The following is a 72089-nucleotide window of genomic DNA, read 5'->3' on the forward strand; positions in this document are numbered from 1 at the left end:
GTGAAACTGTGTAATTGTGTTTCTGAAAATGATAAAATTTTAATGATTTTTTCTTTCAAAGTCAAGTGCTTTTTCAGATTTATTTAATGATTTTAAGAAAAATTACCTTTACTCTTTAATTTTCTCATAGGTTCACTTTTGATAGTCCATTATCAGTGAACCATTTTGAGCTATTTTGTTTAATACAACATTTAACTGAGTTTAAGAATAGTTCTATAGTTCTTAAAATATAAAAATTTTTGTCATTAAGTTTTTATATTTTATAAAATTCTTAACAACAGAGTTTTCTAAATATTGCAAGTGGCATTTCCTAAAAGTTGAGGTATTTCACTCAAAAAATGTACAAGGGGATGGATTTTTAGTAATTTTTTTTTTTGCTGTTTTAGTTTGCTCCTTTCATAAGGAACCTATTAATGCTTCTGACTTGAACCTGCTTTATCTCAAAAAATTCGATTACTAAAAGTCTATAAAAAACAACTTATAGCTTAGTTATGAAATAAGATAAAGTTGTGAAAAAGTTATTTACACCCCCCCCCTGTGCCCAGTTACAACATATTGCAGTAACTTAACTGTTAGTTTTAGTTGATTGATTGACTTAATGTAAGAATAGGCCCTTAAAAGCAGCTGAATTATGTCATAAATTAAATAACTGTTTTATTTTTACTATTATAAATTAGTGTTTACCCCAGCCTTTAATAAAAAGTTTCCCAAAAGCCAATTTTCCTAGAAGAAGTTGCTGGCCTGGCGCATCTTACAAAAAAAAGTTGAGGGCCAAAGTTATTTATATAATTATTTTATAAACGGTATTCTAAACTAAAAAATTGATAAAGTATTCAATAATAAAACAAAAATGTGTAGTTGTTATTAAAATTAAAATCCTAATCAAAGGTTTATAGTACAAAGACTTTTTATTTTTTTACAAAAGTATGTTTTTACTTAAAAATATGTTTTTACAATACTATATACTTGAGAGAATTTTAAAAATTATTATCTCTAGTTAAAATTAAGTTATCAAAGTAATCACGTATCTAAAGATAGCAAGTAAAAGTTTAATAAGGCCATAAGTTGGTTCAATATTCCATTTTTTTTAAACTAACATTGGCTTTTATTTGAAAGCTCAGTTTATATGCCTTGAAATATATTTTTTTTAACATAACATTTTTGGTTAATACTTGAGATATAGTAAGTTTAGTACAAGAGTTAGCAGGGCAAAAAAGAAACAACTTAAATTATGTTTAACTTAATTTTTTGAAGCAAAAGGGTGATAGATTATTTTCTAAAGATAACACCAAATTTAAAAAAAATTTTTTGTTTCAGTAATATAATCTTTTTGACAAAAAAAACTTGCCAAATTTCTTAAAATTTTGAAAAAGATGAATAATAGTACTTTTTCTTCTTATTTCTTCTGGAATTAGACTTGGTGTTGTTATAATAATATTCCTTTCATTATAAAAAAGAAATTGAGATTGTTATACTGGTAAGAGTTTAAAAAAAATTGTTTTTAATTTAATAAAAACCCTTCAAAAAGCCTGTTGAACTCTTCAAATTTGTACATTTATATCCCAAAAAATGGTTTGATTTTAAATAAAGGGTAAACACTTTGCTGCCTAAATTAGAGATGTTGGAAATAAGATAACTTGTAAAAAAGGGTCAACCCCTCCAGCCTTAATTTTATATATTAGTATTTACTAATTTTTTGTGGTAGATATCTACATTACTATTTTAAAAACCTTTGATTTCTAGCTTAAATCTTAGTTTTAATAATTGAAGGAATTTTTTCAATTTAGTTTTACACTGTTTAAATTTCACATATATTTTACAGTAACATTATAAACACTTTATAATTCATATTTATAACGAAAAATTCTTTTTTTAAGTCACTATAATTAAGTAAAAATAGAGTTTTCCATAGAAGTACATTTGACTTAACTTTTTTTATAATATAAGAATAAATAAGCAAGTTTTTAAAAACTTTACCACACTAAAAACTTGACAAATATATTATTAAGAAAAGTATTATAATATATTACATCAAACAGTTTACTAGACACTTTTTTATTCAGTTACTTAATACAAAAACAATAGTATCTATAAACAACTGATTAACTTTTGCACTGTTATAAGTGTCTATTTTAAAATAATAAAATATCTATGCTTAACTAAGATTGTTAGCTTTAATTTACATTTAAAGCTGTTATATACAAGACATTATTATTTTTTAATTAAAGTAAGACACTTTATTTTTTATGGTGTTATTGCTTTTATCAAGCAGACGTATTTTTGTTACTCTTTTAAAACTAAGAGAACTATATTAACTATGTGTTACTTTATATGGTTCTAACTCAAGGTTTGATATTATAGTTAAAAAATACTAACAAAGCTTTTTTCAATGTTAGAAATTTATATATCTTAAACATGGTTACATGGTCAAAGCAAGCAGTGAAAACGTTGTACAAGGCACTTTTGAACCATGGCTACAAGAACTTGAAGTACACCGATAAAGATTTCTACCAGAGGCTGATCAAGGAAGAATTTACAAAGTACAAGCATGTGACAGACCAAGCAGAAAAACAGTTTCATCTGGACAAAGGACACGCTTTTCTTAAACAAGAACAAGGAAAACTGTTATAAATCGACTCTGAACTAATTGTTTTTAAATAGGAAATGTGTGATTTATATGTTGAATTATTGTTTTCAGTTTGGCTAGCTGTATATGAAAAAAATTTTATTAGTAATACTATTTTTGATATTAAATAAGAGGTTTATAGTACTTACAATACAAGTATTGTTTTTAAAATCGGTTTCTAAATTGTGCTGACAATTATTTATTATAGCACTAGATGTATAATTTTTAATGAATCAGTACAATATACTTGGAAGAATTGGAGAAGGTGCTCATGGCATTGTTTTCAAAGCAAAACACATTCAGGTAGATTTTCTTAATAAGATTAAATTATTTATATCTCAAATTTTTTCAATACTGTCTGATGTAAGTCATACAATTTAGAATGTTGTAAGTAAAGTTTATAACTGCAGTAATTTTCAACATTAAAGCTAAATTTAATATAAAATCTCTGGTGAAGTGTTTGATAGCTATTTTTTTAAACTAATTTCTAATACTTACACATATTTATTTTTGTTTAATAACTTTTTTATTTTTTGTTTTTAGTTATGCCGATATATCTAATAAACTTTGTTTCAAATTTTTTTTTTGAATTTTTGAAACATTTTGTTGTTTTTTCTAGATAAGATGTTTATGAAGTTGTTAAATTAATGAACACAAATTTGAAACTCTTTTGTAATTATATCACCTGTTCATGCATATCTAACTTAAAACACTAAAAATTGTTTACTATATACACAAATATTTATGTTTTATAATTGTTTTAGAAGGATTTATTTATATTAGTAGAGTATAATTTAAATAATTCAATTTTTGAATTCCATATCCAGCATTGTTCAAATAATATTCTTTTAATTACTAAAATCACAAATAACTGATAGTAATAAAAAACGGTTGATAAGCTATTTCACATTCATATAAATAATAAGTACAGTGCTTATTAACTTATCGGGACGCCCACTTATCCGGACAGTTTCAGTCAAAAAGAAAGTTCAAAAAATTTTTTAGTTTTTTAAACATTTTTAAACAATGTTATTTAAGATTTGACTCAAGGTTTATATTTAAAGTTATTTTTGATATTTGAGTAATTTTTTTTTTCTAGAAAATGAATGTATATTTTTTATACTTGAATTTTAATTCAAACAATTTTTGTTTAAGATGAGGTGCGCAACAAATTTTGTTTATGGGCATAGGGGGTCCACCTTGATTTATACAAGTTGTTCTTATTTTATATAGTTTTATCTGAGCTATCAGACACTTTTAACCACTTGAGAAAATCCAAAGTAATTTTTTAGACATAAGCGATCAATGTTGGTGACCTCAATACATTTCTAATAGAAGGCGCAAACCAAAAACGCAAAAAAAGACCATTGCACCAAAAATCTATTTCCTCCTTCATTTTTCAACAAATCTTCTTCAAAGTTTTACAGAAAGTGGATTATAATATTTTAAAAAGATTGAATGCACTATTTTTTTAAATTTTGAAAATAAAATTTTTATTTAAAAAAAACTACCTTTTTTTTTGTTTTTTTTTATCTTAAATTTTTTGCTGAAAGTTTAAGATCTTTAGCTCAAAAAATGGAGGAAAAATTAGATTTTTAGTATTTTTTAAATTTCCGAGTCTGTTAATTGACTCTTAAAAATGTGTGATCTAGACGTTTGTATTGAAAATTTTTATAAAAAATACGATATCTCAAAAGTTAGATAAGATTTTTATTTATTCTATAAAAACTGTCTTGTAGTTTGTACTTCAAACTTTCATATGAGATCCAATGTTATTTTTAGTATAAAAAAATGTTGGACCACCCTATGCTCTTAATTATTTATAAGTAGTACAAGTTTGACACACTCAACACACCAGGTTTTAGAAATGGACAAGACATCATAAAAAAGAAAACAAGTTGCACTAACAATATGAAATAATCTAGAAGTTTTTAAAATGGCAAAAAAAAATCTGTCAAAGTTTTTTATAATGGACGAGTTTAGCATAGGCAGGTCAATTTTGTTCAACATTTTGAAAAGTGAAGAAAAGTTTCAAAAGTTTGAAGCAGAAAAAGAGGAGCTGAGCTATTTTTGTTCATTATGCATTGCATAATATACAGCAGTTGTATTATTTTATAAAAAAAAGTTTTTGTACTTATCCGGAAAAATGGTTATTCGGACATGTTTACAGAAAATTCTTGCCCAACATGTCCCGATAAATGATAAATACTGTACTATGAAAAAATAAGTATAAGATGTTTTTTGGACAACATTTTTAATTTTTAAGTACTTAAAAAAATATTTAAAGTTTATTTTAGTTTTAAAAACATGTTGAAATTTTTATAGTTTTAGTGTACAAGCTTTTACAAAATCTTTTTTTTAACAATTGGTTAACTAGACTTATTTAAGAGCGGGCAGCTGGTAGCTTTAAAAAAGATTCCCCTTCGCAAGCTTGACGACGGAATACCTAATCAAGCGTTGAGAGAAATAAAAGCGTTGCAGGAGATTGGCAGTGACACTGAAGACGCACAAAATGTAAGTTTAAATACTCGTTTATATAGTAATGGTAACACACAGAAAAATACAAATCTTGAAACTGTTTACACTACATTTTTATGCTGCTGAAAATTAAAACCTAGCTGTTAGTATATAAGTTGAAAGTTGAAGTATGTGTTTGATATTGACTATTATTAAAAAAAAGGTATTTTTTTTTGATAAAATAGTTTTGACTTAATTTTTAATTGAGTTTTTTCTGTTTGGTTTGTAACAGAACCTTAGGATAGTTTTAAAAGATTTTTGAAATATTCAGGCCAGTTTTTTAACATATTTGAGGTGTCACCCAGGAAATTTTTTTCAATTAAAATAAATTGTTAAACTTTTATTCCTGGTTAGTTTAATGTTAAATTTAAAGGGGCAGGTAGTATTACACGTCATTTAATTTACTTGCTTGACGTTCAAAAAAATTTTTATCTTTATTGATTATTAGGTAAAAATGTTCACCTTATAGCTAGCTCTAACTGAATACAATATATATTTTTTTCATAGCATTTAGTAATCAAAATGTGGAAGCACATATTTTCAATCTTTCTCTTTGTACTTCAAAAGCTTACATATACTTACACATGGTTCTCAGTATCTTTAACGTTTTGTGCACATTGAATAATTGATAATAATTCATGGCTGCAATTTAATCTAAACTATTATCTACTTTTCTAAGTTTAAGTTGTATTAGTAGTTGCATTACAAATAACTTATTATTAACTATGAAAAGCAGGTTGAAAATAAAATAATTCTTTTTATTTGTATTTTAAACAAATTTCCTTAAATAAAAAGTTTTTATGTACACACTACTACGCTCAATTTATGTTTGCTTAAAAAATTGAAGCTATGAATATTTTTTAGGATTGTTGATAAACTAAGGTGTACTCGGGCTAGTTTACGATTACTACAGCTAGTTTTAGGTAGAGAGATCTCTGACAGTAGCTATTTATCTTTACTACTGAAACGTTTTTAATCAAAATGAAATTATTTTTTACTTTTTTCAAGATTTCTACAAAAAAACATAGGCAAAAAGTTAAAAAAGTTTTAAAATTAATGAAATAAAGAAGAACTTTTTTTTAGAGGCTGACTCATATATACAAGCAAAATTTAAAACCTGTTGACAGAATTCATTAAAAAGATAGTAATGTTACCCATTTTATTAATTTGTAAATCAGAATAGTTTGTTATAATTAGTCTTTATATTGAGCTAACAATTTTTAACTTTACTGCTAACTTTTCTTAAATTTTTTTTTTAAGATTCAGAATGTTGTAATTAAGTTATTTTTCTCCTTTTACTTCATAAAATTGTTAGCAAAGTTTTGTGAATAGGTGTTTAGGCAAAAGGTGCTCAGATTGTTTATTTTACAAAAATTAACGCCAGTATTTATATGAAAGTTTATAGTATAAACTATATTTCACTTTATATAAAATAAAACATTAAAAATAGTTTTAAAATATAACTAATTTTGTTCAAAAAATTTATATACACGTGTAAAAAAAATTTTAAATTAGTTTTCTCAAAAAGAGTAAAAATTAACTTAAAACCTATCAAATTGTTTGTTTTTAAGCTAGGTATTTTTTAGAAATACTCTATTAACAGTATTAAAATTTTAATTTTTTGGGAATTAAAAGAGCTCAAAACTTTTAGTTTTTGAACTTTAACTTCAAATAAACTCCAATGTGAATTAAGAAGTCTTTTTTTTCAATATGTAAAAAGTTTTTGAATTTACATACTAAAGTTAAGTTAAAAATAAACTATGAAAACTTAGAAAATTCTGAATAAATGAAGAAGAAAATAAGGAAAGTAATTTTTTTTTTTTAGTTTTCATCTGCTATCCGTTACCTACTGAACCAACTAACTTTGATCTTTCGTTCCTTCTTTGAATTTTGTTTAAGTTTGAAAATGTATACCAGGTATCTGAGATATTTTTTTTAATTGACAAAATATTATCACTTCGATTCGTTTACACTGAGGTGGCGAAAGCAAAATACCTAAAACATGATTTTAAAAATATTTCAATTAAAATGACTAATTTGAAAATCATTTTTAACAATTTCTACTGTTAACCTCTTGTATGATAAAGGTGTTTATGTGCTTAAAAAGAGCTTGGGTGGATTAGAGTTGTGTAACTCATTGTATTTATTTATATATCTTTTCAGATAGTTCACTACTGAAAACTAAATAAACATAACAAAATAAAGAAGTTATTTTTCTAAAACAGGCGGTGAAGCTGCATGAAGTGTTCCTGTAAAATAAAATCTCATACCTTCACAATTGAATTTCATTTTCGAATTGTTCTTAAGCCTGATTTTGTACTATAAAATTTGATATTTTATATACCCCATTTGAATAAAGATTTTTCTGTGCTTAATGAAATAAGAAGGGATTCTTAACTTTAAAAATCTAGGATAAATTTGTTTACAGTAAACTTTTAAAGTAAAAAAAAACTTGATTACCTATGTAAAACTGCCTTAATCTCAGCGTTTAAAAATCGACTCCATCTTGTTTCGCAGCAGAATTTCAACTGAAATGCAAAACTCTTCAGCGGTTTTTAAACTCATGCTTTCAATTTTCACAGGTGGTGAAACTGCACGACGTGTTCCCGCACGGCATGGGGTTCGTGCTGGTGTTCGAGTACATGCTGTCGGACTTGTCGGAAGTGATCAGGAACAGCGACAGCAGGCTGACGGACGAGCAGAAGAAGTCGTACATGATGATGCTGCTCAAGGGGGTCGCCTTCTGCCACCGAAACAGCATCATGCACAGGGTTTGCAACAAGTGTCTGTTGCTTGTGTTGCTTTGTTGCCGAAGCGTTTATGGTGTTGTTTGTGTATTTCAATTGTTTATGCTTAGCAATGGTTTTTTTTTGTTGTTGCTTCATTACTAAAGTTACTAAGGTTTGTTTGTAACAAGTGTCAGTTCTTGATCTATACTAAGTTACTGAAGCTTTTATAATGCCAAAGTTATTCTACGAAGCGTACGGATTTTTAAGCTTATTTTTATTCAGTTTTGTTACAGGTTTTTAAAGGTGTTCAATTTTTATCAAGTATTAATGCATAGGTTCAGCTTCTAATTTAGATCTTAAACACCAAACTGAAATTAGCACAACGTTTAATCTGGCACTCAACATGAAACTTATTAATTTTTATTCATTCGTTGTTTGATTTATTACTCAAACAGGACTTGAAACCGGCAAACCTGCTGATAAGTTCAACAGGCCACCTCAAGATAGCCGATTTCGGCCTGGCTCGAGTTTTCGACAGGAAGCTGAAGCCGTCGGAGAGGCAGTACACTCATCAGGTTGCCACCAGGTGTGCACAAAATACTTGAGTAAAATTATAAAATAGTTGTTGTTCATTTTTAATAATTTGTAGGTTTGTTTGGTCCACATTAGTAACGTAGAGTAAATAATATAGTATAACTAATAATCATGTAGTTATGATGTCATTATAAGTACAAAATAGTTTGAGTGGTAGATTAAGCAAAATTTTATTTTTTTAATCTTAAAAGGTCTTAACTTGTACGTCGTTAAATAAACCATTAAACGTTTCCAATAAAATTGTTTGTTATTTACATGTTTTTTTTACTGAACACGTATCAAAAAAATGTGCTAATTATTTTAATAGTAGTTTTAACACTATTTTATTTTAATTTAATGCAGAGTGTATGACATTTTTTATTGCACAAAGTATAGTATAAACATTTTTGTGTTAAAAACTATTAATTGAAAGTTATTTCGTTTAAAACTGGCTGAATACTAAAAATAATTTGAATATTATACGCTTACTACATAGTTTTATAAATGCATAACTTTATAATCGTGATTACCTATTTCAAATGCCATGGTCATTGTTTTTAGTTAAGCTTTTATTTAAAAGAGACAATTCATTACGAACAGTTATTAGCATTTACCTGTTTTTGACTTGTTAGTTTCGTCAGACTGGCAATAACTAACAGGGATGTCAGTTATTCAGTTAAACTGAAGTTTTAAGTTGGAAATACCTGCTTTATAAGGATAGTTTTCATTGAAAATAATATGATAAATGTTTTCATGTCTATTCTATACATTATATTTTTTGGTTTGTGTAAAAAAAGCCACTTTAAGTGTTTTTTACATCTATGTCATGTGCCTTTACCTTATGAATTTGTCTACTTAATTCTTTACATTTTTTCTAAAAATTTTCTAAAAATTTGAACGTGTTCACGACAACATGCACTTAAACTGTGTGTTCCAACAGACCCTGTATGAAACATTTCAATTGCTTTGATGCTCAACAGCAGCTTTACATATAACTATTTGACTGGGAAATTTTTTTAATTACCACATCAATATTTTACATTTTACCCTCGACTTTTAAAAAACAGCCCCAAAAGGTGTTGGCCCCTTTGGGAAATCCTGCATAGACCCTGTATAAAATACTTTTATTGCACCCTTGCTCAACAGTATCTTATACATCACTAATTGACTGGAATTTTTCCTTTATTTTATTACACCAATATTCTCATGCACCAGGTGATAGAGAGCGAATTTAGTTAATGTTAATTTGCAATTTTGTTTAATCTTCACTGTTGTTTGTAGTTAAACACTTTAGCTGTTATATTTTCTATCCACCAGGTGGTACAGAGCGCCAGAACTTTTGTACGGCAGCCGCAAGTACGACGAAGGAGTGGATTTGTGGGCGGTGGGTTGCATATTCGGGGAACTCCTCAACTCTTCGCCCCTATTTCCCGTTCGTTGAAACTTGTACAGTTGTTTTGTTTTAAAAGCGTTTAAAGTTGTTTCAAATTAGAATAATGAAATGCAATTGTAAATTGTTTATGTTTGTTAACTAAGTTAGAACAGTTTAAAAATAAAAACAGATTTTTTTGTATAAAATTGAAAACATTCCTGTCGTTTTTAAAACACAATATACTTTTTGCTTAAAATTATTTTATTGGTAGGCAAATTTTTTTGTTGTTGTTTCAAAAACTGTCTTTTAAAAACTGTCTCAATAACCTTATCAAAACATACTGAAGCAAGTAAAAACATCTTTTTTACTTATTCCATAGGGAGAAAACGATATTGAGCAGCTGTGTTGCGTGATGCGGGTTCTGGGGACACCTAGCGAGAGAAGCTGGCCCCAGATGAGCAAGCTGCCCGACTACAACAAGATAACCTTCCCCAGCAACCCGCCCATGTTGCTAGGCAACGTGGTACCCGACGCCACTGACGACGCTGTCGAGTTGCTGAGCAAGTTCCTCATATACGACTCCACGAAGGTTCGATTTCAATCCGATTTATTGTTCATGTGATTAGGTAACTTCTTTTTTTTTTTTTTTTGCAATAAAATTTTACAATTGAATATTTTTCTGGTCTTTTCGATTACTTAGACCATCCTGAAAATGACATTCTACCTTTAAAAACTTTTCTTGCCATTGAGATATTCAAGTTGTTCAAATAACTAAAAAAAAAATATTTAATCCTATTAAACAGTTTTTAGAACTTGCAGTTTCAAAAAAACAAAGCTCCCTTCATGACCAAGCACATACTTCAGAGAACTTGACTTTGAGATTTTTATTTATTTCTTCAAAAGTAAAGTTCAAATAAACAAACAATTTCACAGAGGACAGTTGCGGAGGACGCGCTGCTGGACGGCTACTTCTTCAACTCGCCCCTCCCCGCCCACCACTCCGAGCTTCCCATCCCGACGAGGTCCGTGACGCAGCTCCACCTGGCGGCGAGGCGGAGCATGCGGGAGTACGACGTCGACCGGGAGGTGAGGACGGTCGACAGGAGCACCTTCGCCCACTACGTCGATCAGTGAGGGGGGTTTTTGTTGGTTGAATTGCCGTTTTAAAAGCCTGAAAAAGTTCAACTCTTTCCTTTTTTTAATGACTGTTTTCCAGTTTGTATATATTTTGCAGATTAAAAGGTTTGTTAGACCCTTAAAAGAAATAAGTATTTCATTTTTATTAACCTTCGCCCACTGCACGTTGGTCAGTGAGGTGGGTTTTGTTTATTGTTTGAAATATTGTTAAACCCTGACAAGTTTTATGTCTTTTATTTTCATTGCTTCTCGCACTACGTGTCGGTCAATTGGGGTTTTTTTATTGATAGTTTTTTTTACGTATTTTGCTGTTCATAAGGGTTATAGCCTGAAAAAGTAAGAGCTTTTTTATTGGTTCGTGATTTTACGTCGATCACTGAAAATCGGAGGTTTTATTTTGATTTGTTTAAGAGTCTTGCTTGAGTCGTGTTTTTCTTATATTTGAAAGCTTAGGAATTTAAAATTTCTTGTTAAAGCTTTAAATGTTTTTTTCAAGTGAAGTCAATTGTCTTAAATAATTGAGTTGTTTTTGTATTACTGAAATTTCACAAATAGTAAAAGCAAATGGTGCTTTTTTATTTGCTTATTTCTGCGCAACAACTATCACCGGCCTGGTATTAGCTCTTATTTTTAACATTTCTTTTTGTACACATTCTTTTATTGTTTTATAGTTTTGTTGTATTTTATTGCAAATATTTAACTGTGATTGATCAAGCTTTTCTGAAGACATTTTCAAACACTGTGAAGAAATTTTTATTTCATATATCAAAACACTTGAAGTATTTTTACATTTCAACTGTTGTATTAAATACATTTGGAAAATTCAATCAAAATTACAAAAAAAAAATTGTTAACACTAACTTATGATAAAAAGTGGTGTTTTTTCTTTAATTTTACTTTATCCAGTATATTTAACTTAAACTTTTAACTATCAAATCTGTTTTATTTTATTTTTTGACTGAATTTTTATAGCTAGACCTCAAAGTTTATTTGTTGATACCCAAAGTGTGAGAAACTTTCACACCACTATGTAATTTTCAGTATCTCAACTATTTTTCCCAATTCAATCCTTCTGCAATTGTTTGACTTAAAAATTTTTCACTTTTCTTTAGTGGAATCGTAGAAACCTTGTTTTAAAATTGAAAAGATATTTAAAAAAATATTGCTTTTTAAGTTTTGTAGATTTGTTAAAGTTGTACCATAATGTTCAAAAAAAACATTGTGTTACATTTAAAATACATAAACAAATTTATTATAAACAATTATTCATAATTGAAAATGTTGATAAGTTTAGCTTGTAGTATTTTATCTTATACATGTTAACTAGTTTTTTTGTATTTTGTTTTGAAAATATTTTGAAAAAGGTTTTTAATTGATACTTTTCTAACTTACGTTAATCAAGTTATCTCTTTCATTATCTGTACCTTAGTACATACTTCAAAAATAAAAATTCTTAAAAATGTTCTCGTTGTTGTGTGTTAAAGCATAAAGCCTATTTTTTACATAACAATTTGTCAAAAGTAAGTAAAATAGCTAATTTGTAGAATTTCGGCAACTAGGATAGAATTTTGATTTTTTAATGTCCGAAGTTGGTAATTAGAACCTACTGTATTTCTACCATGACTACTGGAGGTAATATTCCATCTTCAAGAATACTTATGGTAACAGTTTGAAAAGAGTAAAATCATAGTACACCAAAAACTGACTTATAGCTTACACTTTTACTTTCATTTAGAAACCTATGTTGATTTTTGTAATAAAAATTCAAGAATTGATAAACTCATTCTCAACCAACCATCTTAAAATTTTAAAGGCGAGTAACTTGATAATGAAGTGTTTTCTGAAGAAACGCACTTAGATTTTACGATGTGTAGTAAACACTAAACATTACAATTAATCATGGTTCAACGTGGTTCTTAAGAAATTTGCTTGCTGTTGATGCAAACTTAAAAAAGTATTAGTAGGAGCTTAGCAGTATATTCTAATTTTGATATTCTGATATTTTCAAAATATTTATAGCATCTCGTCAAACATTTTTAGTACTTTATAATTACTTTTAAGCTCTAAAACTTAACACATTTGTTCTCCAGGGTTTAAACAGAAGGAAAGTTATGGTTTCGTAAAAAAATTTATGGTTTGTTTTGTAAAAACACTAATAAAAAGACAATTCAATTACCAGATCCTAAGTTCAAAATAAGATTTGGGTCCTAATTTAAAAAATCAAGTTTAGATCCGGTGGATCACGTTAAATTTTTTGAATTGTACTCGCTTATTTGTCTAGTTAAATGAAATGCAAAGCAGTTAAGAAGAATATTATAGTTAAAAAGAACGTAAAACATACAGGCCATAAAAAAAGATAGCAATTAAAAATTTAAACGAATATAAGTTAATAGAATGTCAATAAAGCTATTTTTCAATTTTTGGCTAGTTGTGTGTTTAACTTCGTTTTTTCTTTTCTAATTAGCTTTGTTTCTAAATTATAAAGCTAACTTCAAACACATCACTAGGAAATTTTGAGATGTTTTCAAATGAAACCATGCATCCACAGGCTTATGATAGTCTGAAGCTGAAAAGTACTGATGAGTTGTCACATGCTTCGTTTTTGTCATTCAAAAAGAATATGTGGAAAAATTCGAAGGAAAATTTATCATATATTGCTTTGATAACGCATTGGTTGTGAATGAAAATTTCGAGTTCAAACATTATTTTTGCAGGAGGGCGACCAGACCACACTTGTTATTACATTCAGGATACGCTTTGTAATTGAAAGATTACCTTAAATCGTGTTTATGTTTTTTTTTTTGCGAGTCAATACACGCAACACTAAGCTGGCAATATCAATGTTAATATCCTCGTCAATACCCCGTTTTTTCTATATAGCTTCAGCTAGTCATTAAAGATTCATTGTTCCTGGACGACCGTATAATGTTGCTATTAGCAATAGCGCAAAAATTAATTTGCCATTTGAGCTATTTTTCTAAAGCGTGTGAGATTCCAAAAATAATCCAGATAGACTTTGACTTCGCACTAACAAAACAAAAAGCCTTGCTTCTTGTTTAATGTGTGGATACAAAGCGGAACTCAACTTACATTTGCTTAAGAGACTAGAAAATCAAGTGTCCAGCATTATGTGCTTACTTATAAGTATAATTCCGATTTGATTATTACAGCTAAAGAATGGCAACTGGTTAATCACATTGTCTATTTTCATTGTAACAGAGAAGTGTATTAAAACAATGCAGTGCTCTCAAGTGTGATCCCGCATGCATGGTCACTGGCTAAGTTTATGCAAATTCAGAAAAAGTATCAAATGATTGTAGAACGAATGGTAAAAAATAAAAGAGGCTTGCGATATAAGGTTCTTTAACAAATACTAATTTCAGTCATTTTGTTTGTTAAGAATTTTTTAGGAATGAACTTCTATGTTTTTAATAACAACTGTTGTATTTAATATAGTCAACTTTATAACTGCTGCTTATTTTTTAATACAATCAGCTCGATTTATAAAAGCTGTTTTTATCTTTTTATTCTAGTTCTTCTTTTTTATTCTATTTTAGTATTTGTATAATCAGACTAATTTATCATAACTGTTAGTGATTTGACAAAATATTTAGTTTTGTATTAGTAAAATATTAAATTAAGATGCGAATACACGAAACCTGTTTTAGAATAATCTAGAAAAAAAATAAATTATAATAATTAAAGTTTGTAGCATGTATTAACATAAGATTTGAGTTATTTAATTATAAACAACTCATTTGGAAGAAATAAACAATTTATTACAAAAAAAAGTATGTATTATTACATTTTTTTGGTACCTACAATAAATTTTCCAATAAACTTTAGCAAATTTTAAATTCAGGTTAAAGAAAAGTTTACAAAACATATGTAAAAAACATATTAGCGTGAAAACATATTTTTTTAAACTTTCATATAGAGCTAAAATTGTTTTGTTTATCAATTGCACTACGTTTAAAGTTAGTATAGTTATGTTTGTATCAAAGTTATAAAAATGTTTAAAATTAAACTTTAAACTTATTATTATAATATAAGTTGAACAAACTACAGAAAAATTAAATACCTAATAAAGATTATATAACTAAGTAGATCAAAAACAAGTTCTTACTATGAATACTTATTTAATTGAAGATAATTTGTTGAAAAACCCTTTTATAAATAAAACAACTGTAAGTTACTTGAACTTTTCATAAATAATAGTTACGAATATTTGGATTATCAATACAAAATGTTGTTTTGTTCTGCGATACCTTTTTCTACCTGAACTTAGGTTTTGAATTAAAGTATATAAACTGTTAAATAAGTTTTAGTATGATTTTAGCAAAAAGCTTTAAGACATTTTTATACAAACGATTTGCTTGAAGAGTTGCCAACTAAATCTCCGAACAGGAATTTTTTACTTTTATATCAGTGAAAAGCTGTATTTAAAGCATACCTTAAAAATTTAAGTGAAGCTTTGTTGTAAACAATAATGCTAAATGTAGATTAACAATTGCCAGTTTTGTTTCGCGTACAACTAGAAAGTTTTTTTTTTTAAATACGAGGTTCTTTGCCGATAGTAATTTTGTAGTCAAAAAAACATGGCTCAGGAGTCGGTAAACTGTACTACCCACGCTCTATACCAGATTTTTTCTAAGTGGTCGGTATTAGTAAGTTGGGGCTATCAATAAATAGTAAAGGGGGGATGGGTTTAAATTTTTGGCAGTCATAAAATTTTGAAACTTACACTAGATATTCTTTAGTTGCAGATAAAGAGCAAAAAAAAAGTCTTAGGTGTTTTTAAATGGTAGTTTTTGATTAGTCTTGTTGAAGGGGGCCATACTCTTTTTAAATTTGAAAAAAGGTTTGGGAAACCCTGCTCCATACCATGCCTCTTAAACCAATGGAAAACGGTCAAACTGTTTTTAAACTTATTTAAAGTTACTAGAATAACTTTTTTTTGAAATAAAAAATGAAATTTCTTGTTATTTTATAAAGAAGCTATTCAGCTATACTTATAAAATACTTTTTATTAAAACGTTTCATTATTATATCTTGTTAAATTTTACTTAAACAAGTCAAACCGTGGAAAAACGGTGTTTACTTTTAATTCTGACTCTTGGCCGTTATTTGCTTTAAATCAGCGGTTCTTAAACTTTTTTCATGTTTTACCCCTTCTTAGAAGGTAATTACTAAATATACCTTCAATATAGAAATTGATGTTTAATTTTGAGGAAAAGTACTAGATTATTTTAATTTTAAGTTTATTAAATATTAAAAATTGTAAATTTTAAAGGTTAATAAAGCTTAATACTAACTTTTATATTAAAAAAAACAATTGATACACACTAATTTACATAACTTGTAATAAAGAAAATTTACCCCCTAAAACATAGGAAATTACCCAAAGGGCTAAACCTCAGATTTCTAAAAGTTTTCGCTAATTTTAAATTGTAGAACTTGTTTGAATAGAAAACTATAAAATTAGTGTAAACTAAACTAATATTTTACTTACAGAAATTTTAAGCTAAATGAGTTTTTTTTCGTTTAACACTATAATTTAAAAAAAAACGAGAAATTAAAGAAAAATAAAGTCTTAGTTCTACTATAAGCAGGTCAATAGTTTTTTTTCCAGAACTTGTTTTTAAACTACCAAATGAGTATAATTGTTTTAGAAAATAGAAAGTTGTTATTTGTCACATCTAAATAACTTATGATACTAACAAAAATACTAAAAAAATTACCACATTTCTTAATTGTTTTTATTTAATCTTTATAAGTTTTAGTTTGATCTTTATAATTTTTAACTGTCATGATCTTAAAACTAAAAAGGAGCAAAAATTTTTAAGAGCTGTAATATTACTGTATGTACTTTATTTTACTAACATTATTACTCTAATTAATATTGTTTAATTTAGGTACAAATGAAAACCTATAAACAAAAAACAATGTTTATATATTTACTATCTTACAAAACAGTTTTAACAAAATTATAAAAACTACTAAAACTATAAAGTTTTTTATAACAACTTATAGAAATAGAAATTATATATTAATATAATATGTAAGTGTAATGATAAGTTTTATTAAATACTAAAAAATGCTTAGTCTAACTCTAACAGTTTCTAACAATTTAAAAATTATAAATCGATTTTTTTAACATTTGCTAATTTTAACCCTTCTACAAGTTTTTAAGTAACTAATAGTGAACTTATAAAAGTTTTGTTTTAACCAAATGTTTCATAGGAATAAAACGGTTTTATATTAGAGTTATGTAGCTTTTACTGAAAATATTAAGTGTTTTTATTTGAAGTAACTCAACTAATAGAAGTAAGATTGAAAACGATGATGCCTAAAAAATGTTGTCCAAGGATCTGAGTGTACAAAAGACCTCTCGATCATCGAGTCAAACACAGCTTTAAATGGAAAAACATAATTACTTCTAGCATTTTTAGAAATAATTCAATCTTTTGAAATACTAATGTTACCTTGGAAATTGTTTAATAAGAAGTAATAGTAACTGCTTGAAAACTATGAATTTTATAAAATAAATAGTAAAATAGATTTACAAATTGTTTACCTTGTGTACAGAACTATGTTATAAACTTGGTTTTATACAGTTCAAACAATAAGTAGTTCAATTTTTTTTTATTGACTTATAAAATTAAATTCGATAAGTAGTGCAACTTCGTAATTTAGTATTTTGAATCAGATAGGGGTGGCTTTCAGCTAGTTTTCAAGAATCGAGTACTATCTAAAGAAAATTAAATTTGTTAACTGATAAAAAAAATTTACAGTGTTATTGGAACTGCTTGTTCCTTTTACTTATTATATAATTCTAAAATAATATACTAATTTTTAGATCGATTATTAAGATAAAAAGTAGCAAAAAAAAACGAATATCTTGAAAATAGATGTTGTTTTTTGAACGACAAGAAAAAGTGCTCAAAACAATTGGTACTAGGAATAGGTGTGCAATAAACTTTTCGGTTATCTAGTCGTACACCACTTGGATACAGCTTAACGTATTGTCCAGGACAAGAGCTAGTTTTTTCAACCTAGCTTTAAACTGTAAATCATTAAGATGTTCATAACTTATATAAGGCTAAATAAATTAAGAAACTTTACTTAACTTTAATAATGCTACAAATCTAAAGATATATAAATCCTTGTTTTTTGATCTAGAAGCTGTAATTTTATATAAAAAATGTACATTAAAACTACACTCTTTTTGTTGTAGAAAACAAGTTTATATGGAATACTTTCAGTATTACATAGTTACAGTATTTAAATACTTTTATGTTAAAGCAGACTTTTATAGACTTTAACCAAGATAATTTATTTGACGTAATAATTTTTTTATGTTACAAGCTTTGATTCTTGTAATTAAAAATTAGCTGACTATGTCTTTTAAATTTTTTGATTTAGAAAAAAAATAATTAACCATTGAAAAATTAGCATCAACTAAAAACCAGTGTTCCTTAATTTTGAACAACAGTGTAATCCCGATAGGCAATCTTATCATTAAGTTTAATGTTTTCACATTTCGATTTTTATAACTAAATTCTCACTTGAACTAAAATACTTTCACTAACTTAACACATTAAAATGTAAAGAAAATTATAATTCCAAATTTTAAGTTTTTACAGTAATGTATATAAACTTGTAAAACGTTTTAATCAATTGTTATCATAAAAAATTCTCAGCTACAATTTGGTCACTAACAATAAAATACCTCAAGTATAATATTTTAATACTGTCACAAGAAAAACTAAAAGCATTTTTTACTTTCAACAACAGGACTACATTTATGAACAATATTTAAAAATACTACTTATAAAATAGTAAAAACAGATTATACAGTATATTCTTTTATTGTACCGACATATGTTTTTGTGTGTTAACGGATTAACACACTTCAACGGGGTTCTGTAAAAAATAGATACTGTAAAAGTAAAAGAATAGAAGCTAAGGTAGGTGTATACATATATTTATTAAAATAAATATAATTACTACAGAATTTAGAGGTTAATGGTTAATAATAGGTAAAATACTTAATGTTAAGTCCAACTGTTATAAAACTATATAATATTTGTAATTATAAAGTCTAAATTAAGTCCGTTAACCTCTAAAAATCTGTAAAAATTATTTTTATTTTAGTGAACACATGTATACTCCTACCTTAGCTTCTATTGTTTTACAGTATTTATTTTTTTTACATAACCCAGTAATGTGTGTTAATCCGTTAACACACTGAAGCATATGTCGGTACAATAAAAGAAGATAATGTATAATTTTTTTTTATTATGTCCTGGACAAGACATTAAAAGGTATCCCTTGTGTACGACTCGATAACCGAAAGGTTCTTCGTGCACCAGGTCCAAGGACTAAATATTTTGAGCGCTTTTTTATTGTTCAATAAACTATAGTATATATTCCAGTGAACTTGTTTCACTAGGATCTTTTGTTAAAAAACACTTAAATTTATATTTTACATAATTATACTTATAAAATAACTATATTCCACTTTGAAAGTTTATATTTTGCATAATTATACTTATAAAATAACTTTATTTCACTTTGAAAATTTGGTTTAAATTTAAACTAATAATACAAAATAGTAAATAATAATAAGTAAAAATAAATTCTGTTATACAACTAACGAAAAAAAAAACATAACTATAAGTTATAATATAAGTTAAAGAATATTACTCAACTATCAAAATACTCAGTTTATGATTATTGATCTTATTTATTCAATGATAGTTTGTGTGAAGAGAAAATTAAATACGCAGAACAGTGTTACTTAAATGCTTAAATTTCAAAGTTTGTTTGCAAAATGCACTTATTCATACAAAAAAGTATTACAAATAAAAAAAAATTAAGAATTGAACTTTATTTACAACATGACTATTATACTTTTCATTTTTTTAATAAAGTAGTCAAGTTTTTGAAATGTTTCCCTTAAAAAAGTTGATATTAAAAAACATTAGTATTCTAATACTAATCACAGCTAGATTTATAACCTTATATATAAAAGACAAAAAAAATCAATTTATACTTAGTTTTCAATTTTACCGACAAAAACTTCAATAATTTAGTACAAGTTCACTTTATTAATATATATATAAAATTACATGACATCAATTACGGTTAGAGTTTGTAAGTTTCTGAACATTTTTCTGTTACCTAGATGTATTTTTTGGTTAGAAATTTAATATTCCTTAGACTAATAATTGTATCGTTTGATTAATGTTGATGTAAGAGAATTTTACTAAATAATTGAATACTAGTAAAAACTTCTTGCAATACAAAAAGCGAATAATGAAAACTGTGAAACTTAAATTTATTTGGTGAACTTAAAATTAGTTAATATTACGTTTTTGTCATTATTACAGGAATTTTTTAATAAACTAGTTTTACTTTAGTACGGCAATTCTATCTTCTACTCAAAATAAAGTGTCTATAAAATTGCTTTAATATTTTTATAATGTAAATTTAACATTTTTAGTACATGATATTTTAATAAATAATATTTTTAATAAAATTTTGCTTATTTAATTATGTAAATAAAAAAACAAGTTTTGAACACTTAGGAAAACTAAAACTTTTCAGATACTTGATAGTTTAAATCATGCTTTATATTAAGTGTAAGATGTTCTTTTAAAAATTTTATTTTTTTGCTTCAATAACAAACCTTTTCTAACCGCAAAATTCTCATAACTGATGAAGTTTATTGACAAAGTTTTTAGATAAAATTCTATTTTTATCGAAAACTAATTGATTACATAAAATTCTCAAATATTGAAACAATTGATGTAAAATTTATACATAAGAAAAATATTAAAATTCAATGTAAAATAGTATGAATTTGTAGTCTTTTATTTTAAAATAAACAAAAGTAATATTTTTACAGTCAATGTGTCTTTAACTTTAAATTAAGGTCAAATAACAAAAATTGAAGTTTCTTAATAAAATTATTCTAATATATAAATTTAGCTTGTTCTTGTAATATAATAAAACAGGAAATCTATAGAAGTTATTATATATAACACTATTTAAAAACAAATACAAAAAAAATAAAATTTTAAAGTAAACAATTAATTATCTCACACGAAAAAAAACAGCATTGAGCTATGTTTTAACTAAACAGTATACTTCATTATAAAAACTTAAACAAAAACGTAAACCATTTATTTCTTACACATATAACTTTTGCAAATATTTAAAACTTGCAAACACTTCAAACTTTTATATTCAACTGCATCGATAAAAAAATACTTTTTGTCAAATAACTGTGTCAAAAAAAAAAAGTGTAACTTTGGGACAACAAGTAGTAAAATAATCTACTTTCATAGCAAAGTCCTTACAAACTTAATTTAAAACTTGAAACTTAACAATAAATTTATGCATTTTCTAATTTTATCACGTCACATTAAAACCCTGGCTTTTCCTTATTACGTCACCCCACATCATTGTAGTTTCGCAAACTGGACATTCCCCCTGAACGGGAATCAGGTACTTTCCCTTCTCTGATCCCAAGAAACTGTCGGCCAAACAGATTATGTGGCTGACCGCCTCGCACCGGTCCACCGGACACTCGACCAGATGCCCCTTCGCCTTCTGCTGCTTAACCCCGCAAACGCTGCACTTTTTATTTGGGGCTTTTTGTTGAGGTTTTGGCTCAGGGGATTTTTTGTCGAGGGACTTTCTGAGGCGCTTCATGAGCGGGACGTACTCTTCGTTGTCGGAATTTTCTTCGGTGTTTTCCTTGAAAAAAAAAATGAGGTGAAGAGTTGAGAGTGTAAAATGTAAACTGTGCCATCAGTACTTCTATTGATAAAAAACAAGCATAACTTATTCTAAACGGTTTAATTTTCTATAGATTTATAAAACTTCTTAGAAACAACTAGACAAAGTTATTTAGTATTTTAAATAAATACAAGCATACATTTTCTTATCTAACACCAAGCATACTAAATGTTCAAAATTGACCTATTTAAATAATTCAAATTCAGATTTAAAAACCTCAGATACACTTTAAATAGCGTTATCATTAAATAACTCAAAAAATAATCTATTAACTTCTAAAAACAACATCCTTAAACGTTTTTATTTAAAACCGTTTAAATGAGTACAGTTTGATGAAACTACTTCGAAAAAAAATTACTTATTTAATAATTTATGTGTATAACTAAAATATATATACTTTAGAATTTTCTTCATTTTGTTCTTCCCAGCAAAACTGGGGTGTAATAAACAACAAGTACAAAAACAAATAAAGAAAAACCAAAAAATATATAATCTAACAACAAACATACTTTAGCATTCTCATATTTAAATAAATAAAAAATACACACTTTAGCATTTTCATCAACTTCATCTACATTCTTCCCGCCAAAACTGCCCATCCTGCTGTCATCAACACTACTCTCCATCACCGTCTCCCTCGCCACCTTGTTCTTCGTGCACTTCACCTACACAAAATAAAATAATACAAATATGTACATAAGTTAATCTGTATAGTTTTTTACTTCACCTACACAAAAAAACTAAATAATATAAGTATGTAAATAAACTATTTTCATATTATTTCACTTGACCTACACAAAATAAATAAATATGTAAAATAATTTGTTTTATTTTTTACTTTACCTCCCCGTACGCTATGGGCATGTGCAACGGTGGCGATGGGATGAACTCCCTCTCGTACTCCCTGTGCTGCCACCTGATGGTCAGGGGGAGTCGGTTCCACGTCGGGTGGTTCACCATGCGGGAAACCACCCTGATCTTGAAGTCGTGCTCCTTTTCTCCCCGCTCCTTCCGCATCTTCAGCCGCGTCGAAGTTTCTGGTGAAAAACTTGATTATAATTAAGACTTGTTTTTTATAAAAGGTTTCTTAAAAAAAAATATTTGACAAAATAATTTTCATCTTTTTTTTTTCATTTTTAAAGCATTTTTTTAGATACCTCAATTTTTTAAGCTAACTCCTCACTCATTTAAAAGACTTCTTTTAAAATTCTAATATATATCTGAGTAAAATCTCTTGCAGAATGTATCAAACAAATCTCAAACTTTTTCTAAGACTCAGATTAAAATTTAAATCAATAATCAATAAAGAAACAAATAAACTCGAACCTACGTAATCATTGAAGAAATATCAAACATAAAACAAACAGTGTAAATACTGTAAAACAAACAATCATCTAACAAAGTTGTGTGAAATGTTTAAACTTGTACTGGCTAGAATTATTCTTAGACTCTGAAAATTCATGAGAAATAGTTAAAGAGTTCAAATAAAAGTGGCTTGAAAAAATATTAAAATAGGATATGTTTCGTAAATAAACTTCGATCATAAAAATTCCGAACTTTTTGGAACTAAAAACAATACTTAAAAGTATTAACTAGGGAGGGAAAATCTGGTCATGATAATTTATCTATAAAGTATTAATCAAATTATAAGATGATCATCTAAATTCTAAATTCACTTCAAAAATATATTTAGGTTACAACTAGATTTGTTAAAAGAAAAACCAAATTATATGTATTACAAAAAATAAATTACTAAGCTTCTTAACTACCATCTGATTTTTTCAAACATGATTTAAGTATAGCCTTAATTTATTATATTTTTGTATTGAAAAAAAACATTTTAATCAAAATTTAACACATTCACATCAAAAATAAATTATAAGAATTCTTAAAGATTATTTTTTCTATAGCATAATATAATATTTTGGATTTGGTTTCATTTGTCATAACTAGCAAGAATGAACTAACTATTGTTTTTAATTTTTAATTTCTTAATGAATTTTTTATACATTAAGTTGATTTTGTGAAAATTATTAGTTAGTTTATAGAAGGAGCCTTGTATACTGATCTTTATTTTAACTCCTACAAAAAAAATATAGTTAATAAATTTCTTGAACTTATTCAAGTACTTGTTTTTTTTTGTTGAATAATTTTTTTTGAACTTTAAATATTTACATATTATTTACATAAGAACTAAAACTACTCTTAAGTTAAATTTGTAATAAAATTACTAATTAAATTTAAAAACTGAAGCTTAAAAACTACTCAAGCTTAAGTATTTTTAATCAACTATTAATATCAACTAAAACATGTGAAAGTTTATAGTAAAACAGAACTGTACATGTTTTTGTAAAAATTTTGTTTTAAGTTAAAATTTAAAAATCAATAACAGCAAACAGTATACTGCATAATTTACAAAATAAAAAATCAGTGGGTAGAATTCCAAAACCTTTCAAACAAAGAATGTTCTACAAATTCAAAACAACAACGAACCGGGATTCTGCCAAGCCCACTCGAACCTGAGCGCGGATATTTCAGACGGGAACCCGTGAACCACCAGCACCATCTTCCACGGTCTCTTCCTCTCAGTCTTCTTCGCTCCTCCCTTCTTCTCACCGTTGTGCTGGCGTATCCTGTTCTGGGGATCCACCGTGAATCCTATGTACGTCTTGCCCTTGTACTTGGGATTGACAGAGTTCAGCAGGTACACTCCAAAAAAACTGTCGACTTCAACTACCATTATGTCTGCAAAAAACATGATAAATTAAATGTTTATAAACAATGAAGACTAGTAAGTATACTAATATTTAATTAATAAAATACATTACCAAAAAGTAACACAAAATAATTTATGAACAAATACTTTTCAAGATTTTATCATTCTTGAAGTTAAGTTTTTCATCAAACTATACACAAAAAATATAATTATTTATGATAAATCTTATATGATCAGAATCAAATTGAAGAGTGTTACAAATGAAACACTAGATGTATATGCTTCTTATGCTGCTTCTTTGCTAACTACCATTACAATATCCACACTAATACAAGTTATCAAAAACTAAACCTCAAAAGATCAACCGCCCTTATATAGAGAGGGATTGGAATGAAGAAATATGTTTAAACCAAAATTGACAATTTTTAAAGGTAAAACAGGAATTTCAAAACAAGAAAAGTGTCGTTTATTGTAAAAGTGATGTGATGAAGTTTTTGCAATGTTATGTGAGAGTGACAAACAAACACAAAATATTTTAGTGAGTAAGATCGTTTATGCACAATCAAGCAGCTTTCAGTAAATCTGACTTTGATTGTTATCTAGTGCTTGGACTTCCTAAGTGTAAGACTGGATATCACAGCTTTATTTGTTTTAAAATAAATTCATTAGGTGCTCTCGCACCTCTACTTATCCAAAGGATTTCTGCAAACAAGTGGCAGACTTCATAGATATTATGTAAAAGGTGTACTAGTTATTTTATAGTATAAAAGGATATTTGCAAAATATTACTAGAATTTAAAAATTTTGATAAAAAAAAATAATTAAAACAACTGGTTTTAAATAGGCAAAGTTAATGGCATGTGGTGCAATAACACAATCTACTATCAATGTCTCAATTTCCTTATAGAAATCATTGAGGAAATACATAGAAAACCGAAGTGGTACAACACCCTGTAGTATGTGCGGTAAACTGGCTTAAAAAATGTATGGAGCAGGAGAAACAAGAAGCATTGTAAAGCTGTCTGTAACCAATGCTGAACAAAGTCTTAAGAAATCATCAATGTGATAGAAAATTTGATGATGAAACAAATTAAATTTAATGGTTTAAGTTATCTTAAGAATCTTAAACTAAACCATAAAAATTCATTTGTTTCATCATCAAGTCATCTCTTAATAAGAGAAATTAGATGAGTATGCAATAACAAATTTAATTGACCAATCTAAAGAAGTCAGTTGCAACCAAAGAAAGAAAAGTTTCATATTAAGTGTAACTATCCCTATTTAATTAGGAAATAAATTTAATCACATAAATTAATAACTAGAGTTTTATGAAATAGTTCTAGAAATATGGCCTCATTTCATACAGCATAGTCATATTTGACGGAAGGCCAACTTCAAGCAAAGAAAGAAAAAATTAAGCAAACATTATGGCGATAGGAAATGCCCAAGAGCTTGAAAAAAGTAACCAAAAAGATGCTTCTGATTGGTTCTATCCTAGTAAGAAACTGACAAGAACCACCAACGTCTATACTGAATAATTGCAATGAAAATAGAAGAGTCTCCAATAAAAGTAAGTGGTGATTTAAATGGTTACATACTTAGAATTTTCTAATGATGAGGGAGAGGTCCATGAAAACAAAGATTTACTAGAAACTGCTTTAACTCATTGGGCATAGCTCAAGCAGAAGCAACACAGAAACCCAGGTTTACCACAAAGGCTTAGGGCAAAGCAAGGAATCAAAGTTTTAATTTAATAAACTGTATTCACACTGATCAAAATTCAAAAAGAAGTGATGTCTTGTCTTTAAACAAAAGAAGCTATAAGACGATGTATTTTAAATGATATTGTATTTTGTTTCATACTTTAAATTGGCTCTTCTATTAGTCAGTAGCATTAACTACCTGCAATATTGTAAAAACAACTATAATTTAAAAAAATCAAAATGTTTTAAAACACATTCGTCCACTATAAAAAAAAATTCTTTCAATTTTCTTATAAAGGGCATAGAGGTTCCATTTTGTTTTTTACAAGTAGATGTTGTTTTGTAGAGTTTTATGTTAGCTATCAAACATTTTTAAATGCCTTTAAGCTCAAAGTAACATTAGGTATAAGCAATAAAAGTTAATGAATTCAATAGGTTCCTTAGAAGGTGTAAACCAAAAATGCAACAAAAGACTATTTGAACAATAATATTATCTTTCACTTCATTTTATAAGAAATTATCTACTAAGTTTTACAGTGCATTACTAATGTTTAGTTACGCCCTTTTTTATATAGAAATTCCTTATAAATTTGAAAAAATAATTGAGGAAAAAATGTATTTCTAGTGAATTTTAAAATTTCTGAGAAAGTTGACAACAAAAAATCTGTGGTCCATACGTTTGAATCAGAAGCTTTCTACAAAAACTACTATATCTCATAAGTTTAACAAAGTATTTACATTATAAAAACACTGGCTTTTAGGTTATACTTCAAGTATTCATTTAAAATCCAATGTTAATTATATAAAAATAAATTCCTACCCCCTTATGACCCTATAACTAATTTCAGAGACTTATTTTGAAGCAGTTGATTTTATAATAAATTATTTTTCAATTTATTTAAAATAATTTACATTTTTATTTTTAGTTAATTTTTTTTTAACATTGGTCCTTTAAGAGACTTAATACATTACTTTTATTTTTTTATAGGTGTTCAACTTTTTTTTTGAAATAAGGCTTTAAAATGTCTAGCTTAAAAGCTAGCTTAAAAAAATTATAATCCAAGCCTTATATTTTGAAAAAGAATTCTAAGATTGGTAAAAATGCTTTTATTTGTTTTTTTTTTTAATTTTGTTATGACAAATTTTTTCAATACTAAAAATAACATTTCCTAAAAGTTTGAGGTAATTATTTCAAAAAAAGTAGGAAGTATATTTTTAGTGAAATAGGTTTTTTTTTTGCCTTTTTAGTTTGTGCCTCCCATAAAGAACCTAATAAGGTCTCCAATTTTGATCCGATTTATCTCAAAAGTTATTTTGAGTTTTAAAAATCTGTAAAAAGAAACTTGTAGCATATTTAAGACTTGACAAAATAAGATCAAATTGTGAATAAGTGATAAACCCCCTTTCTATGCCCTTAATATTGGTGAGAACTTTAAAGAAAATAAACAATGTAAATTTTCAAAGTCTAATTTTTAACAGTTTTTATATATGTTGTAACCTTAATTTCAAATTTGATATACATTTAATATGAAATTTATTATTCTACTTAATTCTCAGAATGTTGTTATTTATTTCTCAAAGTCTTATTTAATGTGCTAGGAGTTTTATTTTACTACGGGAACTTTTGTATGATTACATTCACAATAAAGCATATTTTTAATGTATATAAATCAAAACTTAACTTAATCTTTAACTTAAGAGCATTCAATTAGTATTTTTTCAGAACTTAGAATCTTAAAACTATCTAAATTTATTCCTTATAAAACTTTTTTAATATGCAAAGGGTTATTTATTTAGTTTAAATTAAGTTGTACCAATGGTACTATATTTCATTATAATAGTAAAAACGGTGTTCATTAATTTGTTCTATTTTAATAAATTGTTTTAATTATTTAAAATGTTGAAAGCTTATTGTTTTATTGGACAGCTTTTTATTTAGCTCTAGTAGTAATTTTTAGTTGAATGTAATTTTAAAACTGTCTGAAACAATAAATAACTCAATTTTGTTTTGACCCCAGATATGACTTAATTTGATTTCACATAAGTAAACCTTAAACTATTGTTATTAACCTTAAAACACATTTCATTGAATTATTAATTGAGTACAGCTTTTTTAAAATTTGGAAAAGAATGAAATATAAAGCTTAATGTTAAATGCTTATGTTGAATTACATAGTAGATAAAATTCAATCAAAAGTAATAACTTTTGTGGTTTCTAAATATTCAATAAGTTCAAAATAGTATCATTTTAGATCTAGCAAAAGTATTTGTAAAAATTATTTCCAGTTTTTCTGAATTTCTTCTAGGTTTTAAAAAGTACAACTTTTTTTGTTCATTTTTAGTATAAAGTAAATTTTACACTTTTAACTGTCTTGAATAGTATAAAAATATTGAAAAGATACTGTCACATTGCTTTAAAAATATTTTATCATATATAAAAAAAAATATTTTGACTAAAAAAAAAGTATTGTATATATTAGATTTTAAGTAACTAATTAAAAATTTATTATTTCACATGTAAAAATTGATCAAATTCCAGGTTTTTTCCGGTTTTTGTATAACTTTTGTTCAGAATTCTAGAGAATTTACAAAAATTTCCAGGTTTTTCCATATTATTTTTCCCAAATTATTGAATTTTAGATTTTTTGGCAACTCTGTTAAGTGTCATGTAAAAAGAAAGAAAGAAAAATGTGAACGCTCACAACTAAGGTCAATGGATTTGTGTGGAGAAAGACCTTTTGGTCATCAAGCTGCACACCATTTACTTGTAACTAATTCTTTTAGCTAACTTTAAAACAATCGTGAAAAAATAAAAACAAAAACTTAAAAATTTACTATTTATACATCCTTTTTTAAGTTTAAAAATGGTAAGCACCCATTTTTAACCCATTACTGCCAATATTGACCATAGATACCATGGGCTCCACACCGTCTCCTACCCTAGATTTCTATTTTTATGATCACGTACATTCACATTTTTCTTGTTGCCCTTTCTACAAGAGCAACCACAAAAAATGCAACAAATATTTCAAAATTGAATAAATGGGGAGAGTTAGTAATGTCAGTATACATAAAATATTTAGTATTATCATAAAACTGTAAGAGCACCATGTATTTTAAAATAGTGTCTTTAAATTTCTAGTATATGTGTTTGTAGGTAAATACAAACAGAGCAAAAAAAATGTTTAACTGTTTTATAGATTTGTAAACAATTCAGTTTTAATCAATAAAATCTAGCACTAATAATTAATAGAATTTGTTTAAACTACTTCAAATAAAATCACTCCTAGCAATAAACAGATAAATTTAAAAAACAAAATAATAAAACTTAACAAATATACTGAAAAAAAATAAAGTTAATAATAAAAGTATTTTAATTGAATTAAATAAACTGTTTGTAAACCTAAAACTTATTTTTAACAAATAAAATTAAATAACCATAATGTCTAAAAAATATCAAGTTTTTACAACTAAATTTAGAATCTCTATCTTCTCAAACAAATAAAAAATAAATATATAGTAAACAAAAATCTACAAAATAGAATTAAAAAGGAAAAATAATACATCTACTTGTTTAATTACACTGTCAATGAGGACAAAAGAAAACTATTAAATTTTATGTACAAGAAGCAAATTAAAAAAGTATATACAGTAAATAAAATAATAAAACCAACCTATACCAATCCAGCTCTACCTACACCCAGTTTATGAGACCAACAGCAATCAGCCCAAAAAAAGTACAAACACCAATACAAAGATATAAGTTTAACTAATGGTAAAGATTAAGCTTGATACTTTTCTGATTGTCTTTTAAGTAAGTTTTCTCTCATTCCATATTGGAATGCTCCAAGAAAGCTCTGATCCATTAAGTTTCTAGGCAATTCTTCCCAAGTTTTACAACCAAGGTAAGATAATGTTTTAAGACCAAAGAGACTATTTACTCTGGGAAAAAAAAAAGTTTGTTTCAGAAAATCTTGTTAGATGATTATACATTTTATTAACGTTTGTAAAGTAAAGCTTGAAATTAACTGGCAAAGTATCTCTTTTAAATTTGTGCATAATAACTCCTATCTCATACTTAAACATAGTTTTAACATCTAATATTTTCTTTTCTATTTTTATACTGCTAACACTTTCATTCCAACCTTTGTAATGAATGCACCAAAATGCTCTATTAATGAGTTTATCAATCTCAGTAATATTAGTTTTACTTGCCCTACCCCAACACAACAAACCATATCTTACATGACTTATCAGAAGAGAATTAAAGATGTAGTATAAGGAATTTTGAGTAGTACAGTGCTTCCTCGCTAATCCGGCCAAGTTGGGCAAGATTTTTTTGAAAATACGGCCGGATTTGCCTTCGGCCGGATAAGAACAAAATATCGCTTTTTTTACAAATTATCTACCTTAGTTATATTATGAATGTATATAACAAAACGTACTATAAAATTTCTGTTAATTTAATCTATTTTATTCAAAGAAAAAAGAATTAAAACAGACAAAACTAAACGAAACAAAATTTTATAAGTTCAAAATTTATGGAAAAAAAAACTACACTGTTAACACTTTAATAAAATAAGATTTTTTTTTTTTTAAAGAAAGAATGGAAGATTGTTTTACAGTGCTTCCTCGTTTTATTAGCAGAAAACTCACGAAATTGGATGAGTTTTGACACATCTTCAGGTGTGGCTTCTGGCTTGCAACGATAGTAAGCTAAGTAATCGTCCATTTTCTGCATGGCTTCAGCATGAGAAAATAAACACTTAGAAGGCTAGGAAACACCAATTTCATCTTCAACAACTTCAACAGCCTCCTTTTCGTTATCCCCAGTAACCAGTTCAACAATTCCTTGCTCGTCCATATGCTCATATCCAGGACCATCGCAACTCGTCCATCTTTGAATATCATCTTCTGTAAATGTGAAATTTAATCTCACAAATTGCTGTACAAACTCGTTGTCTTGAGTTTTTTCTGAAGGGTCTATGCTTTGCATGGAAGAGCTTTGCTGTAATGGCATTAATTTCTTCCATGAGTTTCTAATGGAAAAAGGCTTTACCATACCCGAAGCAGATGAAACGGTGTCGACAACTTTTGTCATGTCGATTCTTTTAACAAACTTTTGGCAAACTTTTAACTTGTTTTCAATTGTTAGTTGAACGCGTTTTCGTTTTTTTGATGTCTTATCCATTTTTTATCCAGATATGTTGATTGTAGTATATTAAAGTGTAATTTGCTTAGCAAAGACAGAAAAATTGCAAATGAATAATAAACAAGTTTGTTACAACTGAGCGGGAAAAGTATGAAAAAAACTTAAGATTTAACAAATGATACTTTATTATGACGTAACAATATATTGTTTGCATACTTATAAAACGTAAATTGAATACTTTTTCGAAGTAAAATGAAATTAAACGCCAAAAACGCTAAAGTAAATAAGTCGACTTCTCGACTAAAACCGGCCGGATTAGCGAGGAACCGGATTAGCAAGGACCGGATTAGCGAGGAAGCACTGTATAAGGAATAAAATACCTATTGTCTTCAATAGCTTAGTTTTTACTGCTTCAATATGGTCAGGCCATTTGAGGTTCTGTAATTGTAAAACAGAGATACTTATAATTTTCTACCTTTAGTATGGATGTATTACTACCTATTTTTATAAGTAAACTTGTGTTTTTCCATACTTTTGTTTTACCAGAGTGAAAGAGCATGTACCTTGTTTTATCAGTATTTAGTTTAAGCCTATTATCCTTTAATTATTTTGATATATTATCTAGTTCTGAATTAAGGTATGCAGTGTCTGTTTTGTAATTTTTTTTTTTAAATGTGGTATGTAATAATGTATCATCTGCAAAATTTAGTACATTTAGACTGGTGTTGTTTTGAAGATCATTTATATATACCAAAAACAATAATGGTCCCAATACAGAACCCTGTGGCCCTCCTACTTCTAAACCCTCCCAATCTGATTCATGCCCTCCAAAATTAACAAATTGCTTTCTTTCAGTTAATATGATTTTATTAAACTATGCATTTTTCCATTTATTCCAATATATTCTAATTTGTCTAACAAAATCTTTCTATCCACACAGTCAAAGGCCTTGCTAAGATTTAATAAAACAGCACAAACTGCATTTCCTTATCAAAGGAGGACAATGTACTTTCCACAAACTCTGAAAGAGCTAAGGTAGTAGAGTGTCCCTCCCTAAATCCAAAATGAGAAGAGTTTAAGATATTGAACTTTGTAAAAAACTTGTATAAACGACTATATATGGCTTTTTTTATAATTTTGTTAATATTTGAAAAAATTTAAATTGGTCAATAGTTTCCTGGAAGTGTTTTTGAATTAAAAGTTAAAACATTCAATAAAATGGCTTAAACTTTTTGTTTTCATTTCTACCAAAGTATAACTATAATTTTATTTGTTTTTTTCAATGTTTTAAAATTGATCTAGTAAGTATTTCATTAATTTAAGAAATACTTATTTATTGACAACTAAGTTTCCACAATATTAATAAGTCAAAATATTTTTTTTTAAGGTAGAAAGGTATTTTAAGGTATTGATCTATAGTAACCTATGTTTTTAAAAATTAGCTTACGAAAACTTGCCCGAAAAAAACCTAAAATTCAAACAAAATATATTACTAATGTATCTATAGTTTTTTTTACCATTATCTTATTTATAATTAATCCAACCATATACAAACAATATGATTGGATTTGATTTATTATACAATGCTACCAAATTAAATATATTTCAAAGTTAGAGCGTTTTTGGGAAATAACCTAAGTTTTATGTCAATTAATCATTGAACCGAGAGCAACTTAATGGTTTTACGTTTTCTTAGTTTTATTTAATATTTTTTAATGCATCGCCAATCTCCCGCGTAAGCGTATAACCCACAGTCCAATGTCCTGAGCTTGTTGAACCATTGCTTACACTGTGCTGTAAAATATAACTTTTAATTATAGTAACTAAGTTTTTATGCTACTAATACAAAACTTGTGCAACGTTTCATAATGTTTTTAGTTCACAATGTCCTCTCACCAAAGGCAACAGAGATCCCGTGGGACTTGTGGAATGTCGTTTTGTAAGGGGTGAAGGTAAATGATTTAAAGGTGCGAATTTCCGTTTATATAAACAAACTCTAGAAAAGTTCTGGCTTCTCGAAATTCAAAATATAAAAAGCTTTAAACTATATGTTTTTTAAATCTTAAGATATGTTGCAAGAGATCATTTACTAAAATAAGAATTTAACCTAGTACATAACTAAACATTCAAAGTTTTTTTTTCAATAATAATAAATGATAATAATTAATTGTTTAAAAATAAAAACTTAATTGGGACACAATCAGAGGCGTCAGTTTCAGTAGTATTACAGATATCAACACAATTTATTAAAGTGTAAATCTAATTAAAGATATTAATATGAAAGTAGTCATTATGTAGCTTAGCTAATAACTATTGTAAAGATATTTATTGAACTTCAACTTAAATTTCTAATTTTAAATGTCTTGTCCAAGTTAATTAATTATCACTTTCAAAAAATATTTACGCTTGCAAAATTTATAAAACTGTACTAAGACTTTACTACTGTTTAAAAGCTCGTATTTTTTTATAAAATGCAAAAAAGAAAATTGTAACTTTTAAAACTTAAAATTTAGTTTTTAGCACGGTTCAACTTAACTTGCAGTTAGAATTAAACATTGCGGTTCAATTTCAACTTAATGTATGCATATTTTAAAACTAGTCTGAAAACTACATATGTTGATTTTAAATTAGGATTAATGATATTTTTAGCGTCACTAATTGCTAAAAGCTAAAGTTATTAAATAAAACTTCAACAGTTTGCGTTTTATTACTTAATAGTGTTAAATTTACATAAAACTAATATAAACTTATCACAAGCAACTTATTTTTCAGAACTTAATGTTTTCTTTGTTTTACGTGTGGTACATTATTTAACTTCTTGATTTCAATTTACTATTTGTTGGTAAGTTTAAACAATTTATAACTTTAAAAAACTATAACCTTATGTTTTTCATTGCATTATGTATACATTACAGTCTAGTATTTCAAAGTAGTTTCAGTACTAGAAGTAGTTAGATCATTTAGACCAATGGTTCCCAACCCAACCTTTTTGATGCCCCGCACCCCTAAAGTCTGTTAATTTGATCTCGCACCCCTAACACTATATGCTATAATTATTTATTAATTAACTATCATTCCACTTCCTTATCTTTGACATGATTGAGTACTAATTAAATAAACTGTATTCTAAGAAAAATAAAAAAGTTAATTACTAAGAATTTTTTTTCATAAAGTTTATACAAAAACAATGCTTCAGCCTATGACTTCGTCATTTAGTTTTTTAAGATTTGAAAAAGTATTAGAAGTGAGGAAAAAGCACTAGAAAAGTAATAAATATTAGGTTTAAACTTAAAACTAAACTTTTTATACATTTTGTTATGAATATATGTACTCAAAAAATAAAAATCAGCTATTCTAAGTTAAGCTTATGTTATCTTTTATTTTCAAAACTATTAGCAACTAGGAGGTTTCAAATTAATAAAGGTTGAAGTTAAGATTTTTTAAAATTAAAAGATGTTTAGTCTTAAGTTGTCAAAAGATATGTATTAAAGGGAATACAAAAAAAGTTTGTATGCTTACAACATAAATAGAAAAAAGTAGATTGAAAAAGGTAAACGGTTTAAGTTCAAAAAAGGAATGAATAAAAATAAAGTTGATGTATTGAAAACTTTTGCTGATTTATAAAAATTGGTTTCACTAAAGCTAAAAACAAGTTTTATTAAATGGTATAACACACAGTAATTGCTGAGAATTTTACAAATTACTGATGTTAAATCTTTAAGCACCACTTTCTGCACAACTAAGCTTAAAAAAAGATTACATTATAAATGTAATAGACTTAACAGCTAATAAAAAACCTGCTGAAGATACTAATTTTTATCTAAATATTTCAATTAAAATAGATGCTAGCTTATAAACTGTTTTAAACAATTAATGGCCAATTAAGAAAATAAAATATTTAAAGAATAAATGATTAAAGTTAAAGGTGTAAAACTCTAAGAAAGCTTTACTGAAACTTTAATTATAAAATAACAGCTATTAATAAAAATAGTAAAATGAATTTACTTCTAGAAAAGCGCTCTTGCTGTATGACGTATTAATAAAATTTATTTATTCAGAAATTTAGCGCCAACTTCTTCTTATAACAAATTGTACTTGTTAATTTTATAAACTTTATCAGAGATAGAAAATTCTTCTTTATCATACAAAAATTAAAAGCCATCTCGCACCCCAAGGGGTGCGAGCACCCCTGGTTGAGAACCCCTGATTTAGACTAAATATTTTCAAGTTTTTTTTTTCACAACAGAATCAAGTTAATTTTGTTCATTATTTTGTTAAACATATAAAAAATTAAACTGTAGTAATCAAAAATTTTCGTTTTTTATATTCCGAAAAAAAAAAAACTTTACTTTAAATGCTTTAATGTTTTTATAAAGAAATAAAATACTTAGGAAAACAAACCTGTAAATATTTTTTTTAAATTAACACACTTTTATAGGAAATTATTTTCTAAAGAGACAGAAACAACTAGAATGAACTTACTAGAACTATTTTATCAGTGACAGCATAACTTATATTCGAATTGTCCTGGACAAGACGTTAAAAGGTATCCAAGTGGTTTGCGACTTGAAAACCAAAAGTTTTTATATTTTGAGCAATTTTTATTTTTAATAACCAATATCAAAAAATATTATTGTATTAAGCAAACTTTGTTTTAAGCAACCTAAAAAACAAGTAAAAACATCTAAAATGTAATTTACCTCGATGCTATTAAACGACAAAAAGCGCTCAAGTTATTTAGTCTTAGGACTTGAAGCACGAAAAAACCTTTCGGTTGTCCAGTTGCACACCACTTGGATTACTTTTAATATATTGTTCAGTACAAGTTTTGAAACTTTTACTAGATATTATGGCGAAACTTAAAAAAATGAGGGTGCCAGAAGTTGTAAAAGGGGGAGTCACAAGGTCGTCATTTGAAACTTTCGCTAGATATTTTAAGGTTGATCATCGAAGAAAATAAAGGTCTCATGCGTACTTAATGGTATTTTTTTGTGAAATCTTGTCGAAAGGGCCATAATTTATTTATTTCTTTAGTGGGGTCTTATGAAAAAAAGTTTAAGAAACCCTAATATAAATGTATCAGCTTTATTCTTTAAGCTTTCAATTTATGTGCTAAATTTGTTTTTTTCAACTATGTATACTTGGTATTTGAAATATTCGTTAAGGCGCGCAGAAAGCATTGTTTTGAAATTTGGAGCTCAGAGAGATTAGTACTTCCTGGTAGTAAAGGTATTATAACTATTTTTTACAGTGAAAAACTAGTAATGTTTTGTAAACAAACCAACAAGCTAAACTTGTTTTATTAAATGGTTTTAAAAGTCTAACCGACTTCGTGCCAGGAAGAAAGCAACGGCAGTTGGCATTTGAGCGTAAGGCCGCCATCTGAAAAGCTAGCTGAATCTCGGGTAAAAAAAATTGTTCAAGTATTTGTTTGTTTTGTCTAAAACGCTTACTTTTCACTTTGTACTTTTCTTTATAGCTTCGTAGTCTTTATGTCTTATTGTATATATTTTTTTATACTTTTATATATCTACTTTAGCAACTTCGACGGGGCGTACAATTCGATTTGAGTTTTTAGTGTGCCATATTCATAAGCCCACGCATTTGGTAACATCAAATAATATTTTTAATTCATTTCTATATCTTCATATTGTAACTTTTTATCCCTCGCGCTATGCATCCGGTATCAACGAGGAAGCATAAGTCCTCGCGTTCTAAACCAGCAAAATGTACGAGCAACCATCCGTTACAGCACAGCTAGAGTCTTGAAGTGCAAAAAACCTTTTACACTTGCTAAGCGAGTTTTGTTTGTGTCTGTATTTTTACTTAATGATTAAGCATATAGATAAAAGAAAAGGGTATTCACTCTTAAACCACCTTGCAATCGGTCGCAGACCGATAGACCAACTAACATTAAGTATTATACTAAAGATCAGAAGAAAAAAAAGAATACTGGCCTGAAACTATTGTGAATATGGATGCTGTCGAGACTGCCAAACCTGTTACCGAGTAGGTTTCACATAAAGCTTGAGACACAAGTAGCTAGGAGAGTATAAAAACTATTGAGAAAACTTGCCATAAAATTTTTCTTGAGTTAATAATAAAATTTCAAAATTATAAAGGGTCCATGCTACTACTTATGCCTTAGAAAAATAACTATTTTAAGATTTGAAGTTTTTACCTATCAAGGCCATAAAGGTGGGGGTTGAATCGATTTTTTAACAGTGAATTTTTGTCATTACATTAGAAACTAAGCTACTACTTATTTTTTACCATTTATTTTGAAAATACATGTAATATCACTAAAGATCTATCTCCTTCTTTCGTTGTTGAACAATTGTTTTTAGTAGTTTTCAGTCTAATCTATTTATATTTATACTAAATTTATAAATGGATAAAAATTTAGCTTAAACTAAATACTTTTAATGTACTTGGTGCCGTTTTATTTGTTTACTTATCTAATAAAACATACATATACATGTTTATTCTTTAAACCAGTGCTTCCTAAACTAGTTTTTATAATTGTTTCCTCGCAGAAAACTAGATAAATGATTACCCCCATTCAGGAATCAGCAGAGGCAAACCTCATTTATCTATTTCAAGTGTTTTAAAAATTTAAAACTTTTTGTCAATTGTCCTTCAGATCTTTTATATACCCTTCATTACAAACCTCTGAATATTCAGTGTAAGTTTCAAATTTCATGTCAATTATATCAGTGTCAATTAGTTTTACTAAAAGCTCTATAATTGCCAAAAATTTCAAAATTAGCTTCATTCGTTTCACACCTTTTTACTAATTATTACTCACTATAAAAAAACATACTAAAATCACCCGAAAAAAGGGGCTATATTACGACTTTGGAAACTCTGGTTTAAACTAAGTTACAACAAGCCAATTTATTTGTACTATGCTCCATTTTATTAGAAAAAAATTAAAATTTTAATAAAATATTCATTTACTTATAATTTTACTTCACACTGTTTCGCAGAAAGAACTAGTTATTTGAGTCAATCATTAAGTACTTAACTTCATTATAAAATAGCTCAAAAAGTGTAATATCAATTTAAGCTCTACAGATAACAGAAATTGATCTCGGAATGTTCAACGCAGGTTGCGGCGAACTGCAATGTAGCGGGTTGCCACCACAACAAACGCAGACAGAGACATCGAATACAAAGCAAACGGTACTGTCGTGTCCGGATGAAACTCCAGTTCCGTTTCCTCTTGCGCTTCGCTTATCCACTTTTTGAACGGCTTCACTCTTACGTACCTCTTGCGAACGCCTCCGGCCTCGGCTCCGTCCAAAAACCCGAACAGAGTCCTCATCCCGTTGCTGTCCCTGCAAACCAGCAGGCCGCTGAATTTTTCGGGAAGCGGAAAAGTCTGCTCGTCCCTTGTTGCCTTGAACTCGACGACTTTTCCAGTTTGGCTTGCAACTTTCAGTTTGCTGTGCATCAAAGCAACCTCGTCTCCGTCGCCTCCGTTTCCGAAACCCACCACTGCGCACTCGTCTCCGCCCTTGAGACCTTCGTCCGGCGGGAGATCTATTGACTTCACGTGGGAACCGGTTGGAAAAGGTTTTCTGAAAAACAGCAGAGCAATGTCTCTGTTGACTTCGTCTTCATCGTAACCCGGATGGCTTATCGTCAGACGCGGGGTTACTTCCGTTCTCGGTACTTTTCCCACTTTCACCATGTAGACGTCTCCCGCCACCACGGTCACTTCCAAATCTTCTCCGTTTTTCCTGACGCACCTCGCGGGGGCCAGGACCCAGCTGCCGCCTATCAAAGCTCCCGCGCACGCGCAACCAGCACCCGCGCAACCCTTCTCTGATATTCTCACCGCGAATGGAAAGTTCTGGTTTGGTTCCGCGGTGGCCACTGTTCCGTGCAGCCGTTGCCCGCCCGCAAGGAAAAGCGAGTTGAAAAGGAACAAAACGAGAAGCTTCATTTCTTAAACTTGACAAACAAATAAATTTATGATCATTTTTTGATTTAGTATTAAAAACTGCTAACATGCATTATGACGTTTCTTGAACATAAAGTTTTAGTAATTAGCGTGAAAATTAGTTTTTTTAAAGTTAAAACTGAGTTTAGTTTGAATATTTTACTAACACATTACTACAATTAAGTCAGGGGTCGGAAATCTTCTTTTTAAAATTTGATAATTCAAACATTGTTCTTAATTGAAGCTAATTTAGATATAAAACCTGCTTTTTTTAAGACAAATTTAGTGTTTGAATTTTTTTAATCTATTTTAATTATAGAAATTATAAGAATTTATAATTAATGATTTTACTAATTTTTATTTAAAAGTTTAACGACTTTGCTGTATTTATAAAATATTACAAATGTTCGCAATTAAATTAATACAAAGTTATATTTTTGTTAATTATCAAAATTATGCATTGACTTGTTTAACTTTTGAACAAATATATTTAACACGTGGTTTTGACAATAATACTAATAATTACAAGTTTAAATTATCGAAAAAAGTCTGCAACCCAATCCAATTCTCAGAAAGTCTCTAAAATATATTTGGTTGTTCCTCTATTAGCTTAAGAACAAGGTTTTTATATTTAACATTGGTGTTAGTATAGTATAGTTTGTTGTCAATAGTTGCTTTAAATAGTTTATGTATCTTAATTCTATAGCGATTTCATTCACTTTTTGTATTAGATTATGATAAAACTTCTACTCAATACTGTTGTAGAAGTCATAGAAGTTTTTATAGAGTTTCTTGTACTTTTGTTATCTATTTTAAGCAACCATAATACAATTCAAATTAAACAAACCTTATTTTCATCTTCATTTACTTTGACTAATTGTATATAATATTTTTTTTATTTTTTAATCATTTTTCAACATCTTTAAAGTCAATAACAGTATGATAGGAAAAAAAACCGGTACAGTTTAAGTTTTGAATTAAGATCAAGAGTCTTTTAATAATTATATTTTTTGACTGTGTAATTCGTTTGTTTATGTATTGTGACACTAATCTACTAAAACAAAGCTTAATATTATTAATAAAGTCGTTCAAAACTATGTAGAAACCTATATGAAAGCATAAGTCTAAACAAACTTCTTTACTAATTTTTTTTGTGTATAATGAAAATGCTGTTTTATTTCTTTCAGCTTTTTATTTCATGTCAGTTTTGACCTTGAAACTGGAAAATTCATGTCGAGAGAAGTTTGTAAAACATCTTTCATTTGTAACTAACTTAGCAATAGAGTTTTTTCAACTTTTTAGATTTTAGATTTTCTGTTAAAAACAAACTTATATAATTTTGATTTAACGATTAAGTTCAACCAAAAGTTTTATTTGTTCGGACGTTGAGTACTACTCTTTATTTATTATAAAGTAACGTTTAGCATATTTTCTTACTTCAACAAACCATTAAATTGACGTTATAGAAAAAAAAATTCAATTTTTGTGCGACTTGGGCAGCATATATTACTACATGTTATATTGATAGTACATATTGAAAGATTATTTTTTAAGTAGTAAATTTTTAATTAATAAGTTGCGTAAACAACTAACTGTATTTTGACGTATGTTAGGATGTTTACTTTAAATGTAATTTATTTTAGTATGTATATTTTAAAAATAGCAATAATTTTTATGTTATTTTTCTTTAGATAGAAATCATTTAATTATAATGCCGGTTAACTTATTTCCTTAATTAATTGTAATTTGACTTAAATTGTGTTTTTTGTTTAGTTTTCAACTATTTATCGAAACTATTAATTAACATCTTTCATTCTTAAACTTTACTTTATGTAATTTTTATTATTCATTACTTTGCTTGAGTTTTTAAGATTATTTTTTTTACATGGTCGACTAGGTAAAATTAAGAAAAAATTTGAAGTACACAAAAATAAACACCTGATTTTTAATAACCAATATACAAGTTTAGCTGAACATTTTTCCACATTTTTAATTATTCAATTAGAATACAAAAACTTTTTAACTATATTTAGTTTATTTTATATCGTAAGATTAAATAAAAAAGTTATCGTCTTTTTTAGGTCTAACAAACAAGACACCACATTGAACTGTCTTCAAAAAATTTTGTCATCTGTGCTTAAATTTAACAAATACTGTAGCTAAAAAAATTGTGCTAAATTTAGATAGCGGTGTAGTATTTAAAATACTTGTGATTGTTTCTTATCTTTTAAACGTTTACTTTCAGTATGTTGGTCATTAAATATACGTAGTTAAAGTACTTTACGATTTAAGTTTTTTATAACAATTGTCCAAAGAGTTTCAGTATAACAAACGATTAAGCAAAAACGATGCCGAAAAACATGGCAACTATGAATGTCTAAAACGTGGGTGCGTTTATGATGAAGGGAAATTTTCCTCCTCTTACTTGCTCTATTTTTAGCATGTTTGTTAAACAAGTACGTTTTGAGTTCTAAAAAAAAAAAAAAAAACAAAGGTAGAGCTAAAATTTGGTAGTGATGTAAGTGTCTAAAACATTGGTGCGTTAGAATAAGGAAACTTTTGTCTTCTTACATTTCTATCAACAACTTTGTTTATTTCGAATCCCATTCTTCTGTCTTTTCGTCTTCGATTTTGAAACCAGGTCTAAATAAATAAATTCATATTTTTGTTATTTTAAAAAGTAAGCTTTGGTACTATTTTTTTGAATAACTTATTTTTATCTACCATTTAAGTTAGTTCAGCGAAGAAAAATTTATTAGTTATTTGTGTATAGTACAGTTTCATATCAAAAATTTCTAAGGTTATAGATAGAATTAGAGTAACAATTTTTTTCATTTGTATATTAGTTTAATTACATAGTACATAAGCAAAAGAGTATATTAAACTTACCCTCAGTTCATCTTGGGTCAGTCCAGTTCTACGCGAAAGTTCTACAAACTGATCGGTAAGTGGGAACCAAGTAATATTCTTGTAACAGTCTTCTAACACCTCGGTTTGATCGAAATCTACCGTTATGCGTTTCCTAAATGATATTTAATTTCTGAATAGTTTAACGGTTGGTTAAACAGTTGTAGATTATTTTGTGAATTTTAAGTCAGTTTTTTAATTGATAATTGGTCTACAAGATTTAATTTTCAAAATTTTTAAAGGTAAAACTTTAATTAGTTGGTGTTATATATAACTTAAAAAAGTTTTAAATATTTGATTGAAATCAGCAAGTTTAATACTACGTTAAATAGTAATAGAAAAAACTTTATACTTTCTCAACTTTGTTTTATTTTCGTGCAAAGATTTCTTTTCTTTGTTGACCCTATGACTTTGACCTGAAAAATTTATAATCCAAAATTAAAGCAATAATATGAAGTTTTTTAATGAAACTTAATGGATACAGAAAATGTTTCACTCAGAATCAAACAATAAAAAGTTTCTTATTTAAAATCTCAAAAAATGAAAATAACCTACTCAAAAACAACAATATACAAAAGCAATATTTTTAAAGTTAATAGTGTAAAAAATCTTACTTATATCAAAATAATACAAAAACTCGTATTTTTAAAACTTAATATTACAAAAACTATAAATTTAAAACCATAACAACACGAAAACTCTTACTTTAAGCTATAATAATGCAAATACTTTTATTTAACACCATAGTAATACAAAAACTTTAATTAACCTAGTTTTGTTTTTCTCGAGTACCTTTTGGTTGCATTACCTCGAATTTCTCTATTAAGTTTCGCTCTACTATTTTGGAACCAGTTCTACAAAAAATATGTTAAAGAGTAAAAAAAGTAAAACACAGTTTGCAGATAGAGAACTTAATTAAATTAAGTGTTTTTTTAACTTCTAATGATAACTATGAAGTTTAATTAGGTCTAGTGTGTAATGTAAACTAATACGTTAATTCAATTATATAAGTTCATAACATACACTAAAACCTAAGGTAGGTTTTAAAGTTTATGATTTAAAGTTTATAACAGTAAGTAAACATTAAATTTCTAATTATTATTTTAGAATTAGATTGGTTTAGATTTAGAGTAAAATCTCAGCTGAAGTGGTTAACTCTTTTTGTTAAAATTTAAGACACGACACTAGTTTTACTAACATAAACTTCTTCTTCTGTGAGTCCGGTATTCATGGAAATATATTTCTTCTTATTTTTTGGAAGATACACGCTTCTGCTGAATTCGTACTTAAGAACTTCCATTTGGTGCCTTGTGAACTTAATACGAGATCTGTGAACAAAAAACATAATTTGTATTAATTTTATATGTTTGAATAAACTAAGATGTATTAACTTACTTTCTTCCTTTTTTACTTTCAGTTATGTCAGAGTTGCTTCCTGGTTGAGAACTAGCTATGGAGCTTTTGAAAATCTAAAATTTGATATACAGTCGTAAACTGTTCATATACTTTGAAAAAAAATATTGAAAAAACAATTGACAAAAAAACAAAATGATTCTGTGTAATAACAGTTTCCTCTGTTAATTTTTAGTTATTTAAGTTCTTACTTTAAATAGAAATTAATTAAAAGTATTTAGCAACCTGTTCATTTTTGTTTACTAATGCATCAGTGCCGCTATCTATCTGATTATTTTGCATTAATGGATATTGTTGCTGGCAATTGTTTTGTTGCTGATTGTTGTAGTAGCCACCTTGTGGATGCTGCATTAACTGCTGTTGACCAAATCCTTGATACTGCTGTTGATTAGCTTGAGCGTTCATTCGCACAACATGATGTAGACCTTGCCTTCCATTGTAGCTATGCTGATGGTGTGAAACACTCGGGTGGTAATGTTTACCGTCCTGCTGGTGGCACCTTTGAGGTTGCTGATTGGCAACCTGACTGTCGTAGCTTTGATTTGCTTGGTTACCATTGAAAGTTGAGTGGCTGGCGTTAGGTTGGTTCGCTTGCTGGTAACCAACAAAATGTTGTGGATTCTGAACTGCTGGTCGATTGTGGTTTCGCATGGCTGGTCGATTGTGGTGGTAGTTACTTGGCTGCAAGTGGTGAGTCTTAATTGGATTGTCGACATTCATTTAAAGTAAATTAAGTATAATAAATAAGTAATTTTAAAGCTTGAAAAAAATTTTAAAATAAAACTTTATGTAATTTTTTTTTTTTGAATAACGGTATAAATGTGAAGTTTTTTCAAAGTACAATTTTTTAAGTTTTAGTATTAACCAAATTAAACAGCAGTTAACAACAATAAACAAACATGATGACTATTTGATGCAGCAGTTAAGTGACTGGTTCCAGAGTTGTTAAACTGATTCTGCTGATTCTTTACGACGTCATAATGATGCTTCATGACGTCATAACTCGGCGCATCGACGAGCATTGAAGTGTATGACTGATTTGTCATGTGACTTTTGTTGACTACTTGCATTGGATCGTTTGTATAGTTGTTTGAGTCCATGATTGTTTTAAATTGTGTTCTAAAACATGTTTTGGTAATAAATTTAGCAACAAAAGAAAAAAATAACTATCGTCAAAAAAAAGTTTTGTGCAACTTGTTTAATTAATAACCTGAATGTCACAAAATACGTTGTAGTTGCTCAAAAAAACCTTAGTTTTATAAGTCTGTTGATTTATAAATCTAAATTATTATAAACTAGCACAGCATAACAAAAGCTAGATTGAAAAAATAGCTCTGTTTTCTAAACAGCAATAGGGCCTATATCAGGGGTCGGTAAACTGCGGCCCGCGGGCCAAATGCGCCCCTTAAAGTTGAAATCTGCAGCCCGCGAGCTCCTTTTCAGCCAAAAAATATTTATTTTAAAAACAATAAAAACTTAAAGTTAGGCTCTCCATTCAAAAAGTTTTCTTTATCAGTGCTCTAATATTGCTTAAATTATAATACTTTTAATCTTAAATAATAAATTTTTTATACTGATCACTAGAATGTTTTGAAATAAATGCGGCCCTCAAAGGTGTTTTTCTAAATAGTGCGGCTAACGATCAGTTCTTCCTAGAAAAATTGGCCCTCGAGTTGCATAAGGCTGCCGATTCCTGACCTATATCATGCTTTTTACACTATACTCTATTAAACAAATAATACTAATAGAAAAACGAAAATAACTTTAATACAATAAGATTTTTTTTTCTGTAAAAAGCTGTTTATGCACATAAAAATCCTAACCTTAATGATAAATTTGTTTAGTTTGTTTGTTAGTTTATTTTTTTTATACAATTTAGTTGTATTAAATGTATTTCGGATAAAAACGCTTAAGTTTAAAGTTAAAAAAATATTATTTTAAGTTACAGTTGGGCAGTTATACAATAACTGTTTTCTGGGAAAATATTTTATTTATAATAATCCCTTTACTTAATCAAAAATACTGTTTTGGTTATGAAAACACTGTGTCGGTTAACTAAAAGCTTAATTTTATAAAAATTTAAAAAACAAAGAAAATTTAAATAAGGTGCAAAGTACCACTAAAAAGTTGCTAAACAAACCAATACTTTTCTCTGAAATATAAAAATGTTGTTTATCAAAGCATAGAAAAAATTACGAAAATAACTAGACTAAAATTATTAGAAAACCGGTTCATAATAAATAAAACTGAGCTTAAACATTTACTAATCATAGATCTTCTTAATTCTTAAAACTATTTCAAGTGAGTTTGAACGCAGTAAAAACTTTAAGAGTAAGTGCTTATAGAATAAAATTAAACATTTCTTTGTTGAAAATTATTAGATAAAGCTTTAACTAAAAAACTTGTGGTTATTTTAGCAAAAGCAACAAAATTATGTATTATCGATCTATAATTTTTTTTTTATTATTATTCTGTTTTCTATAAAACGTTGTGTAAAAATCTCAGAAAATACTTAAGTAAACAAATGTTTTACTCATTAAACTAAAACTATTGTTTACAAGCTACAAGAAAGTTTTTCTAACTAATACATTTTAAGTAAAACATATTAGACTGGTTTATCTAAATTCTAAAATTATTAAAAAAAATAAGCGTTTTAAGTAAATACTTCCAGAACATTTTGCATTAAATTTTTGAGACGTTTAGTTTTTCTCGAAAATATAATACACTGTTGATATAAAAAGACTAAAAGTTCTACCTAATATTCTTTTACATAAATACATTAAAAAATAAATTATTAAATAATAAAGAATCATTTGCATTTTAATTATCATTAACTATATGTAATAAAACCAAGTTTAAAAGCTTCTTAATTTTTTACTACTACAAACTATATAATGTATGAAAAGGTTTACAAAAAAAAGAAAAGTATAATACTTTTCTATCAAACTTTAATAAGTTCTATACTTCATTATAAACTAAACGTTTCTAAAATATATTATTATTTAGTTTAAAGAAAACTTTGTTTTGTTTGTACTTTTACGTTTTTTTGAACATTTGTTACATTTCAAATCGTTCAAAATTGAAATAGAATCCTTATGAAAATAAAATTAACTAAATCTTGAAACTATAAATATTTTACATAAAAAACTAATTTGATAAAGTATATTCTTACAGCAGTCTTATATCATTATTTTTCTAAGTACTTAAAGTTTTTAAACTTTAATTTTTTTCATTTTTATATATCCCCTCTTTTGGAAAAACTTTATTCAAAAACAAAATGTGCATAATATACCTACTAGAACAAACTTTTTAGGTCTTAAAATTTCTTTAATTTATCATTCAACTTTATCTCTCGATTATATTAATGGAAGAATTTGTCTTTTCTTCTTGTGAATATTGAAAATCCAGTTTGAAATCTAATTTTATAATTAACCTCACTAACTATTAATCTGACAAAAACAAGTTGAATATAAACTTAAGTTATACATAACAAAATGTTTTTCTAATAAACTCATTAAACTATTAAAGTCTACTTAATAAAGTTTATGTTTTTTAAGTTTAACATAGGTTTAAAGTTTACACTTTTTAAATAAGATAAAACACTAAAGATTTTTTTTTTTGTTATGAAGTGTGTTTTCTAGCTGTTTTGTGTAATAAAAATTTACTGTTAATATTTTCTATGGTATCAATAGGTACGTTTTGTTTATTAAGTACATTGGATTAATACAATATAATGAACTACAGAGGTAGTAGTATAAGAGTTATATGTTAAATTTTTAAAAATTATTTATGAATGATCTTGTTTTTAAGTTTTAAGTCGATTAAATGTAGTCTTAAACAATATTTAATATAATAAAGACATTATAAACTGTTGTTTACGCTAAGTACTTTAAACGCTATGTTCATTTACAAATCTAGTTAAATTTATCTATAATAAAAAAGTTTTAGGTACAATAAACTAGTTTATATACCACTAAACTAACTAATGCAAAATCATGCGACCTTTTACAAACTATATTTATTTTCAAATAAGTGCTTTACACTCAAATAACTAAAACCTAAAAATATATATGAATAAATCTAACAAGAACCAATTAAAAAAACAAAAAAAAACACTTTGATATTCTAACTACATATGTGATATAGATAAAAATAATAAAATTAAAATTATTATTATTGATTAAAGAAACATTTTTTACTTTTTAAATCATTGAAAAAAAGTAAAAAACACAATTGTTTTATGTTTTTAAGATTACCAACTGGTTCTAAACTCTAAGCGAATAAGAATCATTAAAAAATTACATTTTTATCTCTTAGAACGAATTTAAATCGTCCTTGTTGTCAAAAGAACTACTTATATTTTAAGATATGTTTTTGATAAATTGAAAAACAGATTTTAAGAATGAGTGTTTTAAATACCAAAACTAAAAATTTTTTATCATAAAAGTACAGGAAAACTTTATACACTTTAGTGCTTTTCAGCTTTCATAGAAGCAGAAAAACAAATAAACTTTACTAATCCAAAATAACTAATTAGTTAAATATAAAAAATATTCATCAATATAAATTCAATAAACTAGTATGTCTAAGTCTATAGCTATGAGCTTTTTTACTTTTATAGATAGTTATCTTACTTTTTTGTTCAACAAGTGAAGGAAACTGCACTGTACTAGGCTTTTGATCATAAATTTTAAATACTTTTTTATTAAACAAATCTAATAACTTTCGGAGTCCAATTTGAATACACTTAATATCAAAAAAAAATCAAAAACCAATAAAAATACCTTCAAAGAGCTTGACTACCAACTAACATTACTTTTCAAAATTATCTGTTGAGCGAGACTAGCCAAATATATACTGTTTTTTTCATATAATCGTTCTACTAACAAAAAACTACTATAACTAAGAAAATTTATATTAAGTACACTTAGTCATTTACTTTAATTACTCTAAGTATTACCACTAACAAAAAATAATTTTAAAGGGTACTGTGTTTAGCGTTGTTAAGTCAGTTTCCTTACTGTACTTAATTGCACACTTCCGGTTCATAAGTAACCGCGCCAAATAAAACAACTGAATTTACATTTTCTAACGGTTCAGTATGCTTTTATCGAAATTATTTTTTTACAATTTATTGTCGTTAGCTTGAAAATATTAAGACTTTAAATTAGCACAACATGTAAGGTTTTCCAAACCATCCATAAAACATTAAAAATTACTTCTATAAACTATTGGGTTTTCTATACAAAAATAAGTTCAATCGTAATAAACTTTAAGTATAAATTTTAAAAGTAGAAATGTAGTTTTCTGCACACGTACACAAATTGTAATTTTTTGTAGAAAGTATTTAGAAATAATCTTTCCTGTTTCTTTTTTGCATGGTGCATTGAAAAAATTTATCATTATAACATTTGAAAGAAAAAATGACTGCCAAAAAAATATTACTTTGAAAATCTTCCACGTTATTAAATAAAAAACTGCAGATTAAAATAAATAATTGTTTACTAATTTAAAATGTGTTCCAGTAAATTCTTTGTTTTAAATGAATAAAATTAAATTACTAAAAATTATGTTTGTCATACTTTTGTTGTGGAATCTAAACTAGGAGTGAAAAACGAATTGTAGAAATATCTGACTCGCGATATTTGACACGCTATTATCAGTAAAAACTTTAAGAGTATGTGCTTATACAACAAAATTAAATATATATTAGTTGAAAATTATTAAGTTAAGCTCATAACAAAATACTTGTGAATATTTTAGCAAAAGCAACAAAAGTATGTATGTTCGATCTATAAAAAATTATTTAATTAATATTCTGTTTTCTATAAAATATTGTTTAAAAATCTCAGAAAATACTTAAGTAAACAAATGTTTTACTCATTAACTAAAACTAATACTTACAAGCTACAAGAAAGTTTTTCTAACTAATACATTTTAAGTAAAACCTATTAGACTGGTTTATCTAAAACTATTAAAAAAATCAAGCGTTTTAAGTAAATACTTCAAGAACATTTTGCATTAAATTTTTGAGTCGTTTAGTTTTTCTAAATAAATTTACTAATAATAAATATTCATTTTCTTTTAGTAATCATTAACTATATACAATAAAATCAAGTTTAAAATGTTCTTACTTTTTCAATACTACAAACTATACTTTGTATGAGAAGGTTTACAAAAAATAAAATAAAGAAATTATAATACTTTTCTATTAAACTTTTGTAAGTTTTATACTTAATTATAAACTAAACGTTTTTTAGATAGATTATTATTAAGTTTAAAGAAAAACTTTGTTTTGTTTATACTTTTACGTTTTTTTTTTGAACATTTATTACATTTCAAATCTTTCGAAACTGAAAACGCAATCCTTATGAAATGAAAATTAACTAAACCTTGAAATTATGAATGTGTTACATAAAAAACTAACTTAATAAAGTATAATCTTACAGCAGTCTTATATCATTAACTTTTTAAGTACTTAAAGTTTTTAAACTTTATTTTTTTCCCTTTTTATATATCCCCTCTTTGATAAAACTTTATATAGAAACGAAATGTGCATAATATACATACTAAAACAAATTTTGTAGGTCTTTAAATTTCTTTAATTTATCAAAAAACTTTATCTCTAGATTATATTAATGGAAGTATTTGTCTTTTCTTCTTGTGAATATTGAAAATCCAGTTTGAATTATAGTTCTATAATTAACCTCACTAATTAATTATCTGACTAAAACAAGTTGAATATAAACTTAAGTTATACATAACAACATGTTTTTCTAATTAACTCTTTAAACTATAAAGTCTACTTTAATAAACTGTTTTTTAAGTTTTACATAAGTTTAAATTTTACACTTTTTAAATTAAATAAAACACTAAAGTTTTTTTTTTTTTTTTGTTATGAAGTGTGTTTTCAAACTGTTTTGTGTACTAAAAATTTGCTGTTAATATTTTCTATGGTATCAATAGATACGTTTTGTTTATTAAGTACATTGCATTAATACAGTGTAATGAACTCACAGAGGTAATAGTATAAGTGTTATATGTTATATTTTTCTTAATTACTTATGAATGATCTTGTTTTTAAGTTTTAAGTCGATTAAATGTAGTCTTAAACGATATTTAATATAGTAAAGACACTATAAACTATTGTTTAGGCTACGTACTTTAAACGTTAAGCTCATTTACAAATCTAGTTTTATTTTTATCTACAACAGAGAAGTTTTAGGTACAATAAACTAGTTTATATACCATTAAACTAACTAATGCGAAATCATATGGCCTTTTACAAACTATACTTATTTTTTAAATATATACTTTACACTCAAGTAAGTAAATCTTAAAAAAATTATGTTTAAATCTAACAAGAACCAATTAAAAAAAACAAAAAAAAGCATTTTAATTTTCTTACTACATAGGTGTTATAGAAAAAAAATACAGATAATGATCAAAGAAACACGTTTTACTTTTTAAATTATTGAAAAAAAAAAAGTAAAACACTCAGTTGTTTTATGTTTTTAAGATTACCAACTGGTTCTAAACTCTAAGCGAATAAGAGTCATTAAAAAATTACATTTTTATCTCTTAGAACAAAGTTTAATCGTCCTTGTTGTCAAAAGAAACACTTATATTTTAAGACATAATTTCGATAAATTAAAAAACAGTTTTTAGGAATGAGTGTTTTAAATACCAAAACTAAAAATTTTTTATCATAAAAGTACGGAAAACTTTACACACTTTAGTGCTTTTCAGCTTACATATACATAGAAGCAAAAAACAAATAAACTTTACTAATCCAAAATATTAGTTATTTAAACATAAAAAAGACTATTTATAATTGTAAAATCAATAAACTAGTATATTTAAGTCTATAGCTATGAGCTTTTTTACTTTTATAGATAGTTATCTTACTTTTTTGTTAAACAAGTGAAGGAAATTGCACTGTACTAGGCTTTTGATCATAAATTTTAAATACTTTTTTATTAAATAAATCTAATAACTTTCGGAGTCCAATTAGAATACACTTAATATCAAAAAAAAAACCAAACAGCAATAAAAATTCCTTCAAAGAGCTTGAATACCTACTAACATTACTTTTCAAAATTATCTGTTGAACGAGACTAGCCAAGTATATACTGTTTTTTTCATATAATCGTTCTACTAACAAAAAAATACTATAACTAAGAAAAATTATATTAAGTACACTTAGTCATTTACTTTAATTACTCTAAATATTACCACTAACAAAAAATAATTTTAAAGGGTACTGTGTTTTGCGTTGTTAAGTCAGTTTCCTTACTGTACTTAATTGCACACTTCCGGTTCATAAGTTACCGCGCCAAATAAAACAACTGAATTTACATTTTCTAACGGTTCAGTATGCTTTTATCGAAATTATTTTTTTACAATTTATTGCCGTTAGCTTGAAAATATTAAGACTTTAAATTAGCACAACATGCAAGGTTTTTCAAACCATCCATAAAACATTAAAAATTATTATTATAAACTATTAGGTTTTCTATACAAAAATAAGTTCAATCGTATTGAAACTTTAAGTATAAATTTTAAAGTAAAAATGTAGTTTTCAGCACACGTATACAAATTGTAATTTTTGTTGCAAATGTTAAGAAATAATCTTTCCTGTTTTTTTTTTGCATGGTGCATTGAAAATATTTATCATTATAACCTTTGAAAGAAAAATTGACTGCAAAATATTACTTTGAAAATCTTCCACGTTATTAAATAAAAAACTGCGGAATAAACTAAATAATTGTTTACTTATTTAAATGTTTTCCAGTAAATCCTTTGTTTTAAATAAATAAAATTAAATGACTAAAAAGTATGTTTGTCATACTTTTATTGCGGAATCTAAACTAGGAGTGGGAAACGAACTGTAGAAATATCTGACCCGCGATATTTGACCCGCTGTTATCAATTTTTTTTTTGCAGTTATTTAACAATTTGCACTTAATGTGGTTAACATATGATTATTTCATAAAAGTTTTACTTTTCAATTTATTTTTTTAGTTTCTAAATAATAATTTATTAAGTTACAAAACCTCTTAAATACTTATTTTAAGTTGAATGCAAACGAATTTTTTTTTGTAAATCTGGCTCGCTGACTGTAAAAATTTCGCACTCATTATCTAAAAACGTCACGAAAATGTGACGAATACAAATGTTTTTACTAGTAACACAAAGTTTTTACTAACTGGATAAAAACGCCAAATAAATGTTTATTGTACTTGATACTATATGTATATTAATGTTGCTAGTTTTAGGCTGTATTGTACTAAAAGAACTTTTACATATATAGCAAGTTTAGTTTTAATTCAAAATTTTAATAATTTTACTTCTAAAGAATTAAAATTGAATATCCGTTCATGTTTTTTATTCCTTTTATTTATGTAAGTAAGTAACAAGCTGAAATTACAACATATCTCAAAACTTAATATATAAGTAAAAAATTAAAAAATCGATTTTCATTTATGACCAAACTGTTTACAAATTAACTGTTAAACAAACTATAAAAATATATAACAAGTAATAAGAAGTCTTGAAGTCTAAATTTATTAACTACTTATTTTAAAAGGGAATTTTAACTATAAACAAAAAAACCATATTATTTTAGGGGTCGAATTTTTAGATTGAAAATTAGTTAATTAATGAATTGTTAGTTTTATTAATGTATACATAAGTGCTTTTTCAATGATGTTTTAATTGTATTGTTTTCATAGAGTCTATTTAAAGTCTATCTTATAAACTATGATTTTCATACTTAATATTGGCAGTAATGGGTTCAAAAATGATATTAATTCTAATTAATTTAAGTAAAAAAAAAGTATGATAAAAATTCATTTACATTTAACTGAAAGTTAAATGTTATCAAAGTTTCCACACCAATCCATTGACCATAATTGTGAGCGTTCACATTTTTCTTTCTTTTCTTTCTAAATCGTTTAAATGCAGCTTTCAAAATTAAGGCAGCCCACAAACACGATTCTAAAAAATCTAACACGTTACTTTTAATTTATACCTAGTTTAAAATTTGATTATACTGTATTCAAAATGTAGTAAAAATATTATTTTACCACATATCGTATTGAATTATTTGAAAGCAATAATAGTTTATTAGTTGTTCTGATAGCTATGCTAGTAAGCTTAAAATAGAGCCAGAGGTTTAAATACGCTCAAGTACCATTAAGTCAAAAAGTACGTTTTGTTCCTTTTTGCTCGCAAATCAGGTTTATTAAGCACCATAACTTACACTAAATTGTACTTTTTTTATTTTTTTTTAATTCACAAAACTCTAATAGTATTAAAACCATAGTTCTTTTCAAGTAGTTTGCTACAACTATTTGACAAGATTTTCCAATACCAACTTTCATAAACGTCCCTTAACATAAGTTTAGAAATAGTTTACCCTATCAATTAGATATCGTCCCTTTACTAGTTAGCAATCCGTTATACTTCACTGCATTACTAGTTAACGGCTCCCGATAGCCGAGGTTGCCTCTGAATTGACGAATTTTGGACACCTTGCAATACTATATATATTAACCCTACCCACTATTAGTAACAGTTTCCGGGACAATTTACGACCGTTTTCGTTTACTAGGACCGCTGCTTCTGTCTAACCCAATTTGCAAGCCTCTAATGGCCCGAGACGTGTTTTGTAGCTGTAAAACAACGAATACAGAAGAAGTATGTTTAAGCAGTAATTTACAAGTGTTCACTTTTTTTTTTGTGAGAAGTTGCGCTGCCTGTTATATGTTTGTTCATTACACAGTTTTAACTTTTTGTGTTTTCGTTTCAAAGTAAAGTTCAAGATTACTATGACCCGCATAGGAATTATTTGATTATAATGTTCCGATCCTCATAAAAGGCTGCCAATCACTGGTCTAATCTAAGTAAAATTTGCTAAGCTCTCGTACTATTATGACGCATATAAACAGATTAAAAGTGTTTAAAGTTTTCTTAAAGCCCTGACTCCAAATCGTAACTCTATTATGTTTTTTTTATGCCTAAACTTTTAATTATAAAAATATGCTTTTAAAAGGTTCAACAGGTAAGTTATTATAAGCTTAATTTAGAAAAAACTGATAAACCAAATAATTTTTGAAATTTATAAGTAGATTGTCTATATGATTTTCTTAATCGATTTGTATCTCGATAATATTTCAAGGTTATGATATTAAATTGTAACCTACTTTTTTATAGCTTTGAGGAAAGCAATCTATACAAAAGCATTTTGTAGTGTGTCGTTTTTATCAAAATTACTCATATGGTTTTAATTAATCTTTCAAATTTGTTTACTATATAAACAATTAAAATAAAAAAACAAGTAATCAAATCTAAATGACACCAACACAAATTTTCCATTTACTAAATTGTTTTATAGTAAAAAATGTATTGATGTCATAAAAAGTTCTAAGATAAGCTAAATAACAAGTAAATGTTATTAAACATGCTATAAATTGAAATTAAAAGTTTTGAACAACAATACCAAAATAGTTAATAAAACTAATTCGAAATAAAAAGTGTATCAATAGTTTTTTGACTAATATTTCAACATGTTTACTATTTGTTCTTTTTAATAATTTTTCTAAATCGTTTAATTTTAAAATAGTAATTTATAAAGATAATTTTTTTACAACATAAAAAGCTTAAAAAGAGTAAGTTAACATATTAATTTTCTGATTTTAACTCAAGAAAAAATTTCTGCTAAACTTTAAAATGTTTGTTTACACAATGACAGTCAAATAAAAAAAAAAAACTTTCTTTTTCTTTTATATTTCAAGAAAAAACGTTTACTTTCTTATTTTATTACAAAAATAAACTCTCTAAAGTAATAAAAAAATTCAGTTGTCTATTTTACAACATTAGGACGTAGTAGGGTACATTGCATAAGAGTTGTTCCTGATCACTTTGTCTACGGCTTTGGTGATTTCAATTCCGCTTTTCTTGTCTCTTCTGCGTCGGTTTTGGAACCACGTCTTGAATATATAATGAAGTTTAATTTTATGACTAATATATTTTACTTAAGCTTTTGGGAAAAATTATTTCTGACTAGTTTGTTATGTAAGTGTTTGTAAAAAGCTGTTAAACATATACTTGATTAAAATATGTTTCTTAAAGTTTTTTCATTTAATGTTAAGAAATTATACTTTGCATGATTTCAAGTAAAAAATATTTTTTTGCAGTTTAAAACAAAAGTTTCCTCTTTTCTATATTACCACCGTATAATAATTTAATTAACATATTTTTTGTTTCAGGATATAGTTTTTACTTACTATGTTGATGTAAACAATCTAAAAAAACTTGAAAAAGGAATAAATAAATAAATATATCATCAAAATTTAAGACATAATGGTTATTAAGTTACAGAATATAGTTTTAATTTTTAATTGTAAGAAGCAAGAAAAAAAGCATCAATTCGAAACACAAAGTAAGTTAAGAAACTATATACCGTAGTTTGATTTGTTTCAATAAGTATCATTACTTTGATATGTAAAAACCACATAAATTCACCTTTATTTCCTGTGTAGACTTCTAAATCTTATTAGAATGTAATTTCGACTATAAACTTATTATATCTTAATATACTGACGAGGTCTTTGACCGAAACTTAATTTGCATAATAAAGTCCTGAAAAAATAAATTATACCATGATATAAGATAAACTGTTGCCTTTAAAAAAATAAAACACATAATTTACTTTCACTTCCTGCTGAGACAAGTTGGTCCTGTCAGAAAGTTTTGCAAGTTCTTCCGCTTGAGGGAACCAAGTGACGTCGTTGTAGTAATCTTCTATGACGTCACACTGGTCGAAATCCAATTTGACCCTCTGTCTAAAATAAACAAATAATTGTTAAAGTAAGAAATATTAAAATAATGATAGAAATCCAAATTAATCCTTTTTCTTTGAAAAAGCAAATCTTGTAAAAATAAAGATATACATAAACTTTTTTTTTTATTGGAAATTTAAGCAAGATAAAAGTTTTGTGAAAGTTAAGCTGAGGAGTTTTTTTTAATACATATGTTTGTACAAATACGGATTATATTTTTATGTTGTGTTATACTATATATCCTGCAATAAATTTTAAAGTTCAAAAATTAAAGTTTTGTGAAAACAGTAGAACTTATATTAACAAGTCTTTCAAGTTGGAATTTTTTTTTTAACTTTTTTTCAAATATTTGATTAGTATTTGCATTAGTACACAAACATTTTTTTCAGCTATCATTTGAGTTAGTAAAATTTAATAAACTATCATAAGTTTATTTGACATAGATGAAAAATTTACTGTTGTAACTAACTTCCGTGGTTTTGTTTCCCCAACTTGACTTTGTTGTTTGTCCTGTTGTCCTGTTTAGTTATAAGTTTTCATTCAAACTAACTCTAATTACAATTTAAAATTTGGTTTTAATTTATAAGTAATTGTACAAAATTATGAAGTTAATTTCAGGCTTACCTGGTTTTAATATTTTTGCGTACTTCTTTTTAGGCATGCCTCGGATATTTCTGTAGTGATCGGCCCTGTGGTTCTGAAACCAGTTCTGCAATGAACAATAATTTAATACTAAATGATAATAAATACATTTAACTACTTACTAACATTCAGACTTTTGCGGTATGTTTTAGTATAGCTTAAGTTATTAATCAATTCATATTTAAAACTAGATTGAAACTGTTTAATAACATTTTAACACTGAAGTTATTTATTTAAAACGTTTCAGCGAAAAAAAAAGCCCCAATTTTGTAAACTAATATAACTAATAGAAAATCTAAAATCAAAAATTTAGATAGATAAAAAATAAAACACACATAATCTTTTCTTCGGTTAATTTCGGTCAAAAACTATAGTAAAAATTACCACTTACGTAATAAAATAACTAGTAATAAGTAATTTTGATTGAAAACCAATTCGAAAAGCACTTACGTAAACTTCTTGCTCAGTGAGGCCGGTCATGGAGGAAATATTTTTCTTCAGCGCACTTGTGGCGTACACACTCCTGGTGAAGTGGTGGTTCAGTACACCCACCTGATGCCTCGTGTACTTGACGCGCGGCCTGATAAAAATACAGTCAGTTTTCGCCGCTTTTAAACAGTGGCGACGCGTGATGGCGTCGGAACGTTTTAAAAACCCTGTTAACTGTAAAGTTATGTTGAAACCCGAAAAAAAAGATACTGAACATTTAAGTGTGATAAAATAACTGCATCCGAGGTACCTTATCTCGCTCCTCACCCCCCTACAACATAATCGTTGTTTGAAAACGTTACAACAAGTAAACTTACTTTCTGGCTTTTTTAATTGCTGGTTCATTTGGCTGAACATTAGAACTGGCGTCTCCCGAACTTGCTTTAGGAGGTTTGCACGGCTGCAGAAAAAAATTGTAACAAAGTACGATGATTACAACAAAGTGTTAATTAAATAGTTACCTGCAGACTGCTGTTTGGTGTTACATCAATACCACTTTTATGATGAGCATTAATACCTGTTAGACGTATATCTTAATGACAAGTTTACCATACTTTAAAATAGAACAAGCAAACCGTTTTGAAGTTGATTTTTTCTCGCTCGATGTGCCTGCTGACAGCAGTAACCCTTCTGAACGTTTCTCTGGCTCAAGTGGTACCCGTAACTACCCCGGTACGGATTGCAAACGCTCATATCATAACACTGACAACGAATATTTTGATGGGGCATTCCAGCATGCTGGAGGTTGAAAACCGGACTATTATCTTTGTACTTCTGTTTCGAGTAATTTAAAGTAGGAAAGCTGTCATCGACTGAAACATTCCGAGGCAGTCGGGTTGGTTGCTGCACAGCCGCTTGATTTTGGCTGCAGCTGTTTGGCGGCTGCTGATAGAAGACTCGGTTTCTTTGATCGCCATGCAAAGTCGAGCCGACAGTGTCGGTTGCGTTGGTTTGCTGATAGTATGCATACTGACTTGTTGGGTCATGGACTGCTGGTTGATTCGGGAGGGGGTTGTTTAAAATTTGCGGAAAGCAGCTTTGGTTTGCTTGGTTGTTATTGAAAGCTGAGTAGCCAGAATGGATCGACTGCATGTCGTAACTTGAATTCAGGGGCGAGGTTTGGTTTTGATTGGCTACATTCACTTGCTGTGAATGGTAGCTCACTGGATGGTGTTGCTGCGTTGGGTTTCGTGCTGCTGTCTGCTTCTGGCGGTAGCTGCTAAACGGCTGCCGGTCGACAACCGAAGCGCTGCAGTTCGGGTTGTCGTTTCCAAACGTTGAGTGTCCGGCTCGGTTGACTTGAAAGTTTGCGTTCAGCTGAGATCTTTGTATCGCTGCTTGGCTTTGTTGGTGGCTTTGCGGCTGTATATTGATGCAAACTCATTAAGTTTATAAAATGTAATATTCGTTTTAATTTTTCATGTTTTAATTGTACTTCTCACGCTTTTGCATATTTTTATTATTTATTATTCATATTAATTAGACAACTTCAAATTGAGAGTTTTTGTTCTACCAGTGTTTCATGCAAACGCAATGATCACGGTTTAAAAACTCCTTAAAGTAAGACAGACAAAGCCATATGTACTACTATTAGTTGCTAGTAATCAGTACCAATTATACTCTAATTAAAACTGATTAAATTAAATGAGCTTGTTAAATTAACAAAAAATTCCATAATGCTAATGGCCAAATAAATAGTTATTAAAGAGTTATCATTCAAGTAATAATGGGAGTTAGATAAAAGTTATACATCAAAAATCTTATTAGATATGGTTTTATTATTTTATTTGATTGGATTTATTATTTATAAAAATGTGGCTACTTAAGTAAAGTTAGCCATGTGCTCAGTGTCAAACTAAAATAATTAAAAAAAATTTTTTGTAAGTTGTTTACATAAAAATAATTAACTTTATTGAACTTGATAATACAACAAGTACACAAAAAATAAGTTTAACACGAACCTGCTGTCTAGTTGGTGTGCTTAAAGTTTGGTTGGTTACATTCAACTGGTTTTGTACGTTCTGTGGTTGTTGGCTAGTGACGAAGGCTTTTTGTTTGTTTATGACGTAGCATTCTTGTTTATTTATGACGTCATGGTTAGGAAACACATCATTGAGCATGGAAGTGAATGACTGGTTGGTCATATGACTCTGATTGACTACCTTCATTGGGTCGTTGTAGCTTATAGTTTCCATGATGAATAAATTATTTGCCCATAATATCCTGTTTTTTTTTAGTTTTTATTTATGTTGAAATAATATCGAAACATAAGTTTTGTTATAACTTAAATACTCAATTAGGGGCTTCAATTTAAGAGACACAAACAAGTAAGTTAGAAAATCAAAACAAATGTTAATGTACGCACATATTTTATTATATGACTACGTTTCGCTGCCCATAAAAATGATCGGCTCTAAAGAGTTTCAAACTCCAAATGTGTAAAAGTTTAAAGTATTTATGATTAAAATCAAGAGTCTGTTTTTATTGTTGTCTATTTTAATTATTTTTGAAATATTGTTGTTAAACACAAACAACTATTTGTTGCAATAAGATAAGTAAATTACATTTTGTTATCGAAGCAAACAAAAGTATACCAAAAAAACGTGAAACTTGAATCACAATTTCAGCTATACGTTTTTTTTCTTGTTTTCGTGTTTAAAACAGCACTTCAAATTTATTTATATACTTTATTTTAAATTTGCATATTACACTAATAAAAAATAAACAATTCATACTCGTTAGACATAAGAAATTGATATCTTATTTTTTAGTATTAACATGAAATAATAAACTTCGGTTTTGTGCTAACAATACTCTCAGATACTTCATAGCACTAAGTTTTCTACTGATTTCATAACAAAAGTTTTAGAAATAACTATAATAGCTGTTAGTCATGTTGTAAAAATCCTAAAAACCGTCTGTTAACTATATTAACAAATTTTCTTTAATATTTACTCACAGAAGCGCATTTAGACAAAAAAACATTAGTTAACACCTTGTCATAGCTAACAATTTTAAAATAAAACAACAAATTTTGTTCTATATAAAAAAGTAATCAAGCTCCCATGAGAATAGGTGTTAAGCGTTTAACTTATAATAATTATCATTGTTTTAAAAATGTTTTAAGCTCAACATGATTTATTAGATAAAACCTTTAATCTTTATCTTATTTACATATCAATAGACTCATGGGATTTAAAAAAGTTAAAACAAAATGTAAATAGAAAATATAAACACTCAAATACTTTTGTTTTTACTTCTTTTGTTGACGCGGTAGTATGGACACTGAGTTACGAAAAACATTTTTTAACTACTTTATAAAATAATACTAATGTAAAACAATTTTAGCTGTTTTTGAAAGTATAAGTTAAGCATAAATATAAAATTTAAACTCTTTTTAAGCAACATTTTAAAATAACCCTTACTAAAACGGATATAAAATATTATGTTTTAAAACATTTTCCTTAAGTTTTTTTTTTTCATACTTTTTTTGAATGATTTATAATTTAAACTATAAATAAATTGATAAAAATTAAGTAACAACTAATTGATATAGTTTAAATGTTCGTTTTATTAAAAAAATCTAGTTTTAAACATTAGTTTATGTAATGAAAATTATAAAAATAGTTTTTTACTTAGATAGTTACTTTTTTTTAAACTTTTAAAATTAACTAGCATCTGCGTTTTTTAAACAACTTTAATATACTATCTAAAAGAAATTTGATACTGACTAAAAAACTATAAATATTTTCAGACTAATATGTCTAAAAAATTTATTAATTAACTTTCTTTATTAAGTTTTGATTACGTTTGGTTAAATTTTGTAGATATTTTTAAATGATTTTCATTTTAGCATCATCAAAATACTTTGATTATATTTTGAAATGAATTTTGAAAAAATTGTATAATAAAAAAAATTCGAAAAATTTTACTAAAATATCCAGTAAAACAAAAAAACACTCAGTACTTTTTAAAATACCTTTAACTTTTTTAATAAAAATAGATACTGGTTGCTATTGTACAACTCTAGAAATAAAAAAAATATTTTATCTCAAAAATAAAAAAGTAGTCACTGCAAGGGTCGAACACGCGAAATTGGCATAATTAGCACGACGTTATAACCAACTGAGCTAACCGGCCACCTGTAGAACTAGACTTTTTGCAAGTTATAAAACAAAAACTTATATTATAACGTCATAAGTAAAATAAAAAGATCGGTCTTTTTACGGGAATCCTTTTTAAAAATTGTACAATTCTATATCGATGTGACGTATTTTTTCTACTTTTTTATACAATTTTTTTAAAGTTATTTTACGTATACTTTTTTTTTATAAATTGAACAATTTCTTTAAACTTTATTTAATTAAAATGACTTTGAAAACTTGTTTAGACTGTTTTAGATGTTAAATTTTAAAATCATATGATAAGAATTTTTTTTATGGGTATCCTTTTCAATTTGATCTAAATATAGTATTTTAAACTTTTATTTTACTTGTTTAACTTTAAAAACTTGTTTATGCTGTTTAAGATGTTAATTTTCAAATGGATACCTTTTAGATACAAAAGACAGGTTTAAAACTTTTTATGGGTATCCTTTTGAATTTGATCTAAAATTTAATTTTAACTTTATAAACTTATTTAATTGTTTTAGATATTTAGTTCAAAAGGATACCCATGAAAAGACTAAACGCAGCTTTAAAATTTCTAATGGGTATCCTTTTGAGTTTGATCTAAATATCTTATTTTAAATTTTTATTTTACTTGTGTAACTTTGAATACTCGTTTAAACTGTTTTTGATGATAAATTTCAAATCACATCATTGAATATCTTTTTCTATTATTAAGACAAGCTAATCTCTAATTTTTGTAAGTACTTTGTTTTAAGTTTCTTTGCATATAAATATTTTAAGTTTTTAAACTTTCAAAGACTAAATTACTTAAACCTTATGGTCGTGATAAATGTCCAGTTCTTTTTATTTTGCCTTATGCACGTAAAAAATCGACTCTGATTGAAAGAAACATAGAGAAGTTAACGGAAAAAGTATATTGTGCTGCTAAACCTAGAGTTATTATTACATCAAGTTCTGTTTTGAGTCCTAAAGGTAAAGACGTCATATCTAATAAACAAAAAAATTGCGTGGTTTACACGTTTGAATGCTGTTGCTCAACAGTTGTATAGTTCAAACCACTCGACACCCTGAAGCCACAACTAAAGAGCACATTCCAAAGTCTGTGAGAGAAATTATTAACAACCAGGCAAAGACAATTAGTATAGCAACTTAAAATACAATGAATCAACCTTAATTATCAAAACATTTAATTAAAAACCCAATTTGTGGAAAAGGTTATAATGAAATAAAATTTTAAGTATTAAGAAATTGTAACAATATTTTTGACCTGGTCAAAACATGAAGCCATATACATTCATTTAATTAAACAAAATTTTTGTAAGCAGAGAGATTTTGATTACTCATTATGCTTGTTTAGTTAATTAGTTACTCTCATGTTACAATAACTTATGTTTGTTTACTTTTCTGTTTTGTTTTTTCCGTGATTAACTAGTTTCCGATGTAATTATAAGGCTATATAACTCGATAACCGTATGGTTTTTTTCTGAAACCAGGTTCTTATACCAATCTTTTTAAGCTTTTTTTTTATATTCAATAATATATATATATATATGTATATGTATTTATCTAATTATATAAAAACTATAATTTAAACAGCTGAATCACACATTGAAATGTAAAATTTCATGTGATCGTCAGTAAGTTACAGTTTGTTATTATAGTGAACAGAAGTTTCGATATTAAAATTTTTATAATAATTGTGACGTAGTAATGGTACAGTTTATTGTACGATTAGCTGAATTTGAAATAATACGCTGTGAATGTTATTTTATGCTTTTTAGGAAAGTTTAATTATTAAAGTTTTAATTAAAGTTTTAATTTTATGCGTTTTATTATAGTTTAACCATTACTACGTCACAATTATTATAAAAATTTTAAAATCGAAATTTCTGTTCACTATTATAATAAACTGTAACTTACTGACGATCACATGAAATTTTACATTTCAATGTGTGAAACAGCTGTTTAAATTATAGTTTTTATATAATTAAATAAATATTTAGCTCCAACTTAATTTGTCGAGCACTATCGATCAGAACTTTTTATAAAACCTTTAATATATATAAGGTTAATGTTTAAACTTAAACACTTTCAACTGAGCCCACTTGAAGGGCTTTTAAATAATTTATTCAAATGGCGATTTTAAAAATTCTGGAACATATGTTTCACAAAGCTTTAATTTTTCATAAAGCTTTGATCATCAGCCAGTTAAATTCATTTTTGCATAACTTTTGTATCTTTGTTTAGTACAGTGCTTTGTATTTTGAATTTAACTGGCTGATGATCAAAGCTTTATGAAAAATTAAAGCTTTGTGAAGCATATGTTCCAGAATTTTTAAAATCGCCATTTGAATAAATTATATATATATATATATATATGTATACATATATATGCTTAAAGTTTTCTTTATTTTGCTACAGTCGTTTCTCACTGATAAAGTTTTAAATAACGTATTTTAAACAAAGTCTACATAAAATATAAATTACAGGATTTTTTAATCAAAACAATTTTACAAATCTTTAAGACGATTTTAAAAGAAATTTGACATGTTTTTTATTAATTATAATTTTTGCAAAATTTAAAATAGCGAGCACGTTTTGTATACTTTGTTTATTAAAAATTAGAAACAAATTATTTTTTAATAGCGTTAAACTAAAAAAAAGGGTTTAAAAAAACCTAATACTTTTAATTTCTATTAATAATACGCTATCATAAAAACGCTTCTATGACTTAAACGCGTTAAAATAATAGTTGTATTATTTTCTTTTCTATTCATGTATGAACTTATTGAAATTTTCTTTTTTTTTCATTTTTTTTTTTACTTTTTAATTATTATACGCTATCATAACAAACGCTTCTAAGACTTAAACGCGTTAAAATAATAGTTGTATTATTTTCTTTTCTATTCAGGTGTGTAATTATTAAAAAATTCTTTTTTTATTTTCAAATTAATTTTTTACTTTTTAATTGTCATACGCTATCATAACAACGCTTCTATGACTTAAGCGCGTTAAAATAATATTAAATTTATTTGATATTCTGTATTTCATTCAGGACTAATAATTATAATAACAAGTTTTTAAACTTAAAAACATCAGTAACGGTCAGTTTAACTTTAGTATGTTTAGGCTAGGGTAATATTTTTTTAAATCTGAGCGTTTCACTTAATAATTCTTTTTAATGTCTGTTTAGCACAAATCAAATTAAAAAAAAGTTATTGTTTTTATCGTAGTTTGAAAGCTTGATTGATTTTACATATTTTTAAATTATTTCTTAAAACTTTGTTTATATTCACAGAAATAAAAACAGTTAATATTCGATTTTGTTTTTTATCCGTTTATTTAAAGTTTTTTGATTAGTTGTTGTACAGTTTTTTATTTTAATACTTTGATTCTTATACATAAGAAGCATTATTTTCTAGGTTTTTAATAGGGGTAGGCAACGTTTTTAATCACCTAGCCGGATCAAAAAAACTTTGGTCCATGGCGGGCAAGAGCATCTCAAATTAGTAATTTACCAGATCCAGTATACGAATCTGTTCGAATAATCTGTTTTTATATCCGGATCTGGCCAGATCCTAACTTGAATTTATTATTCGATTACTAACGATTCGGATTTGGCCGAATAACAATTTAATATGGTTTATCACTATTTCTAATCCGATTAATTCACAAACGTTTCTTAAGTATGACATTTTAAGTTAATGTTTATTATGTATTTATATTTCTATCTTTATCATAACCCTGGGCAGATATAATAATATTTTTATAAATGCAAAAAACTATTTACTAAAATTTATTCGAGACCAACTTAACTTGTTAAGTGTATCATAAATTTTGAAAGCTTTTCAGTTTTGTATTTTCCTATGAAGGTATTTTTTTACTGAAGTACATCGTCACACCATACTCATGGTCAGCTGAAACTATGATATTAATGTGCTTCTCCCTTGATATTACTGATGGTTCTTAATTTATAAGTCTTGCAAAATTCGTCAAGTTATTCTTACTGAAATTGGGAGAAAATAGTTTCAACTTTAACCTTTGTGCCTTAGCTACAGAGTACACTTCATGATTAAAAGTACCCTTACCCATTTTCCCATTAGTTAGGTGTACAATCCGTTCTTACGCTTAAAGATTTTAATACTTTTGACTTGTCCATAGTTTATGAATGTCATTTACATGGTAGATTGACAAAGGTAGACATATAAAACATCAGGTTTAAATTAAAAATTTGCATAGGTTAATTTGACAAAAGAATTTTCCAACTGAGTTTAAAGAAAACTAAATATTAGGACCAAATTGTGTTTTTATTCTTACGCATAATTAGATAATAAATTAAACATGTTTTAAAGTCTCACTATTATATTTTGTTCTGTGAAAATAAGATTGAAAGTTTTATTCAAGTTTTGTAATATTGACCTTGGCGGACAGGTCATTTCACTCGCGGGAAAGACATTTTCATCCATGGGCCGGGTTTCATTGAAATTAAGAAAATCTTTGGGGCCCATTAATTTTCACTCTGTGGGCCGGATCCGGCTTTTTATTTTCTTGTTCTTTTAATAGTTAATTAATTTTATTTTTTTTGGTATTTTTTCTAACTTATACATTTTTTAAGGTTTTTTTTTATCACTTTACCCCTAACCCTTACCCTCGGTCGGTAACTGTTTTTTTTTTCTTTTTTTCTTTTTTTATTATAACTTTTTTCTTTTTTTTATTTACTTTTATTAATTTTAATTGTTTTTTATTCTATTTGCTATTAGTTCTTTTTTCTGTTTTATTTTTACTATCACTGTTACCCCTAACCCTTACCCTCAGTCGGTAACTTTAATTTTTTTTAATAGTTAATCTTTCTTTCCTTTTTTTTTTTACAATTTTTTGTTACTTTTAGTTTTTTACTCTCGTGCAAAATGGCCTTTCGTGTAGAAGTGACCCTCCTTGTAAAAATGTCTTCGTGCAAAAGTGTCTCTTCGTGCATATTTGAGCCTTCGTTCAATAATGTCTTCGTGCATATTTGACCCGTTCCCCTGTTTAATACCAAGTTAAGTTCATAGCTTTTGCAGAACTACGTCAAAAGTTACGTAGTCTTACAGGATATTTTGTAGAAAAATGTATTAAGTATAACAAAAATTAAAAGGTATTTAAACCGTACAATTTGAAAGGCGTCGGCTGCAGTTCTAAGGTCGCTTCTGATTGGGTAATATGTAATTATTTTTTACTTGAAGTTTTAAGTTAAAATTAAATTTTGGTTTACTTTTTATATATTTGAGTAAGAAGGGTTAGGGATAAGGGTATATATAATCTTAATATCTTCTGTATTATCACTTTACCTCGTTTGCACAATATTATGAATGAAAATATTTCTAGAACCTTACAACTGCAGCCGACATATTTAAAAAAGTTTTTTTTTGATTAGCAAATCAAAAATATTTTAAAAACTAATTTTGAATGATTTTATAATTTAGTTTTTTAATTTTGAAAACTTTTGCCCAAATCTTTACTGTAACTGTTTGATTTAGTAATTTATTTACACATCATTGAAAAAGTTTTTCTATTGTTATTAAAATTTAGTTACTTATTTTAATTAATACTTTTTTTTATGTTTCTTGTGTATAAAATGAATGACAATGTAAGGCAAAATTTTCTTATTGCTTAAAAAAAAGGCACTTAAGTTTATGTTTAAACTATTTTACTTAAATGAACTTGATCACTTTTAAAGATTTTGCATTCTGTTTTACTGGTATTTTCAAATTGTTTAAAGTTTGAACATTTTATGTACGTGAGAAATTTTGGAAAGTTATGTATTTGACAGTTATGGAATTTTCTTAAGAAGGGAGTCCAACCGCTCTTAAAAATGTCTAGACACGCCCTAAGTAATGTTTATTCATACAGTTGGCATACTTCTAATTCATCATTTAGCGTAATTGTTGCTTTTTTACTTAAACAATGCTGTGTAAATAAATTTCATTAAGTAGCCTTACTTTCAGACATTTTCTTCGAGAGTTTATGATTAATTTGTTTAGCAAAGGTGCATACACGTCAAATGAAAAACTTCAACTAAGTTATTTCTCCTTCTTTGTTTATTTTTCAGGTGTAACACATTAATTTTACTTTATATAGTGTGTTTGTAATAGTAATTTATTTTAAATTTATGTAGACAGCAGATTGCTTTCGAATTTATTAACTTAAATTAATACAATTATATTTTTATAGTTTTATAAAAAAAAAAGTATTTCTTTTATACATATGCATATTCTTTTTAGTTTTTAAGAACATCTTTATGCATATATAAATAAAACAAAATTTTTACTTTGCTAACAGTAAATAAATATAAAAAATGTTGAAGTACTTGTTAATAAACAAAATTAGTCATGTATAAATTTACATTTTTAACTTGATCTTTTAAATATATACTATATAAAGAGTAGTTTTGAAAGTGGTTATACTGTATACTTTTTGTTTTAATACTAATCAGTGAATATCAGGTTTTAAAATGATAAAACAAACCTGAACTATTTTATTGAAGAACAATCTTTATATACTTAGTAGGTATAATCTATAATCTTAATTTTGGTTATATATGATACGTTTTTCTAGTTTTTTCTTTTCCGTTGAGTTAAAAAAAAAGTTCAAAACATATATAAGTTATAATGAATACGATATATATTAGAGTTATTTAGTATTTATTACTTGTTTAACTGTTTTATTGGTTTAAAATTTTAAAATGTATTGTATATTTTAATGCTTAAACGAAACTTTCAAACTAGTTTACAAAAAAAACGAAAAATATGCAAACATCTAACCAAATGTTAACTTTAAATTTATTTTAGTGTGGATTTTGTCCTTAGTTTTTAGCGTTTAAAACAAACACCAAACTTATCTTTATTTTAAAGAAAATTGAGGTAGTTAATTTAAACTAAAAATATTTTATAGCTTAGACAACTAAAAAAAATGACTGCCTAACAGTGGCGTAGCGTGGTATTATGGTCAGGGGTGCGCAAATTTTTTTCTTTATTGAAATTTCAAAATGTAAACTTACTAAATAAAAATTGTTTACATTACTTATAGTAAACTAAATAACTTTAAAAATTAATATAATCAATAAAACGAAAGTATCTGTTTTATTTACGAAAAAATATCAATCTCTTTAATATACAATACAACAGTGATAACAACACCTCATTGCACATAATTTTAATAAAGTTACACAGAAGTTAAAATAGACTAACTTTATAACTGTTATTACAGTTTATTACAACTTTGTAAAATAGTTAAAAGTATACTTTTTAAATTTAATTCATTTGATTGCATTTGTTTAAAATAAAAATCACAAACAAAGTTTATTTCTCATAGGCCGACACGCTTATCTTGTATGTTTACAAAAATAAAGTTCAGAAAACTAGCAGTAGTCTTAACAATGTAACATAAAAAGAAATTTGTAAAATTGTTTAAAATTTCTTTAAGCGTGACGTATTTTTTAAAACTTTTTGTAGAAAAATAATCTTCCATAAGGTTATACTACAGCGGTTGGTTATATTAATTGCGTACTTTTTGAGTCTAAATTCTTATGAAGTTAATGAACTTATAAAATTTTTCCTTATGGAGTTTTTCATCAACATCGGTGCGCATTTGCAATTACGCACCGAATCAGTATATTGAGTAATAACATGTACTTTCCTAACTTGTCACTAATTGGTATTCGAAATTTCGTTTAAGTTTTTGAATACTAGATAAACATAGTGGAAAAAAGGCAAATTAAGCATAAAAAATAAACTATAAAGGATAAAGATATTACATTCTTTTTTTTATATTTTTCTTTTTTTGGGTGGCACGCATGCGCCAGTGTCCCTCCCCACGCTACGCCCCTGCTGCCTAACATAAATTAACTCAGTAGTATAGTACTTTAAAAAGGTCTTAAACAGGCTTGAGGTTTTATTGATTTTAAGCGTACAAAATCACAAAGAAAGCAAAAAATGCAAGCATCAAAGCATCTTTTCTCAGTAACAAACTCAAAACTAATATATATAATGTTTGTTTATAACATTTGTAATAACCTACATGTAAATCGGGTAACTGCGTAAACCGCATTCAAATTTCCGGGATGAAGCAAAAATTTTGCTTTCGGCCACCAGCGTTGTTCATGATTTTGAAAAATTTATGTTCACTTAGTTTGTTAGAGTAAATTGGCAACTTTATTTTGAAGAACAATGTTTCCAATAAAAAAAACATCGTTTAGTAACCAGTTTACAGTTAATAATAAAAACTATACAATGGTTAAGCTTTTAGATTTATAATCTGTTTATTTTGGTTTTTAACTTTATTGAAAAAAGTTTATGAAAAACTTTTGTTTATATTTTGATTACGAACAATAGAAAATGCTTAAACTTTTGTCTTTTTTAATTTTTCAAATTTTTTGCTAAAACAAAATTTTAATTATTAGTTTTAACTCTAAATTTGGTTTGAAGAAGCTTTTTTATCTAGATTGTATATAAATCATCGTTTGGGACATACTTTATTTTGCATGTAAAGTTTAAATGAAATCGTACTTTAAAACGCGCTTGCGTAAGTAAACCACCTTTGATTCATTTGTTAAAGTTATATCTATATTATTGCTTATGCGCTTGAAGCTAATTAATTTTAATTTTAATACCTAGCTAAAACTTAAACAAAATATAAAGTATTTTTTGTTTTTTTTTTGTCACTGACTTTTTAAAGTCAAATTTAACGGTGTATAAATACTGTTGTTTTTGTATGAAATTGCATTATTTGAAAGACAACATTTCGCTACTAATAAATTATAAACAGTTTTACAAAGTCAGTGCTGAGTAAATTTTTAGAATTTGAAAAAAAAAGTTTTATATTTTAAGGTAATAAAAGCATTTACCATAATAGTTTCTTTTTTACAGAGCTCATCGTTGATTTTTCTAAATATAAAAATTAATAATTATGTCAGCTAGTAAGGGACTTTGGTCTAGTTGGAAGCCTGTCAACGAAGCGAACAACCATGGATTAGATATGGGGGACGTAAGTTTTTTTTTAAATTTTAAGTTTTACCATTCATTACTTCTATTAAAGTTTTCTAGCATTTCATTAGTATGTTAAAACGTAGTAGCATATTAAAAAGTAGTAACTCACTGTTTGGTATTCAAACTTAATATTTTACCGTCGTTTTTTTATAAAAGAAATATTATTAAAAATTTTGTAGTGTTAATTAAATAATCAAGTGACTATTTTGTTATAACTGTGAAAACAGCAAAAATTAGTTTATTTAAACTTTTATTTTGTAGATAAAAGCTCAAGTTGAAGTGATAGTTGGTAAAACAGAAGTGTTTGTTGATTTTGAGTTTAGAGAATATAAGATGTTTTCAAAAGATCAAACTTCTGACATCACTAGTATCCAGCTGCTGGTTAGACAAAACTAGTAAATATATTTTTGGTTTTTAAAAGTAACTTTAACACAAATAAACAAGTTATTTAAACAAAGATAAATTACAAGAAAGAAAGTGAACTTTTTATAATTTACGTGTTTTAAAAATCGTTTTTTACAGGTCCAAGTCAAAAAAGGCAGCCACAAAGCTTACGGATATTTTATACTAGTTGAAATTGAGCTGATTGAAGGAAAGCATAAAGTTGTTAGAGTGAGCAACAAGAGACATCCGGGACTCATGAACAAATTGAAAGTTCTCGATGGAGATAAAAAGGGCGAACATTTGTCGCTTGGGGACGATTACCCGGTCGAAAATTTTCTGGTACCGGCAACTAAAATGATTCAAACAATTTTGGATAACCTTTTTAAAAACCCCTTCGATGGACCTTATTCATCTATTGTTACATCTTTTGAAAAAGTTCCTCTGCCGAAAGTAATAGTTCATAAAAGTCAATATTCTTATTAGGTTGTATAAAATATATTAAATTTAACATTATGAACTTAGCAAGTTCAGTCGTGGTACTATTTCAAAACCTGAAGCAGTTATTTTTTATTAAAAAAATATTTTAAGCATTAATTTTTATGCATAAGTCAAATTTTTACAGAAATATATATCTATTACGTTTTTACAGGTCATTGCTTTGGCTTTCGTATGTAGACTTGAAGAATCTGGAAGAATATATACAGTTTTAGTGAGTTATTACTCAGAAATTATTTCCAAAATTCAAACAATAGATAAAAATAAACTAACAAAATATATAATATTCTATAACTGTCAAAAGTTATTTTAATTTAAGTTGTTTTTTCTTTAAACTAACAAAATTCTGTTCATATACAATTTTGAATCATTAAAAGTTTTTTATAGTTTTCTATTATTTAATTTTCAACTGATTTAACCAATTGAAATGTAAAATAGTTATAACTAAGTCGACACACTGTTCATAATACAAGTTTACG

The 72089-nt window shown here is 26.8% G+C and overlaps 5 protein-coding genes across 6 annotated transcripts in view; 3 read left to right on the forward strand and 2 right to left on the reverse strand.

The window, feature by feature from the left end:
* The first annotated feature begins 2401 nt into the window (after nt 1–2401).
* LOC145830268 (mitochondrial ribosome and complex I assembly factor AltMIEF1-like) lies at nt 2402–2649 on the forward strand. The gene has a single exon (XM_082938214.1). The coding sequence runs from the start codon at nt 2416–2418 to the stop codon at nt 2629–2631; it is 216 nt and encodes a 71-aa protein (XP_082794340.1). The 5' UTR covers nt 2402–2415; the 3' UTR covers nt 2632–2649.
* A 178-nt stretch (nt 2650–2827) lies between these two features.
* LOC145830266 (cyclin-dependent kinase 20-like) lies at nt 2828–12070 on the forward strand. Of its 2 annotated transcripts, none has more exons than XM_082938213.1 (7): nt 2828–2929; nt 5015–5140; nt 7726–7914; nt 8328–8460; nt 9816–9877; nt 10197–10406; nt 10751–12070. In XM_082938213.1, exons 1-7 carry the CDS (start codon nt 2855–2857, stop codon nt 10949–10951), a joined length of 996 nt encoding a protein of 331 aa, XP_082794339.1. In that variant the 5' UTR covers nt 2828–2854; the 3' UTR covers nt 10952–12070. The 2 variants fall into 2 exon arrangements, with proteins under 2 accessions (XP_082794339.1, XP_082794338.1); XM_082938212.1 differs by having other exon boundaries at nt 8328–8458; nt 9763–9877.
* A 9306-nt stretch (nt 12071–21376) lies between these two features.
* On the reverse strand, nt 21377–24503 carry LOC145828766 (structure-specific endonuclease subunit slx1-like). The gene is made up of 4 exons (XM_082936517.1): nt 24257–24503; nt 22607–22800; nt 22312–22428; nt 21377–21721 (listed from the first exon to the last, which is right to left on the reverse strand). The coding sequence occupies exons 1-4, from the start codon at nt 24501–24503 to the stop codon at nt 21377–21379; spliced, it is 903 nt and encodes a 300-aa protein (XP_082792643.1).
* Nucleotides 24504–38436: 13933 nt separating this feature from the next.
* LOC145828767 (epithelial serine protease-like) lies at nt 38437–39285 on the reverse strand. Its single transcript, XM_082936518.1, has one exon. It carries the CDS (start codon nt 39283–39285, stop codon nt 38437–38439), a length of 849 nt encoding a protein of 282 aa, XP_082792644.1.
* A 31324-nt stretch (nt 39286–70609) lies between these two features.
* LOC145829842 (uncharacterized) overlaps nt 70610–72089 on the forward strand; it is a 5822-nt gene continuing 4342 nt past the window's right edge. The window contains exons 1-4 of the mRNA XM_082937712.1: nt 70610–70729; nt 70993–71112; nt 71254–71565; nt 71765–71824. Of these exons, the coding sequence (XP_082793838.1) occupies nt 70652–70729; nt 70993–71112; nt 71254–71565; nt 71765–71824 (570 nt within the window). The 5' untranslated portion in view covers nt 70610–70651. The remainder of the gene's footprint in view (nt 70730–70992; nt 71113–71253; nt 71566–71764; nt 71825–72089) is intronic.

The sequence above is a fragment of the Thalia democratica genome, chromosome 2, assembly GCF_965202585.1.
Source record: "Thalia democratica chromosome 2, ktThaDemo2.hap1.1, whole genome shotgun sequence".
Lineage (NCBI taxonomy): Eukaryota > Metazoa > Chordata > Thaliacea > Salpida > Salpidae > Thalia > Thalia democratica.

Bases quoted from the DNA above. Each gene is read 5' to 3' on its own strand.
- LOC145830268 (XM_082938214.1), top strand. From the start codon at position 2,416: ATGGTTACATGGTCAAAGCAAGCAGTGAAAACGTTGTACAAGGCACTT.
- LOC145828766 (XM_082936517.1), bottom strand. From the start codon at position 24,503: ATGGTAGTTGAAGTCGACAGTTTTTTTGGAGTGTACCTGCTGAACTCT. The intron at 22,801-24,256 runs GTTCGTTGTTGT...GTTTTTCACCAG, and splicing joins GTGGGCTTGGCAGAATCCCG to AAACTTCGACGCGGCTGAAG. The intron at 22,429-22,606 runs GTAAAGTAAAAA...TATTTTGTGTAG, and splicing joins TGCCCATAGCGTACGGGGAG to GTGAAGTGCACGAAGAACAA.
- LOC145828767 (XM_082936518.1), bottom strand. From the start codon at position 39,285: ATGAAGCTTCTCGTTTTGTTCCTTTTCAACTCGCTTTTCCTTGCGGGC.
- LOC145830266 (XM_082938212.1), top strand. From the start codon at position 2,855: ATGAATCAGTACAATATACTTGGAAGAATTGGAGAAGGTGCTCATGGC. The intron at 8,459-9,762 runs GTGTGCACAAAA...TCTATCCACCAG, and splicing joins ACTCATCAGGTTGCCACCAG to GTGGTACAGAGCGCCAGAAC. The intron at 9,878-10,196 runs GTTCGTTGAAAC...CTTATTCCATAG, and splicing joins ACTCTTCGCCCCTATTTCCC to GGAGAAAACGATATTGAGCA.